The sequence below is a fragment of the Tubulanus polymorphus genome, chromosome 9 (genome assembly GCF_964204645.1).
Source record: "Tubulanus polymorphus chromosome 9, tnTubPoly1.2, whole genome shotgun sequence".
NCBI classification, from domain to species: domain Eukaryota; kingdom Metazoa; phylum Nemertea; class Palaeonemertea; order Tubulaniformes; family Tubulanidae; genus Tubulanus; species Tubulanus polymorphus.
In genome coordinates, this window is record NC_134033.1 from 7352314 (window position 1) to 7424402 (window position 72089).

Below are 72089 nucleotides of genomic sequence, written 5' to 3' on the forward strand. Positions count from 1 at the left end.
AAAGTCGAGTGGGAGAGTCGGTATTTTAAGAATGCCGATTCTTTCTATAAAAGGGACCCGCATCTTGAGAGAGCAGTCAATCGGGAGAATCTGTACCTTAGTAAGACGAGTGTCGACAGCAGGACAGGAGAAGCTTCGGAACGATAGGGATTCATATAATAGGGATTAGGAAAATCATTCTCAGGTTCAAGGTAAATAAAATATATTATCTTCAATATTATCATCCGGTATTTCAGTTTATTCATTCGGATTTGTGCACGGACACGTTCTCTCGCCAGGGCCTTACTCAAGTATTTTATAGATAACGATTAAAGAGAGGATTGTGACCGGTGTATCACTGGTGCCGAAACCCGGGAAATCAATATCTTCGGTTTACGATAAACTTTTTACATTAATTGTTTAGTTTTGTTCAAATGGTACATATCTTCGTATGCTCCCACTGTGGTGCGAAGAACGCATTTTCTAAGAAGCGCCGCGCTACAACCAACCCAACATTCGGAAAGCTATTGTGGGAGTCGAACCCACCTCAAACGAAAACATTTGAAATTCCGGTGGAGTTTTGGGAACCATTGTGGGATTCGAACCCACTGCCAACTCCGGTCGTCCCTGTTGAGACATTGCGGGATCCGAACCCGCGAAGTGCACGACCATTTGAGATTCCGGAGGAACTTCGAGAGCCGTCGTGGGATTCGAACCCACCACTGCACGCTCATGTGTAATACCGGAGGAGTGTCGGGGACCTCTGTGGGATTCTAACCCACTCGCCATGCAGGTCGACACCGATGGGGCTGCACTACAGCCATTGAGGGGTTCGAACCCTCCACCTTGTGAATTGCCAAAACCGTCCAGCCAGGATGGGGAATCGAACCTACATCTGTTTTTTGGGTTGGAAATTTTAAAAAAAATGTAATTTTAGATTAGTATTCGTTTAAAGATATACAATGTCGACTGGAGGGGAGACGACGTACGGTGCGGGTGGCTCACGGGAACGATCCGCTGTAAGCAACGACACTGTTCTGCAGGCCCTCTCTGGCCTTCGCGAACAGGTGGACACAGCCACGGCGTTCATGAATTTCTCTTTGCTCCCTAAATTTACGGGACGAGACGACCAGTGCGTCTCTGATTGGTTCAAAGGATTTGACCGTTTGGCCGATCTAAGGGGTTGGAACGATGACGCTAAAAAGAAACAGTTGTATTGGTTTTTGGCTGGCCCGGCCCTAATCTTATTTAATGATCTTCGAATTGATCAGGGAACCGATGCGACCGGTGGCAAAGTTGTCACTCCCTGGGAAAATATTGTCCGTGCGTTTTGCGCGCAATTTAGCCCCACCTCGTGGGCTTTGGTCAAGGAGTCGGCTTTGACGACGATGCGACAGGGGGAGACACAACCGGTCGATAGGTTTGCGGAAGAGATTGATCGTGTGGCCTCGAGTTTGAAATTTTCGGACCACCAGAAAAAGATGTTACTAATTAACAACTCTCGCCCTGACATCTCTGTCTACCTGTTGTCACAGCGTCCGACGACATTTAGGGATGCATGGGAGGCAGCCAGAATGGCGGAGCATATCGAACAACGTAAAGCTCTGTCGTCTCCCAAGGTATCGCAAATTGGGACCGAACCAAATAAAGCGATGGGTGATGTCATGACTGAGCTACGGGACATGTTCCGCCAAATCATGGACACACAAAAGTCTACCCGAACTCAGCGGAATGATAGGGGTACTTATTATAGCGAGAACCGTCCATCACAACGGTCACAAGATGGGCAGGTGGTGTGCTACCAATGTCACGCCCCCGGTCATTACGCCAGGAATTGTCCGTCTTGGCGTTACGACCAACAAAGGTCACGGGTCTCGCCACACCGGGACGCATTTCAGTGTGATAATCGCCGTCCCCAAAATTCTGGTAGGGGTCAGTTTCGGTCACAGAATCTTGGGCATGATTCCCAAGGGGCTAATCGTACATTTAGTCAGGGAAACGACCGGAGACCTCATCCTATAGACCGACAAGGGTGGGGTCGCGCAATGGATGGTCAACAGAGCCCTCGCCCGATTCGGCGATAATGAGTGATTTTTGGTGGGATGACAAATATTCGGGGTATCATAGTTATGATAATGACAGTCCGGTAATTGATAATTATATTTTTGATGATGTTGATGATTATTTTGAGGACGATAGGGATGATATATTTGACATGTCATTTGATCAGGGCGACATGCTAGCTGATTCAGTTGACGATTATTTTGGACCTGAGGAAAACTGTACTGCGTATTACTTTCATGACAATGAGTCTCTGAATTTAGATAGGTTTGCCGGCCATCACACTCCTTCATGGGGTGCTGATGACGTTTATGACATTCAAGATCGTAACTTTGGGGATAGCTGGAGGGACAATTCCCAGTTGTCGTTAGATGGAAATTTTTATATGGATCAGGGATCCAATTTTGAGGACATCTGGAGGGACAATTCCCAGTTGTCGGCTACTTACGAGCATATAAAAAGACACAGGAGGGTTACGTTTAGCGATCCGGTTAAATTGCAGGAGGTACGTGCTGATATGGCGTGCTCGGGTGACAATATTAGTATTGATAGGTCACACCCTAGAGGGGTTAATGGTCCGACGGATTCGGCAGAAGATGACCTTTTTAGAGATAGGAAGTCTCATTTAGATTGTCACGAAGGCGCTTTTGATCAGTATAGGTACCCAGCAACCTCCGAATCAGCAATACAATGTGATCTTGTGTCATCAGGTTCAAGTAGTAGTAATAATTCACGATCGGAATGTCTTAATGATCAGAGTAATATGGAAACTATTTTGTCAAAGATATCTAGTCAGGAGTCAATGTCGGAGAATTTGTGTCACTCGTTTGAAAGAGGACAGAACTTTCCTGTCACCTCAAATGCCAGCAGTTTCCACCATCCAGTTGGGGATGGAATGTCCCATGAACAGGACAGAGGTCAAGTTGTCCTCACGTCTAAACCGATTATGCCAATCTTCGAAAATGTTGGGATAGGAGATTCGAACTCCGATTGTCAACCAACTGTTCACTGTCAGGAACAACTTCCACCTGTTACGACGACTTTAGGTGACACGCCAACCAACGACATAGGGTCCCTTTCCAGTCAGAACAACACTATTGGACAGGAGGCTTATTCCCCGTCAATCATGGCAACTGCCGCCAACCGAGTGACTGGTAGTCATTCAGGGACACCGTTAAACATTTTGATTGATACGGGTGCCGATATTTCTGTAGTGTCAAACAATTACTTCATCAATCATCCTCAGATATCGAATGGCCCTTTGCAGGAGGGACAATTTCAGTCCGCCCGTGGGGTAGATGGTACTAAGTTTGATTTAAAAGGTGTTATTTCCGTAGATTTTGTATTAGGAAATTTGGACGTGTCACATTCTATGTACGTGGTGGATGGAGTCACCTCGGACTTCATTCTCGGAGTTGATTTCCTGGAACGAAACCAGGCAGTTATCGATTATGCTAAAAAGGCTCTCTTGTTGCCAGGCGCCGACATAATTTACTTTAGTAATGATGTCATCTTGGGGAAATCTTCGTCGGTTAAAGTCACGCGTATGACTGTTATTCCCCCTTCATGCGATGTCACCGTAGACCGTAAGTGGCTAATTGACAAGTCTCAGTCATCGATTGCAGCCTTTGAGCCTGTACATTATTTGAGAATGCGTGATCTCATGAGCGCAAGGTCAGTTGTTAGCGTCATGCCATCAAGGCATAGGCTTCGAGTCACGAACCCTACGTCACGACACGTCACCCTCTTTGAAGATACGTGTCGTAGTGATTCGTGGACAGATGGGTGGTCACTTGACCGATCACTCAAAACAGAGGCGAAGTCAGGACAGCTTCCTCGGCCACCGGAGGTGTCTATCACACATGTGGAAGACCCTCAGACGTCAGACGAAATTTGATACCCGTATCGGATGTGTTGGAATGAGACCGCCGAAGATACGATAGCACTAAGATGGAAGAATGCCTTCTTCTGTCAACCGCAATAGATGTTGATGGGTACCCCCCTGATAGTGACCATATGGAGATGGGGACTTGTTGGGAGGTATCCTGAAACTCTATTCGATGCAACTGACTGTTTGAAAAACCAGCAACTGGTATGCTCTGGCCGAGATGGGTGATATTAATTCACCGATTCGTCAATTAACGAGGAAAAAGGAACAACTATATACAGCCTACAACAACGATCTAGGGCGTTGCCGTTTCAACGGGATGGAATTATGCTCGATGATTAGTCATGCGATTCTGGCCATTGTTAGTGGTGTTTGTCACTCTCGAAGACCTGTTATATACTCACAAACTTAAGTGATGAAGGGTGGACAAAGACACCTGGCCAATGCGATACGAAATATGAAGAAAAGTGATAATTTCCGTAGACATTTTAGCGGAGTAAAGCCGAGTGTGTTCAAGATGGCTCCCGTGTAGTTACATTAACATTCGATGGAATGTTGTTCGCTCAAGCCGTAAGATGCGAATACATTACTGTTCCGTTTCTATATTAACTGTGGAGAAAAGACTCCGATATAGTAACCGTAGTACTATAGCGTCTATGAATAGCGAGCAAGTATCAGCTGAACATAAATGCGTTTTGCCGTACTATCAACGTAGCAGTACGCGCTGCGAGGAACTGCGGTGGATGACGTCATTCGTCCGTCCATGACGTACTTTGTTGTGTCTGGTAGCTGTTGCGTCACTTCGCGGTAAATTCTAAACTCAAACTGTGAACTGTTTTGTGCTTAACTTTCGACTGTTTAGTGTGCGGGGACAGCGGTCTCGAATGAACTTTTTTCCGATTGGGTATCCAGAACTTTAAATACGGTTTTATGATAAACTATATCATGAACTTTAATATGCGTTGTAGTGTCGAACTCTAAGAAATAGTTACTCGTTATAATGAATTGTTTACTAATGTTCTTTTTCAGGATTTGTTCTAGAGGTATCAGCGGGATATTCTCGAGTTGGTTTAAATTCAAAATTTCGGGACGAAATTTAAACTGGATAGGGAGTGTTGATCCACAGCTAGATTTTCGTAGTAACTGAAAAATGTTTCGTAGTATTTAGAAATGTTCTTAATGTTGTTTCCGTATGCGTGGGGGTTACGTTAAAGCCGTCAGACAAGAACGTACTAGTAGTAAGAATTACGAAAGTTCTTGTTTGATGCTTTCATCTACCAACGCAAACCATAAATCAGTCTATAAACAACAATTCTTTCTCGGTTCTTCTGCTGTGAGATCTGGCAAACATTCAGAAAATCTTTATATAAAACTTTTAAATAGTTGGAACCATATTTGGTTGGGTCGGAACAATGGAGTGTATTTATAATGAGGCTCGTGAAGGGATCACGCTGATACTTGATGATATTCCCGGCTACTTTCCGTAAAAGGAAAAACCGGAAGTTTAGGAAGATGTGGTTGTTTTGCTTATCCTGTATTAAAATAGAATTAGTTAAATTGTAGATAAAATAATTAGTATAAGTATTTCAAATAATTTAAGAATTGATAATCAATCACAATGTATTCCGAATCGTAGTTAATTATAATAATTAAAAAAGAAACAATGAATTTGTACTGTAATTAGAAAAGAAAACAAAGTTTTGAAAAGATATTTAATTTGAGTAATCTAGATGTTGTTTAAGAACAAATTGTTAATAACCGCTAATGTTTTAGAAAAATTAATTTGTGTTAAATGTTAAAACTAGCTGTCTGAAGTTTCTGTTGTCTGTATGCGCTCGTTGGTAATTCACAGACAATAGCTGCTCTCTCAACAACGACTAGCAAGGAGTGAGTAAATCACAACGCGTCATGACAGGAGGGTTGGAAGGAAAAAGTTAGTTTAGCAAATCAGTTTTGAAAATAATTTTAGATCAGCGAATCATTAAGGCCAAATTCTATATGACCAAAACAGTCATGACAGTAAGGTTGCTGCTCCTTGCCAAAAGTCGAGTGGGAGAGTCGGTATTTTAAGAATGCCGATTCTTTCTATAAAAGGGACCCGCATCTTGAGAGAGCAGTCAATCGGGAGAATCTGTACCTTAGTAAGACGAGTGTCGACAGCAGGACAGGAGAAGCTTCGGAACGATAGGGATTCATATAATAGGGATTAGGAAAATCATTCTCAGGTTCAAGGTAAATAAAATATATTATCTTCAATATTATCATCCGGTATTTCAGTTTATTCATTCGGATTTGTGCACGGACACGTTCTCTCGCCAGGGCCTTACTCAAGTATTTTATAGATAACGATTAAAGAGAGGATTGTGACCGGTGTATCAATAGGATATAGAGGTCTGTCGCTGATGCCTGCGCTGTGGGAAAATTAGCGACAAGAAATCTGAACCCGGATAAGCCAATAAACTCTAGCTGCAATACATATTTGGCGAGTTCGCGATCCCTGTTCTGTTTTTTAATTATGCCCAGGTTATTGGGTTCTTCGCCCATATCAACGAAACCAATTATTTTGAATTTGTTACCGTCTCTGACCGTCTGAATTGTCGCTTCGATGCTCACTTCGTCGAGTATGAGGCCGCCGATGTACCCACCATCACTTAATTTTAAGCGCTCAGCTTCATTTCGCATCCACTGAAGATTTTCTTGTTGAATTCCTGGTTCGTGCTTTATCGAATTTTTATACAAACGGAGCAACTGCTGCGAGGGCATGACCAGGAATCCGCTGTTCCGGAGGCTTTCGTATGATTTCGGACTTCGAGCCCATATCGATAGACATTGTCGTAGAAACTCCTTGTCCCAGCGATGTCCACGGCTGTCATTCAATTTTAACGCTTTTCTGTGTTCGTTAATCAGAGTTTTCAGTGCATCTGAAATGATAAAGGGCCGTATTAGAGGCTTTTTTACATTATCAAATCTTGTATTTTTTAATCTAGGCCGGGTAAGCCTCATTTATGTAATAAAACTGTGCACTAAGGCCAATTACAACCAAAGGAATTTAATTTTCTAATAATTCAAAGAGTTTTTTTTCAAAATGATTAATTACCTGGTGCATTTGGGAATATCGTGTCCATTATTTTAATAACATCTCCCTCGTTCGATAAGTCGATGCTGTCCGACGATGTCGTGGGCTCGTACACCACAATTCTACTACATGGACAACAGACGTGAGACGATTTATTCACCAAAAACGACAAAACTCTCTTGCACGATTTCGTTCTTAGGGACAGTTGATGGTCAGAGCCACACATGACATTTTCAACCAGCACACTACGGATCTTAGTAATATTTGGTTTAACTTGCCTCTACATAGTTCAATTTTTTCGACTATTAACATTATAGCCCTCACGTCTTCAATTGAGGAAAACGTGTCTTTTACGCGTAACGAATTTAAATCGACTTTGGCATCTGTACTACTTCCAATATGTAGGCTCCAATCAAAGTTCTTAGAGAATTCTACAATTTTGCAAACTTTGATGCTGTTAATCACCATAGATGTGTCTACTTCCAATGAAACAGTGTCATCATTTGCACTCATTTTGTAAGAGCCGTAAGTATTTTGAAACAATTGCTGTAGCTCCTTTAAAACATTGTCACGTATTAATCTGGTTTTTGGTTCGGCTGCTGACAACGACAGATTTTTGTAGAAATATTGCCGGGTATTTCCAATGCCTGGTCGAATTATTTCGGTTTTTGGAAATAATGCATGCATAAATGCACCGAACACTTTCTTGTCACATGGCTGTGTTTGTTCTTCACGACAGTCGTGCTGATATTTATTGAAAAGTTCGTCAACTCCTATCACTTCTGAGCCGGCGAAAGTGACATTTGCGGCCAACCTGTGTAAAACAATCACTAAAATAGAAATCGCCCCTCTTTGAGGAATTTTTGGTTTGAAAAGATAAAGTCTGGAAGATGCTCCGTACGTAAGCCTACACAATCCGACTATTATCGATACTAACCAGGAAACAGCCATGGATATCAGAAGCCCAGTCATCTTTCAGCGTGGTTTCACTTTACCAGCTGTCAAATCAAATTTCAAATTCCCCGCGGTCGGCAACTTAGCACGGAAATTTCCGGAAACATCCGATCATTAAAAAATCATTTCACCGCTTAATTTACTTATACACAGATCTCAAAAAACAACTACGCACCTTACTATGGTTGAGTGATTTGCTGATTTATTTTTTGGCACGCATTTTTAAACTTATTTTTTTAAATTATATTTATTTTGGACCTATCAAAGGTTATTTTGGCCTGCAAATCGTGACTGCTGTCACGTGACTCGACTTGCGATGAACGTAAACAGATCGAAAGCCGATGGTCGACATTTTTTCAATTCTCTCGAGAATTTGTGCTCGTAACGCCTCCGAATGTTTAGAAATATCCTGAAATCACCATCGAGTTGAAGGATAAGACTGTTGTGCGTCGTTTGATGTATGGTTTGTGGTGTTTAATGCGTGAAACGGACAAGATCTCCTCAGTTTAATGCGCGCACTCGCCTGTAAATCGCGTCGAAACATTTGCCGTGCTGGGTTATTTTGGCCGATATTTTGGAGGAAAACCGCGATTTCGATGTGAAATATTCATCGTAGAGCGATAGTCATAGGCTCATTGAAAAAAGTAAGTCTTCTAGTTTTTATAAGAGTTTATTTCGTGTAAATCGGTTGAAAATTCGGGAAATGACAGTCGATTGAATTGAGAAGGTAATGTACAGATAGTCGATTTAGTTAGCTCCCTTTTCTTTTTTATACAGGGATACTGGTATCATCCATTCATTATCAAATTGTGACAAGCCCCTGTGGACCAACCAGTATATCTATTCCCAGTACGCACCAACCGGCACAGGCCTAACACTGTTTGTCAACTGTGTGTACCGTAGTAGGCTATCGATAATCACCTGATACTTTTCTGTCGTTTGTTTTCTCTCTGAGACGAACGTAATTCTAGTAGCCCTCCGCGACTCAACGACCTTGATTTAAACTTGATCAATTCAAAATCTGTTTATTGACGCTTTTGGTTACATGAACTGATCAGCAATAAAGTTAAATGAAATAACCGGAATAACAAGAAATCAAAATTATTAAAGAGGTATGTAACAAACAAATGCCCGTAAACCTGTCAGATACACGAACGCCGGACTCATAAACTATTGGACTCGGACCCGCTGAGCAATCACTATCAGCCTGTTGCTGAATTTGAGCGGAAAAATAGCTGAATTATGAGCGGAAAATGGGCTGAAAATGAGCTGGAAATAAGCAGAAAATTGTCTAGCTGAAAATGAGCTGAAATAAGGAGGAATTTATAAGTGCCTGAAAATTCAGCTAGATTTCAGCTCAAATTACGCCTGGCAACAAAAGGCTGAAAAGGAGCTGAAAATGTGCTGGAATTTCAGTGTCTTCTATTTCAGCTAATTTTCAGCTCAAATTCATCCAGAAATCGTGACAATTTTTTAATCATGTTATCACAAACGAAAAAACCTTCACCATCTACACTTGTGTTTTGATGAAATTCTGCTTGAAAGAGGAATTTTACATAGGAGAGCCTCATGATTCATTAGGTATGGTAATGCTCTATAATTTGGTTTGATTTCAGGAGCCTGTCATGGTCAACATTTGCCGAATGCGCACGCAGTAAGAGGACCTGGCCACCACAATTCAATCACGACGAGCTTTGGAAGCATATTAAATGAGATAAATCAACTGGGACCTTAAGAAAATTATATAGTATGGCAGTACAAAGAGCAACCTTAGTAGTGACATAGACCTAGCCTAATAATGGGAATTCTATGTGTGATGATTTAATAAAGATTTTCAAAGTAAAAATTATTCAAGTCTTTTTCTGATTTTTAGTCTCGACTGTGGGCATTTTTGGGTTGTGAACCCTGGGCACTGGAATGTAAAAACCTTATTGCCAATAATCTTCTGAAACGTAATGAGTAGGGATGAAAATATGTGATGCAACCTAGGGTTTTTCACGAAAGCCACGCAACGCTATTTTCATCGCAAATCCTCGAGTACCACCAAATTTGCAAAAATCTCCGTATACACTAAAATCCACGCAAATAAGAGGAGGAAGAATCCAGCTATAGAGGCGTTTAAGTGAAATATTGACGCAATATATCAATCTGCAATGAGGTTTTACTATTGGACTGGTTCCCGTTGCGTAAAAATTGCGAATCATTATCGTGAATACCACACGCAATGCACACTGATTTTCATCGCAAATGGTCTCGCAACGCAATTCATCCACGCAAACTTGCGTAACGTTAGCGAATAAGGTCCCGGGGCTAAGTTGTATCGATCATGGTGGTCTATGTCGCCGGTTTCTGTGAGCAGAGCTTCGGCATCTGCCACTGTGATACAATACTAAGAAATCGACTGTAAGACATCCTCCACATGTTAACTAAGAGCTAATTTTAAAAAGTTGCAGGAAATGGGTCAACAAGTGTCAAACCCAGAACAAAGGCTTCCGACAAAACACACTGAACATAATTCCGTTATTTAATCATCTTTATTTGTTAAACTATTCATTATCAAATAAAACAACATCTAAATGATAACATATAAATTATCAAGGCATGAAGGAAAACGAAGATACTGACCTAAAATATCAAAAACGTATATGATTATAAAAAATCGTATTTCAGTTGAATTGAAATTTAGCTCACCTTGCAGGAAATGGGTCGTCAGGTGCCATGTTACTGCCCTAAGTGAGATGGGCTCCTCGTGAATAACAAAACAAGAAACCGTCACAGGATTTTTTCAGACATAGGCACACCTGAAAGAGATTTGAAATCACCAGTCAGAGAAATGGAGGTATAATAGATTGTGACTTATCGGTTAGAAAAAATATTATAAATTTTGAATCCAGACCAAAACATACCACTACAATACAACATCCTGGGCTTGCATTTCAGGTGTCAATAGAGGAGGATCAATCAAATGAAAATACTGATGATAATGACTTCAATGGCGGAAACGATGACTTCAATGGCGGAAACGATGTTGATGATGACGGGGATGATGATGGAGACGATGATGATGATGACGTGGATGATGATGGAGACGATGATGATGATGGAGACTTCCATGGCGTAGATGATGATGGCGATGATGGAGATGACGGGGATGCTGGTGGCATAAATTATGGTGAACACGATATATTTAATCTACCAATCTATGAAGGGAGTAACGTCAATGTGATTCAGTACTTAGGCATGACCTCATCATTTTATGTTAAAAGTACCATGTCAAAAACAGAATTTTCTCGAATGTTATATTTTATACACTGTATTCTGCCACAACCAAACTTAACACCAAAATCGGTAAAAAGATTAGATACTTTACAGAAGTACATCACAGGAGAAATACGTGTCGAGAAAGTTTGCAAGAATGGTTGCATAATGTTCTGGCTGGAAAACCGTGACTTGATACACTGCAACAAATGTGGATCAGATGAAAAAGTTGACTTTTCATGGATGCCGCTGATCCCATATTTAAAAGGTAACTTTACAGACTAAATGTGATTATCATTTTATAGTAAATGAACTTTACGTGAAATTCTTGAATCTAATTCATAAGACAAGAATTTAATAAAAAATGCTATCTAATCCTAGGACAGTTTGAACATTTTAATATGTCTCGAAGAGTAACGGAATACATAAGACAAAATGATGGCGACAGGTAAATAAATATTTATTAACAATCTCTCTAGCTAATATGTTTAATTACATTTTGAGAAACATGTTTTACCAATTTCGAATTCATGAAAACACTATTGATCCTTTTCATAGAATATACAGCACACATCAAACGGATTCATGGCAGGCTTTATACTCTGAAGATGGAATGTTCAATGGCGATAGGAGAAGCCTGGCATTATTCCTGGCAATGGATGGAACAAATGCTTTCAAAAAGAAAAAACATTCAATCTGGCCAATTATGATCAATTTTTTTAATCTGAGGTGAACGATTTGTTTGGATATCTTTGTAATTCTGACACTCTAAAGGGGTCATTCAATTATTACGTACGCATTAGGGGAGGGGAGGGGTCACTGCAATTGCATAGTGTAATGCTTAATGTATATGCAAATATGGCCGATTTTGCGTACAGATGGAGAGGGGGGTTGAAAAATTCAAATTTCATGCGTACGTAATAAATGAATGATCCCTAACTGACATTCTAACTCTGATAAACAAAGTTTGCCCAGGTATTGAAATATAATGCTAGCTAATCGATTATTAATGCAAATAATATTTGAATTTTTAGACCCTCTGAAGGAAAAAAATGTGAAAACACATTTATCTATGGTATAATGGATTTAGAAAGAAGAAAGAGTATAAATGGTTTCTTGGAACCGTTGATTAAAGAACTTAACATCTTGTATAATGGAATCGACACATTCGATGGCACAAATAACGAACAATTTGTATTGAAGGTAAAACAATGCATTGTGAACCCATCAAAACAATGGTATTGTTCAGTATGAAAAATTCTCCTATGTGACCTTTTAATTGAAATACTTCGTAATCTAGGCCAAGTTAATCATGGTTCGCGGAGATTATGAATCGCATTGCTTAGCGCTGATGCACCAGCCTGCCAGTGGATTCAACGGCTGCATTAAATGTATGAACCCTGGAATCCATCAAAATCGAAGGCAAGGCAATTTTTTTACGATACATAGACCTATATAAACTAGGGGTCCAGGGACACCATGCCCACTTGGGAAGTGGTTCCAAATGCTCAACAATCTATCAATATGTAAAAAGTGTTGATCTTGGCGAACAACAATGGCTGCCAGTCGGCCATCTTGATTTTGACAGGGCCAGTTTTTGGGCTGAAGATGTGTCTAGGGTAGATACATGTGTCAACCAAATATCAAGACATTACATTGAAGCGTCTTAAAAACTTCCCAAAATAACTGGATTCCGTCTACGGACGGACGGACGGACGTCCCAAGTGGGCTAAAAAGACAAACATCATAAATACTGATACTGAATATTGTTCTAGATATTTACCACATGACCACATAAACCGCGGAGTAGGACCATTTATTAGTGACGATGGCAATAACACAAACAACATCAATGAAATCCGTCAACAACCTGTAGCCAAGACACACGACATGTTGATGAGAAGCGCTTACAGAGTTGACAACGGTACCTGTATCAGAGAATAGCAATTATCAATAAAAGAGGTAAAAAAATGTTAATATTTTCGATTTGAAATTTTAGGTCTCATTAGGCAAGAAAATGGTATAAAAGGAAGATCGATTTTCTTCAGTTTGGAAGGGTTTAACGTCAAAGAGTATTTTGCATTATAATCCAATAAGCGGCATGTTAGAGAAATTTGTCGAAGTATTCATTGGCGCAGAAAGAAGAGATGGTAAGGCAGTTCGACAGTATGAAGAAGTTCTTCAAAGAAATGATCAATGTTGGGTATGCAATGCAACACTTGTATACATAAGTAACATGGTCCATCCACCATGGAATCTCTTCGTGACAAATTCTCTTTCAGTTACTAGACGATAATGCACCACAAGCTGCGTGGAATTTAACCATTGATGAAAAAAGATTGGTCAAAGAGAGGTGGCAAACTATAAAGGCTCCACTAGGGTGTTCGTTTTTTCAGGATGCTAATCCTCTTGAGCCGATATCAAACGTTAAGTCTTACGATTAGATTGAGGTAGCACTGTTCACGATATCACGTTTTACTTACCTTAACACCTTACTTGAAATACTTCTACTACATTCTTTGTAATTTAGGGTGCCATTCATGGACCACTTGTATTTTGTCTGCGTGGTATGTTAGGTGAAGCACAACGTACAACATTCTTTACTTACTGTAAATTGATTGAAAGTAAGCATTAATGAATGAGAAAATCATTCAGTTCAAAATCTATTGAGTAATCAAGATTGTTGTTTACAGGATCAGGACATGTGATTTTCGGTATTTCAGAAATCTTTACCGCAAATACAGATCGCGAATGGGATGATTTGACAATAAACATCAGTTCAATGCTAGTTGGCATAGAGAGAAATTATCTAGCATCATTGTTAACTTTACATTGTCACAATCATCACCACCTCATTCAATCTATCAGAAGATTTGGAACCGAACATTCAATTACCATGTTTTCTGCCGAGTCATGTATCCACAAGATCAAGTCACTGATAACAGCTAAAAAAAACGTAGAGAAAAGTTTTATGAAGAAAAACAAGGTAGCAACTAAAGACTTATTTCGGAATTATCACTGCATTTAAGAGACGTACCTTTTAATGAAATGTACATTGGAAGTTGTTTTCACCTATCTTCGGTACAAATTATTTTCAGGCTTTTCTTGTCTACAATGCAGCAAGACATTTGCCAAATGTTAATGTGCCATTTCAATTAAGAGCTTTATGGTCCAATGTAAGTATTAAATTATGATATCAAATCATCAATGGTATCTGAAACAAATTATCTTGTTTGTTTCAAACAGGACTTTCCAAATGAAGATCAAGGCAGGATCAGAGCCTCTATGACCTATTTAGAATACGTTAACGGCAATTTCGATTCCAACTTGTTTGGTCGCTCAGCTGTAGAAATAGATCATCAAATGCTACAAGATCTACAGGAATATTTCGAAGGGTACAAAATGACAGAAGTTCATCAATATTCACAACTTACCACTGACGCACTAAGCATTTCATATTACTTGTTATTCCAGCAACGAAATAGACGCAGTACAAAAATACGACCAGGCACTACTTCCAGACCACGACGCAGAAATGCTCTACAATTTCAGAACAGAAAGGTGAGAATGCTAACAATTTCTGTCAGAATATTTAGCCATGGTTAACACACAAGATACACTAATCAATAATTATGCCTTATTGGCTTTTAAAAGTTATGAAGTAAGACTCAGATGCACGACACGAAGCAGTTTTATACAGATAGAATTCGAAGAAAATGCTTGTAGAAAAAATAGGAGGAATCAAGTTTTCGTGGAGGGAGAGCTAAGATATACGTACATTGCAAAAATCTTTTGCTTTATAAAATGCAATGGAGAAGTATGTACATTGTATGTTTTAAGTGGAATCCGAGAAAGTTTAATTCACTTAAATTCATTGAGCAATCATCTGCTGATATATTTTCAGGAACTGGCGGTTATATCATGTTTCGATAGGCCGCATATGGATCGTGCAACTGGATTTTGGTGGGCGGATGTAAGGGAGGAATTATTCCCTCCAACTATCATGCCTTTACAGCATTTACTGAAATGCCAAATAATGATAGCCAAAGAACATTTCAAAATATGGGCACTATCGTTAATATAATGAAAGCTGATGGCAGGTAGTGACTAATTATTATTTGTCAACTGACCTGTTACAGTTAATTGAAAATGACGAATCGATGGATTCAATAAAAATATTTTTCTTTAAATTGAATTGGATTAATATTGATAGATTTTCCTTTCATTTGGGCATTTACCATGGTTTTATCTCCGTCTTAAAAGTATATTAAATTGAAAGGATTTTAGAATTTGATAATCGAAACAAACAAAACACGATACCTAAGGAAAATTGCGCAATCACACCATCCACGCAAAAATTCCAGTAGCATCCAACTCGTTGCCCTTGACCTAGTGAATAAAGTAACGGAAAAATTAAAATCTAGGGCTCAAAATAAATAATGTCTATAATCTAGTGAATAGCCGATTATATTTAGTAAAATATTAAGGAAATGATTTTATTCATCTTCATATCCACATAAATATCGACATATGCAAGAAATCTCATTCAATTATTTTGAACTGAATAGTAATTGACGCTACATAGATAAACATTCGTCTGCTTGTCATTTTGCTGTCGGACGTGCTACAGTCGTTTCTTCCGACCGAATTTATATCTTATCAAAATGAATAACATTGAAATGATTGACGATTTTCTTTCAAATCCCGAGGTAAGGAAAACCATCCTGGTATTCAATAAATAGTATGTTTTAAAAGGCCAATAATTTGATTTGTTGACTGATCACTTGAGTAAGTTTCCATTTGCTTTAAAATTTTTGAATTTTTCATAATCAAAAACTCTAAGATCTGTTTTTTTAGATGCTGTCAACGATAGACACAAATGGTACGTACTTGATTTATCATATTTTCACCAATATTCCAAAATCGCTTTTTCTTTCGTTAATACTTAAGTTATAATTATATTTCAGCCATAACCCAAATGTTGGATGACGCCGAGCCTGAAGAGGTCAATGAAATAACCGATGAACCAAAAAATAACAGCACTTACAAAAGAAAGGAAATAAATGTTAGTATTTTGATTACAAGCAGGCCTAATACCAAAGCAATAGTAATTGGAATATCAGGGGTTCAGATCAGAGGACGAGAGGACGAGACACCACTCATCACCACAAGTAATTTTTTTTCCTAATAAATGGGAGATAGAAAAGCATTCTTAGCAACAATAAATAACAGAATAAAACCAGCAAAAAAACAATTTGAAATAAAAAAGTTAATTGATGTTACAAAAGAAATTGAACATAAAATATTGAAATTAGAAAAGGTTAAAACTAAATATGGAGATAAAATATCAGCTAATTTAAGCTACTGTAATGTTAGTACATCGCGAGAATTTAAAGTGTTTTTACCTGATAAATGGGTTTCATTGAGTACAGAGGAATTAAAAGATTTAGAAGGATTTAAAATAATCTATCATGGGAAAAATGAAGACGGTCATCATGATTTAGAAATTGTTGATTAAATAAAAAATAAAAATAATGAATATCTAAATATGACCTTAGTCGTTTTACGAACAACTACAATCATACCAGTCAAACATCTGTTACATGTTATTATAAGAGAGTGCTTCATTTGAATATTGATCGATCAAACAGGTGTTGCAATTCAACGTTGTTGTTATATTGGATAGCTAGCAGTTATATAATAAGCACGCAGTACATACAACACACAGGATACATTCTCTCTCGTGATTAAAAGGAATATTTCGGTGTTTTTAAGGTAAGTTTTAGCAAAATTGCCCTATCCTCGACCTACAGAGTTTTCAGGGGATAAGCATCCCATTATTGAAAGGCGCCACGGGACGCTTATCCCCCGTCATTTCTACTTACACCCCGCGACCCACGTCAACCGGGATCTCCTTCAATGATTGGCAGAAATCACATTATATTAAAGGCGCCTAATGTAATTTCTACCAATCTCGAAATTCGAAACCGAAGGAGAAACCCGGAGAGTGGACGAAGGTGCATTTTCAAAATGCCTCTGCTGGCCAGAGCTACTCCAGAATTGGAATGAATTGCCTTATATACTTAGCTAAAACACCTAAGTAAATGTTGTTGGTGATAAAAAAATATATGAAATTTGAAATTATAAATTATTCCGAATGAAAAGAATATAAGAATTAAAACTGATTAATGAATTATGGATTTTTAACTTAATTATGATATAATTTTTAATTAAATTAGTAATCAATTACTATGTTAATTGATTAACAAATTCAAACTCAAATTCAAATATTCATTTTAGTATCACACCCAGTGCTGCCATCTTTCAATTTAAGAAAAAACTAATAATAAGAAACGACTGTAATACAATATTCAAGTAAAAACTTCAAATTAAAAAAACAAGATAAATTAATAAAAATAATGAATATCTAGAATCCGAAATGACTTATCTGGACAATTTAATTGCTCCGCATAGATGGTGCCATAAACGGCACCCACACAGTGATAGACAAAAGTAGTGAGATATTCAATTATTTTTTTAAATTTTTTTCTAAAATATTAATCCATTTTTTTTATTGTCAATTTTGGAATTTCAGAAGTATTTTCATTTTTAATAGCAGTTGTTTCAGAATTATTAATATCATTAAATTTATTTGATTTCTTATACCAATTACACCCAATCAAAATGAATACAATTACAAATCCAACCGTACAATATAGATATTTATCAAATATTCTATCATTAGAAGGAGTAGAAATAACAATATTTTCACTATTTTTATCAACATTTTTAGGGTTTTCTGTTATTTCACAGAAAACCCTATTGATATCCGCGTGATTATTATTATTATTATTTTCTTCCACACTATTTTTACCAAAAGAACATAGGCTTTGTTACCTACCGCTGTCTCATATACAATCCATATAATATCGTTCAGCTCACTGAGATCTACAAATAGCCCGCGTGTTTTTTCACGAATCATCGTTACAAAAGCGCTGTCGGGCCGTAAACTTCGAAAATTTAGCCCCATTCAATGGGGCGACATGTTTTTCGAGTCGTCATCCCGAAATCAACCCGCAGGCCGACTGTCACTTCGATTATCAATTCAAGTATAAATGAACTAATTTATTCTTCAAATACAGTCGCGGTCTTCAAACGGTGATTTTAACAATAGCCCATTTTCCTCATCAAATCATATTACCGATACACTGGAAATTTACTACTTTAGATTTTAAAAGCACTGTCGAGCCGTAAACATCGACGAATCGACGTGTGTTACTACATCGTCGTTCCGGGGATCAGCTGCGAGTTTCTCCTCATCATGAGAATCAAATCGAGTACAAATTAATTTATTACTACCAGTGATTTGGCTGCGGGTTTCAAGGAGTTAGTATAACAATACCTATTTTTCTTTACCGAATTAACCGTGTATTTACTAAGATAAATCTTTAGTGTACCGGGGAATCGTAGGCCTAAACTAAACACGCCGAAGAGATATAGCGGAGAAAAGCTGTTATGTCGACGAGGTATCAAAATAAAAGAATATACTACTTTATTCGGCCGCGGGCTTCAACCTCTATATCAATAGCATCAATACTCTATATTTCCTACAGTACATACCGATCATTGTCAAATGCACAAGGTATTTACTAAATACAAGTATATAACACAATCCTATCCGTATGCTGGACTCACACTTAACATTCGGAGTAAGCGTTCGCTGTGGGGGAAAGGGATCGTTCGAGTCATATCAAACTGCAGAGTGCGCACGGGGCCGTGCGCAGGAGGCCACGCGCAGGGGGCCGCTTTAATAAAGTGAAAACCACACGATATTATTTACGAAACGGCAATACATATACATAGTAGTATGCGATATGAAACTACTCCTACTTCTACCAATTAATCAAATGCATAACCACCATCAACCAGTTTATGATTTTACCATCGAGATGCGCATAAAATGGTACACTAAGAACAGTATACAGAGTATATAGTATACAGAGTTCGCTGTGTCGCTTGAAGTGTTTATCGAGTTTGACGCGGCTTCAGGCCTATCGGTACTGACCTTTACTGTCTCAAACAAACACAGTACAATTGTTGCGTTTATTGACGGACTCATTGGATTGAACTTCAAAAAAAATTTACGATATTTAGGTGGGTTGTTAAATTCAATAGGCCTACGACCAATCTGTCCGGATGTTAGGCCTACGCATATACAAAGGCCTACATAGGCTAGTAGCCTCTACTAGGTTAAGCGTTCGCTGTGGGGGAAAGGAGATCGTTCGCTGTGTCGCTTGAAGTGTTTATCGAGTTTTACGCGACCTTAAGGCTTTAGTATGGTGGCTGATAAGGGCCATGCGTAAACAAAAACACGTATATGCAAATGAGGGCGACATTATGACCAAACGACAAAACTAAAATAACGCGACAAAACAATAATTTTGTTTTGTCGCCCGCGACAATTCATTATTTTGGTTTTATCGCCCGCAACAATTCATTAGTTTGGTTTTGTCGCCCGCGACAATTCAAGATTTTGGTTTTTCTGCCGCGATAATTCATTTTTTGGATTTGTCGCCCGCGACAATTCAATATTTTGGTTTTGTCGCCCGCGCCAATTCATTATTTTGGTTTTATCGCCCGCGACAATTCATTAATTTGGTTTTGTCACCCGCGACAAAACAATATTTTGGTTTTGTCGCCCACGACAATTCAATAATTTGGTTTTATCGCCCGCGACAATTCATTATTTTGGTTTTATCGCCCGCGACAATCCATTATTTTGGTTTTGTCGCACGCGACAATGGCGACAATTCAAGATTTTGGTTTTATCGCCCGCGACAATTCATTTTTTTGGATTTGTCGCCCACGACAATTCAATATTTTGGTTTTATCACCCGCGACAATTCATTATTTTGGTTTTATCGCCCACGACAGTTTTTTTTTCTTTATACCGCGGTTTTATCGCCTGCGACAATTCATTATTTTGGTTTTATCGCCCGCAACAATTCAATAATTTGGTTTTGTCGCACGCGAGAATGGCGACAATTCAAGATTTTGGTTTTATCGCCCGCGACAATTCATTTTTTTGGATTTGTCGCCCACGACAATTCAATATTTTGGTTTTATCGCCCGCGACAATTCATTATTTTGGTTTTATCGCCCGCGACAGTTTTTTTTTCTTTTTGTCGCGGTTTTATCGCCTGCGACACTTCAATATTTTGGTTTTATCGCCTGCGACAATTCATTATTTTGGTTTTATCGCCCGCGACAATTCATTAGTTTGGTTTTGTCGCCCGCGACAATTGAATATTTTGGTTTTGTCACCCGCGACAATTCATGATTTTGGTTTTATCCCCTGCGACAATTTATTGTTTTGGTTTTATCGCCCGCGACAATTCATTAGTTTGGTTTTATCGCCCGCGACAATTCAATATTTTGGTTTTATCGCCTGCGACACTTCAATATTTTGGTTTTATCGCCTGCGACAATTCATTAGTTTGGTTTTGTCGCCCGCGACAATTGAATATTTTGGTTTTGTCGCCCGCGACAATTCATGATTTTGGTTTTATCGCCCGCGACAATTCATTTTTTTGGTTTTATCGCCTGCGACAATTTATTATTTTGGTTTTATCGCCCGCGACAATTCATTAGTTTGGTTTTGTCGTCGTGACAATTGAATATTTTGTTTGCGTCGCCCGCGACAATTCATTATTTTGGTTTTATCGCCCGCGACAATTTTTTTTTTTTGTCGCGGTCTTATCGCCTGCGACACTTCAATATTTTAGTTTATCGCCTGCGACAATTCATTATTTTGGTTTTATCGCCTGCGACAATTCATTAGTTTGGTTTTGTCGCCCACGACAATTGAATATTTTGGTTTTGTCGCCCGCGACAATTCATGATTTTGGTTTTATAGCCCGCGACAATTCATTTTTTTGGTTTTATCGCCTGCGACAATTTATTATTTTGGTTTTATCGCCGCGACAATTCATTAGTTTGGTTTTATCGCCCGCGACAATTCAATATTTTGGTTTTATCACCCACGACCATTCATTATTTTGGTTTTATATTTTGTTTTTATCGCCCGTGCCAATTTTTTTTTTGGTTTTGTCGCCCGCGACAATTCAATATTTTGGTTTTGTCACCCGCGACAATTCATTATTTTGGTTTTATCACCCGCAACAATTCAATATTTTGTTTTTATCGCCTGCGACAATTCATTATTTTGGTTTTGTCGCCCGCGACAATTCATTATTTTGATTTTCTCGCCCGCGACGATTCAATGTTTTGTTTTTGTCGCCCGAGGCGATTCATTATTTTGGTTTTGTCGCCCGTGACAATTCAATATTTTGATTTTGTCGCCTGCAACGATTCATTATTTTGGTTTTATTGCCCGCGACAATTCAATATTTTTGTTTTATCGCCCGCGACAATTCATTAGTTTTGTTTTATCGCCCGCGACAATTCATTAGTTTGGTTTTGTCGCCCACGACAATTCAATATTTTGGTTTTGTCGCCCGCGACAATTATTTTTCAGTCCACTTGGGACTTTAGTCCCAGCGGGCTATTGCGTTCACTTTTCGTCCGTCCGTCCGTCCATAGACGGAATCCAGTTATTTTGGGAAGTTTTGAAGACGCTTCAAGGTAATGTCTTGATATTTGGTTTATACATGTATCTACCCTAGACACATCGTCAGCCCAAAAACTGGCCCTGTCAGATTTAAGATGGCCGACTGGCAGCCATTGTTCTTTGCCAAAATCAGCACTTTTTAAACATTTTCGAAGTTTTCGTGGGAAATTTTGAAGACGCTTTGATCAATTACCTTGATCTTTCGTTTATATTTGAATCTACCAAAGGCCCATCAGCATAAGAAAATTGGGTCGATCTGACTCAAGATGGCCGTCCTATGACCTTTTTAGTGCCCAAAAATGTCAATTTTGGCCAGAATTCTAGGTCACGTAGCTTCCTACTGGTTTGCCATTTCTCATTGCAATTGCTGATGGGTATTCTTTAGAGAGGGATGTTTTATACCTGGGACAGGTATCATTGATCAGCCAATTATGACGCAATTGGCGGCCATCTTGGTGTCATCAGTACTCATTCGTAGGTGGGAAAACAGTTTTTCCACATTAAATTGATACCTAAGCATATTGTGTTACTATATTCAATTGGAAAGTTGCAGCCCATAACGTGTTCTATGATTTTGGTGAGTTTCAAGGTCATTGGTTTTTGTATGTGGCCATCAGGGGGCGTTGAATAATACAATAACTTAGTATTGCTATATTTGTACCAAGGCATATTTTGTTACCATGATCGATTCATTATTTTGGTGTTATCGCCCGCGACAATTCAATATTTTGTTTTTGTCGTCCGCGACAATTCATTATTTTGGTGTTATCGCCCGCGACAATTCAATATTTTGGTTTTATCGCCCCCGACAATTCATTATTTTGGTTTTATCGCCCGCGACAATTCATTAAGCCATTTTTAGATTTTATTTTCTTTTCACCTACCATTTATATAACAAAAAAATTAGTTGTGATGTTGTAACTAGAATTCAACTAGAATGTAACTAGAATTCAACTAGATTAACAAGCTAGTTGAAATATTGTTGTTTTTGTTTATTTCTTGTTAAATCTAGTTGATTTTTGTTTCAACTACTAACAACTAGAATTCAACTAGAATGTAACTAAAAATATACTAGATTAACAAGCTAGTTGAAATATTGTTGTTTTTATTTATTTTTTTGTTACAACTACCAATAACTAGAATTCAACTAGAATGTAACTAGAATTCAACTAGATTATTAAGCTAGTTGAATTTAAATAAATTCATATTTAAATGGGTGTTGTAATCTAAATAGTAATTTTGATCTTTTAATATTTTTCAACTTATCCATATATTCATTATGTAAATCATGTGGAATAATATCATTTTCCTCAAGTGCATTTTTCATCGATTTTCTATCTTTATTGTAGAATAAAACTAGAAATCTTATATTCTCCCTAAAGTCTTTAACAATTGAATTATATTTTTGATTTAAAACCCATGTTGTTATCCCAAAATGTCTAGAGAAAGCTAAATAACATAACTCACTTTCTCTCACTTTTGAATCATGTAAATTTGCGCAATCATCTATGATAAATAATGTATTTGATCCTTTATAAATATCAATTGCTATTTTTATACAATTATCTAAATTTTCTTTTACTGTTTTAGGATCTAATATAATAAATTTATTATTTCTAGTAATATTTCTATCATAAGTTTGATTAAATTCATATGTTGGACAAAATAATACTATATTATCAAAATAATTTTCATAAACAGTTTCTAATAAATTTAATATAAAATAAGTTTTTCCACAATTTGTTACACCAGAAATGAACATATTATGAGGTTCAAATATAAATAATTCCTTATTCATTTATATATTTTTAATTTTACTTGACAATATCCATTCATTGAATTTATCTGGCCATCCAACCCATTTTACTAAAGAATATTTTTTTCTTTTAACAGTTTTTGTTTTTTATACTTTTTCAATTTTATATTCTTGTTCTAGATTTTCAGTAGTTAAACTCAATTCTTCTTCATAAAAATACCCATCAACTTCTTCACCATCTAAATCTTCTAATTTATAGACATATGGTTTTGTTATTACCTTTTTTATTTTATACATTTCCCTAGTAAAATTTCGATCGTATCCTTTGTCAAATATCTTTTTATACTTAGAAATTCTAACATTTTGACCAACTTTAAATTTAGGTTCACCAAAATCATCTACAAGAAATGCTCCATATAAATTATTCCAAACAATTTCAGCATTTTCAGGTTTTCTAGCATCAATAGGTTTCATTCCAATAGAAGAATGATAAGAATTATTATATCCTTCTATCAATTTTGGTAAAACATCAATCCATTTTAAAAGTATTATTTGCTGTAAAATATTTCCACATTCTTGTTCTTAATGTTCTATTAAATCGTTCAACAACTGCTGCTTTTTTATCCGATTTTGTTGAAAAATATTTAATATTATGATTGTCTAAGAGTTCATGAACAAGTGAATTATCAAACTCTTTTCCATCATCAAATTGTATTTTTTCTGGTTTTAGTTTATCATCCGAAAGAAATTTTCTTGAAACATTTGATGTTTGTACAGCATCTTTTCTATAAAGTGGGAAGCTTTACATAACGACTAAAAATATCAATTATATTCAATAACCACCAATAATCATCATTATCTTTCTTAACATTTTTCATATCAATTAAATCTCCTTGCCACTGTTGATCTACATAACTTACCATAGTTTTACGAGTTTTATATTTTCTAACAATTTTTTTATGTGTTGTGTATGTTGGTTGTTCTAACATAAATTCATTTATATCTTTATATTTAACTAAATTTTGTGGGATTATCTTATCTAATTTATCTTGTTTTACTTGACGCCATATATTTTTGGTAGAAGAATAAGCAACCGAACTCTCAGGGTTGTAATATAAATTTCTTAAATATTGTTCTTTAATATTAGGAGTTTTTTTTTACCGCCCATTTATATATCCTTAATTTTAACTTTATATTTCTAATATTGAATACTATCTAATTGAGAATTTACAATATTTAATTGTGCGTCAGATATAATATAAATGTGCATTTTAAAATTCAAGCTTCCTTTTTTCTTTTTCATGAATAATTGTATTCCATCTTTAGTGTTCTGTAGTTTTTTCCCAGAACCATGTAATGAATTATCCTCTGTTGTTCTAAAATCTAACCATAATGCATATTTATTACCGGTATAATAATCAATTTGATTAATATTACAATTTTCAAATGATTTTACTTTTTCATTCATAAAATGTTTTCTAATTTCTGGCCATTGATCTATCATTCTCATTCCTTGACAAAATATTTTATTTGCTATTCCTTCGATTGTTATTTCTACTTTTGTTATTTCAGGATTATAATAATTATCTACCTTTATTGCGCCATTAGTATATGTTGCAATGGTAAAAAATATTAATATACCTTTAATCGATCTTCTTGGGAAGTTAATATTCTCATTAATTATGTCATCATTTGCATTAATAGTTACAGTTTTAAATTTATCAATATTATCATATAATAATGAAAATCCTTGATTGTATTGAGTTTGAATTGTGCTAGCAATATTTTCATTAGTTACTGTGTTATATTGTAAACATATATTCGATAATTTATAACCCATATCTTTAACAACGCTAGATAATACAATTTCATTTACAGGAGCAAATGTTATCTCAAATATAATATCTTCTTGAATTGCATATTTATATAAAGGTGCATTATTATTTATCAATTCAAAGTCTAATGGAATTTTATATTTGCTTCCATAAATCTTTTTAATCAAATTATCTACGTCATTAGTTACTACTGCATTATTGGCTTCAGATCTTAATTTATTTTGGTTTTCTGATTGGATACCTTGAAATATCATATTATTTCTATTTTCTTTAGTTAACCATAAATCTTTATAATGTGCAAATAAATTATAATCATCTAATGAGAAAACTGTTTCTGGTCCAATCTTTATAGTTAATTTTTTAATCAAATATCTTCCAACATTATCAACAACATAATTATTATTATTACCAGTTACTTTTATATCGGCTGATAAATAAATACTATTTGGAACATAAAAAGTATTTTGTGTTAATCTAGGAATTCTAACATATAAAGTTTCATCGGGATTAATATTTGAAGGATTATGAGTAATTATATGATGAGATCTTTGTGCTTTAATAGCATTAGATATTCTATGATTCTTAGAAGGATTGATATAACTCCCACTCATTTATTTAACAAAAAAATTAATTATTTATTTTTTATCATGGTTACTTGATATTTTTTGATATCATATTTACTAAACCAAAAATAATAGCACTTACAATTGTAATTAAAAATAAAATAATATGTTCAGCAGCAAAGTTAAGAATATTCCCAGCAGATTTCAATATAAAACCAACAATTGATGCAATAATTCCTGGTAAAGCTGCAGCAGATTTTTTAGATAGTTCCCATAAATATTTTGCTAATTTCTTTAAACCATCTTTAACTTTATCTTGTATAGAATTATTATCTGGGGGTTTATCTGGTTTATTTGGAGTAGGAGTAGATTTTAAAGCATTTGATATTGCTAAACCAATTGTTGTAAATAACATAGTTACAGCTGTTAGAATTGAAAGAATTGTTATTCCTTCTAATTTAAATAATAATTTTATCCTATCTTTTAATGATATTTTAGAATTTGGTTTTATCAACAAATCTTTAAAAATAACTTTTAATCTATTAATATTATAATCATATGATTTTAATAATAATTTAATTTCTTCTTTTTGTAATTCTATGTTATATTCTAAATCATCTTTTTCTTTTCCTAAATATGCATTTCTTTTTTTAAATTCAATTTCTTCAATAACTTTATTATCTCTATCTAATTTTAATTGTTCTATTTCTTTATTTTTATCAGTTAATTCTTTTTCTAAAGTTCTAATTTTTAAATCTCTTATACTTTTATCATGCGCAATTTTATCAGATGCATGTCTTATACTTTCAATTTCTCTAATTGCTTTATCAGAAAATATATCTAAATCTTCTAATTCTTGATCTGTTGCATCAATTAATCCATTCGGTAAAAGTTTTTCAATTGGAACTTTATTTGATTTAAGTTTACTAGTTTTGGAAGTTATATTCTGTTCAGAAGTTGTTTCTGTTTCTGATTTCTTTTTGATTATTTCAAATAATTCATTAATTCTTTGTTTAAATACGTCTATATTATCATCTATTTCTTTTTGTGTAACATCAGTTATTTCATTACTATTACTTATTATTTTAATTTTATCTGGTTTCAAACTTTTCAAAGTTGATTCCGCGAATATTTTTTTTTTATTTTTAGAAGTGATATCAATATAATAATCACCTTTCAAACGATAATAACATTTACCATTATCTAAAAATTTTAATTGATCTGCTAAAAGTCCAACGTCTTCATCATTTATATTAAGTTTAGATTTTTCAATTAAATCTTCTAATTTAGGTATTTTGTTTAAATTAAGTATTAGTACTTCTAATTTAGGTATTTTGTCTAAATCTTGTTTTACTAAATCGGGGTCTAAATTTTCAGGATTTAATTGTGATTCTGCATTTTTAATATAATCAGGCATATTTAAATTATTATTATATTCTGGCTCATTATCATCATTAAAACTTGTTTCACTAAAATCAGGTTGTTGTTCATCACTTATACCAGGTTCATCAAAAGGATCCATTCCAATATCTTCTCCACCTTCTACATCCATTTATATAATAAAAAAATTAAAATTTAAAATATAATATTCCTCCTATAACAATTCCTATACAAGTTAAAGCTAATTTAGTATTTTCGTGGAATTTATTATCATTATCAGTTTTAATTATATCATGCTGAATATTATCAGTTTTTATATTTTCTGATGTATTGTAATCTTTTATTTTAGAATCATTATGCAATTTAATATTTTTAGTTTTAGTTTCTGTTGATCGAATATGTTTTTTGACGCCTTATAAAACGTTACCATTATGAAACCTAAACAATGTTAACCATTCAGCGTCATTTTACAAACGACAGCCGTAAATCGATGTGCAAAACGTCACAGGTCTATGTGTACACAAATAAGCTATCTGGCAAAATATTATTGACATAGATGTAGAATGGCTTCCTGTGATTATATAATGACCTATATTTGAACGTCGAAATGTTATATTGCATTGAATATCATTAGAAGACGTATTGTAATAGTAAAGGATGTATGATTATATCAGAAGCGGCAGGGATAAATATAAATGATAAGTAAATCGGATTATTCGATTAAATGGCGGATGTATACACGATTTGGAAGTCTGATATAAAAGTCAGACCCTGACGTGGGCATGCCGGTGGAATGACGAAGCTATCTACGATGTGTGTAGGGCCGGCGTGAATTTCATCAGCGGCTACAAGCGGTCAATATGAAAATGTGTAAACATATAATTTCAATATTCAAACGTTTTAGAAAATATGTTTGATATTAGGAGTATGCAGGTTTCGTGAGATTAGCAATTTATAATAGCATAGCTATCATATACGGCTCCGCGTCCTCTGATGGCATGTGTATTAGGTGACAATTCAATTCAATTCTTTATTGATCCTTATTACATTGAAATTTCGGGATAAAATTCCCAAATTCAATAAATACAAATTTTTAAATAAATTAATATAACATACATGACACACGGGTAATTCATACAGAACAACATAAGCATGTTATTTTAAATGACAATGTCTACTTCAACCCACCCAGACTCAAGACTCTAGGATATCGAGTGACAGCCAAACCCGTGGCCCGGGCCGGCTGGCTAGGCCACACGATATGCTCGAAGTCATGATGAAGCAGACATCAGAAGAGCTCGTTCTTCAACCATGGAGGCAATGAAGTTGCAGACCAGCTTAGAGGCATAAGTAAATGAAGTCGGTCGCAGGTTCGCGATCAATTATTGAGAATTTTCAATAAAAAAATTTAAACTACTACTAAGGTCGAAGACCCGCTGTATCATCTACCCAATCGCCAAATCTCATCATTCCCCAAATTTCGATTTCAAATTTGCAATTCCACATTAGCTTAGTCCAGAAATTATACATTTTTTTCGCAGGCGTCAAATAATTTTTTAAAATTAATTTTCTTGTTTATTTTTTTCACCTTCCATTAATTTTGGAGCAGTGATAATCTTTTTATTTATATCATTTAATGCAAATGAATTATTTATTGTTGCAGTTTTAATTAGATTATTATAACCAATTATATTTCCCATCTTTAGTACTAAATCATTAGAAATAATTAATAGATTAGGGCCTATACAATAATTTAGTCTTACATGTGATTTATCTAAATAATTGTGATATCTTACAATGTTTTCTGGAATCGATCTATTTTTATCATTATGAATAGAATCTTCAAACAATACTTTGAATTGTTTCTGTGTATCAAATGATGTATTCAAATTTCCAATTATTGGGGATCTTGTTTCAACTTGCGCACCTAAAATACATATCAAATAAGTTCTAATAGATTGATTTATTCTTTGTATACCTGATTTTGTAAAACCTTCATTATTTTCTAAAATGAAATAAACCCAACCATTATTGTTTTCTTGTTTTAAATTATCATAAAATGTCGGTAATTTATTGAAATTTAATGTTTCTAAATCCTTAGTTTCTATTTTACCATAACCTAATTTATTATTATAGATATTATAAAAGCTATTAGATGGTATGGGAAGTGCACAATATTCTGCAATCTTTTTAGGGCAAGGAAGTGATCTTATTGTTCCAATTTTTGTTCTAAAATCAGAATTATTTATATCTATATTAAATTCATTACAAATTTTATAAAACTTTGATAAATTAATATTATTATCTAATTCTTTAAAATACCTAGATCCTGGTAAAGCGCACTCTAATTCATTTAATATTATTCTGATTTGAAAGTAAGTATGAAATCTAAACAAACTTTGAATTAATTTATATTTAGAATTATTCAAATGATCATTCCAACTAATTCCACATCCTGTTGTTGCACAATAAACAGCAATATACTTCATATTAGATTTTAATAACCATTTTCATCTTTCATTTTTTTAAAATTAATTAAATAAACATGAAATATATTTTCCATCTTTGCATTAAAATTATTACTTTCAGTAACATAAATATATAAATCAATTAATGAATTTAAAACTTCATTTCTATATGTAATATCTTTATTAAAATCTATTGCTGGAATATGATATTTAATTGATTTATTATATTGGAAAGCTTTTGGAAAACTATCTACCATTTATATAATTAAAAAATTAATAATTTATTAATTGTTTTAATAATTTATCTTGTTCTTCAACTGTTATATGACCATTTAAACTTATTATATAATCTAGTGTATTCTTTAATTTATTAATTTCTTTTATATTAGTTTTAATTTTTTCTTTATTACTTTTTATATTTAATTTTGAACTTATACCAGTTAATACACTTGAACGTAATCCTAATACACCAATTGATATAGCTAAAGGTGTTAATGGACTGAATATTGCTAGAAATTTTATTACAGAACTAATTGTAACCGAACCACTTATAATCAAATAATATATAATTTTACTTTTTGAATATTTTTTTCTTTTTAACTTTTAAGTCGCTTTCAAATTCTAATATTTGTTTTTCTAAATATATTTTTAATTTAGTTTTATTTATATCATGAGGAATAATATCAATATTATCAACTTTATCTTCCATTTATTTAGAAAAAAAATTACAAATTAGTAAATTTATACGCTACAAATATAACAATAACTGTTCCCCCTAAAATCCAAATTATTTCATATTTCTGTTGTTCTTTACTTGGGGTATAATAATCTGATAATTTAGGTTTGTATAGATGTAATTTTTCTTTATTTGTTACCGCGTTATATAAACTCATTGCATCATCAACTGATTGAAAATCTCTATGTGAAATTTTCTGATTATATAATTCTTTGTTAATGTAATCCATATAGTTTTGTCTCTTTTCTCTTTATTCTTCTGCTGCTTTATTATATTTCTCTAATGCTAAGTTATGTCTTCTTTGTTCTCCTAATGAACTATTTTTATCAATATGCTTAAATAAATAACCGCCACCAGTAAATGCTAAAGCGTTAACAATTGCTGACCCTATAATAGTTATTATTGCAGAAGCCATTTATTTAGCAAAAAAATTATGCATTTATATAGGAGGAATATATTTTTGTTTTTCTAAATAATCAATAGTTAAATTAGATAAAGTAACTGCTAATGTTAATTTTAAAATATCATTTATATCAAATCTATCAACATTAACACTTCCCATTTTGAATACTTTTTTTAATACCATTGAATAACCAACAGTTCCAACTGATAGTAATGCGCCATTATATAATCCAATTATTATCCACTTATTATCACTCATTTATTTATCAAAAAAATTACTATCTTCAAAATACATAGTTATCTTAGTGATGATTTTGACATTTATTTCATTACTAGTTTCATTTGTATATATTTCAATTATTATTTTTCTAATATCATCGATGATAAAATCTTTATCTAATTCATAAAATCTTAAAGATTCTCTAATTAAATTAGTAATCTTTTCTACATTTAAAGTTTCTTTATTTATTGTTGTTTCATACTCAAATGTTGTTTCATTAGAAAATACAATATTTTTGATTTGTGTAATTACATCATTAATGTTAAATTTCATTTCTTTCTCACGTTTAAAATCAAATCCAAAACATATACTCGGTCCAACAGTTATATTCATTTATATAATGAAAAAATTACTCTTTACATCTTATAATTAATTCATAAATTACAGGAAAGTTATTCAAATCAATTAAATAACCATTATGATTTCTTATTTCTAATTTAAAATTGTTAAATCGTGAAATACAAGGTTTAAAATCACATTCAGCTAAATTATAATTTATTTGCGTTCCAAATTGTTTAACATTTTTTAATGGTAAAATATTTAATATACTAGAATTACAAATTGTATCTTTAGTTGCTTCAAATGTTTTTGTAGGATCAATTAAATTGCTATAAATATAAAAATGTGTAAAAGGTATTATATTTGATATACCATATGTGTTTCCGTAAATAAAAGTATCTGAAAGAATTCCTAACAGCTTAGCAAAAGGTTTTTTTACCATGTAAGCATGTTTTCTTATCATCAATGAATCATCAACACTTTCGTCATCAAACTTTACTCTAATAAAATTAGAGCTCTCACTTTTCATGAATTTAATATTAAATTTAGAATCACTACCTAACATAATCCGAGCTTTTCTATTAATTTCTTTCGCTAATGTTTCTAAGTTGATAAGCTATTTTACTATTACGTCTTTCATAAATAAAAAAGGTTCTATGTTCGTCAGTTTTATCCGATATATTGTAAAATGAGTTACATAAACTTATATTTACTAATTTTAAATCTACACAATTCTTAAATTCTCTATCTAATTGAACTAATAAATTATGTGATTTATAATTGGTAAGTCTTCTTGAATCAACAAATATTCTGTAATCTTTTAATTCTACCATTATTCATAACATAAAAAAATTACCGCTCATCACTAAAAATTAATTTTAATAAAATTTTTCCTTAATAAATGGATGAGAAGATAGCATGTGAAATTTGTGGTGAACTTCTAAGAAAAAGTAATATGGCTCGACATATGAAAAAACATGATGAAAATTATAAACCCCCTTAACTAAACTGTCCAAAATGTAATAAATTATTCTCAAGAAATTATGTTAAAAAACATTCAGAGAAGTGTAAAATTAATGGCGCAACGGCGAATGTTGATAGCAATGAAAGCAATAGTAATTCTGTTGAAGTTGAACCTGAAATTATTTGGAAAAGACCTTTCTTATTCTATGATAAGGATAATATAAAAGATCATTTCTGTGAGCCTTGTCGAATAAAATATAGCCCTTAAAATATAGAAGATTGGGAGAATCATCAATTTCATAAAGTACATATAGATAAAAATTCTAATAAATTTGAAGCAGAATTCAAAGAAAGAAAAAATAAAATATTAGAAAAAATAAAATATGAGAAAACGTTACCAGATAATAAAGAAACAGTTGAAAAGTTAGAAAAACAATATAATGAATTAACAAGAAAAACATATTATTGTAAATATTGTAAATTGATTATTACAACAAGTAATTCAAATCTACATAATAGAACAATAAACATAAAGAAAACGTAAGAAAATACCAAGAGCTTAATGAAGATCTATTACCAATAAATTATAAACGAAAATGTCCACAATGTAGTTATGCGACCTTAAGACAAGAAGGTACTGTGTTATTTTGTAATGAATGTGGATGGCAAAAGAATTTATTGGGTGAAGAAAAAACTAGAAATTTTCTCATAGATCCAAAATTAAATTATCTTGATGAAATTTTCAAAATATTTTCTATAGAAGATCATACACCAGAATATATGCAATGGCTTGAAAAAATGAAAATAATAGAAAATAAAAATGGTGAAATAACTAAAAAAGATATTATAAAAACAATTATTCCATCAACATTTAACACAAAACAAAAGAAAATGTATTTATATTTATTATTCAACGATTATTGTGAAAAACCTAAATTAACAGAAGAAGATATGAAAAATATAAAAAAAATATTCAAACAAATATTAATGTATCATTTGGAAAATAGAATAACAGATTCAATAAATTATGAATTCTTTTTAAATAAGATTGTAAATTATTTAAACCAAGATATTATAATTCCATTTGATGAATTAACAAACAAAAAGAAACAAAGAGAGCGAGATGAAATGTGGAACAAGATAGAACTTTATTTAAATGAGAAAAATGGAATGGAAGAAGAACCTGAACAATTAAATGAAAATGAAGAAGCCAATAGTGATTTCGATTATGATGATGTTGATTTTATGTTTTAATAACAATAAGGTAATGTTTTTATACCATCATCTAAAATATGCCTTTTATCATCAAATGGATTCAAACTAGTTTTTTCAACTTCATTAATGTACATCTCGTGATCTTCTGATCTTAAACAATTCATTTTGTGTTTCATTACAATTGAGTTATATAAACACTTTATATAATCTTGAAATTCTATATGTTTATCAACCACATGTTTTGTTATTCCTTTTAACTTTTTAGCTTCATCATCTTTTGTTCTGTAACTATACATTTTACTTCTTATCCCAACAAATTCAATCATTTCATCACCCCCTAATTCATCTTTAAATTTACCAGGAATCTTTTTATTATCATTGCTAAATAGTTCATGATCTTTGGGATAATTGCTAAAATCAAAATGATGTTTTAATGTTTTTAAGTCTTTTGTTATATCATTTGTCTTCATTTTTAGTATGTAACTGTCAGTATTTTTGGCTATTAATGGAAATCCACAGTTAAACGTGCCATCTTCAGTTGATAAATCATAAACATAATCTGTTGGGTTACATATTTCAAATAAATCTTTAACTTCTTCTGTTAACTCATTTTCTACATGGTTTAAATTAAAGCAATTTGGTTTAGATTTAATCAATCCAATATTCATATTAAAACCTAATGAATTGCATAATATATTTAATCCTGATATAGCAACTTTTCCTTTTTGTGCAAAGGTTATCTTTTAATACTTAATAAATTTTTAGTACCATCTGCTGCGTAGAATCCAATGAAGAACCATTTTCTTAAATTATCTTTTGCATTTAATACATAATCTGGAACTATCTTTTCTCTTGTTGAAGTATTACTTTTAACTATTGCATGAATATAGAATTCATCATTATATTTTATAGCAAAATCTTTAGGATTATTTACAAGTATTCTATAAACTGCTGATGATTTCATAACATCCATGATTCTAAATGTTTTATGTGAATAAACTTCTTCACAGAATTTCTTAATTCTTTCTAATAATTTCAAGTCTTGATTGCATAAATACCAACAATATTTATTACCCCAAACATAATTATACACACCTGCTGAACCATCACCCATGAAAAATCCTTTGATAAAATATTCTTTTTCTTCTAATGTTTCGGGTTCTATATTATAAATATTATCAATAATTTCATCAAATGACATATGATTCATTCTTTGGAAAAATCTTTTATGTAATAATTCATCTCCAATTTTTATATCAGTTGGTTTTATTTCATCACCATTTCGTTTAATTAACTATGATCTTCTGTAACATCTACAAACCCTAATTTAGTTCTAACTCTATAGATTTTCTTATTTGTTTTAACCCTAATAATATTCTTTAATTTTTTCCATCCATTTCTTGTCCAAACATCCATTAATCCATTTATTTGTATTAATTCTTTTTCACCATATGAAATATAACATTCATTTTGTTTTGGAATTATTTCTGAAATTCTTCTTATCAATATTTTATCATTACATTTTAATAATATTGGGGTGTCAGCTGTTACAGAATCAAAATATAATATTTCAATATGCTTTTCTCCAAAAAGTGGTTGTAAAACATTATAATAAAAATCATACATTAATAATTTTGATACTTCTAAAACAGTTGAACCAATGAATATAGGTTTATTAAATTTCATTGACGTTCTTTTTAATTTAACTGCTGTTAAATAATCTTCAAATCTTTTATTACCTAAATGTCTAGGGCTTGATTGTAGGTGTCTTAATCTTTCAGAATTATTTACTAATTCAATATCATTTCTATTTCTAATATTTTCACATGTTTTACCATAAAAACTATTATTCATTAATTTGAAGAAATCTTTTTCAAAATCTGTTTTTGATATGGTTCTCTGTTGAGTATTGAAATCTATATATTTTTCTAACCACTTCGATTGATTAAATTCATAATATCTATGTAATTTCTTTAATTTCATTCCTTGTTTTAGATAAAATTTTAACATTCTATAATGAACAATATAATTGTATTTATTATTTTGAGTAAGTATTATTTTTTCTGTAAAAACATGATCTTTCGGTTTTATTTTCTTCTGGTATTCACTTAAATAACTATCATCTACAGTTAAATGTTCTGGGCAATAGGTAGGTTTCTTGTTTTAAACTTTATATTTTCAGGATATTCTAAATCAACTACAAAGAAATAACCAATTGGTGCTTCATCTTTTAAACTCGCAATTGCGCTTTCCCAATCAGTTTTATCATCATTTTCAACTTCTGTGAATATAAAATTTTTATATGGTTGAGGTTGCATCATTGCCCAACCATATAAATTATTGGCGTCAATATATAATAATTTATATTCATCATTTGCTTTAAAATACCTATCTCCCATAACACCACTAATTCCACCTCTAATTGATTTTTCAAATAATAAAACCATATCTGGTTCTTTTAATAAATCTAATTCTACATTTGTATATTTTAAACCACATTGCCAGGTTAAACCAGGACTAGAGTAGCAATAACAAGGATCAACATTAAAATGATTCAAATCAACTTCTCTAAATTTTTCAAATATGTCAGCCAATATCATAACATCTGATTTTAAATATAAATCAACTAATTCACCATGATTTTTCATCTTAAAATGGTTCCAAATATTTAATGTTCTATTAAACACTTCGTCTTTCACATACTCGTCTTTTAATTGATCATAAAATTGATCTTTTAATAATTCTGTTACATTAAAATCATTGTGTATTTTATAAAATGAATAAGGAATTGCGCCTTTATATCTCAATAATTTAAAATCTTGGTCATTTGGATAATAATATCGAGTTATAACAAAATCATTATCAACTAAACTTTTTGATAAATTATCTAATGAACTTGCTAGAAATCCATAAGAATCTAAAAATCTAATGCAACCAAATTGAAATGAAATATAATTTTCAGATGTTTTAGCTAATAGTTTAAAATCATATTTTCTTACATTTACACCATTCATAGCATTATATTCTTCTATTTCTTGATTAATTGAACCCAATTTCCTTGATAATTGTTTTATAAATAGATGGGTATCATAACCTGATAAATTATGAAATAATATTGGTACGAAACTAACTTTCTTAGCTTGTAAATTGCAATCTTCATGAGCAGCTCCACGATATTTTGAATTTAAATGATCATGATCTCTAACTTTTTTATCAAATAAATAAAAACGTTTTTCACAATAACAACAATGAGTTGCATAATTAAAATCAATTTCATCTTCTTTTGTCATAACTATTCTTTTATTTTCGTTTAATAATTTTGCAAAATCACTTTCTAATTCAAAATCCCCATAAATTACAAATGGAACAATATTTTTAAATTTATGATTAGTAAATTTCAATTTATAATCTTTTTCTGTTGGCATTATTAATTTGCAAAAATCTTTATTATCACATAATTCTTTATGTTTTAACAATGTATTCTCAGTCATAAATTTAGATAAACATTTTCTACATAGATAAATTTTATTATGGTGATCACTTTCTGTTCTAAAGAATAAATCAATTTGTTTTAACCACATATAATGTTCATTTTCATCTTTTTTGTAATATAACAAATCTATAGCATTTTCATCATCATAATATTCTGTTAAATATAAAGCTTCCAATGTATAATCTTTAATATTTTCACCTTTTGTCTTTGGTAATTGCATTAATTCAAATACATTTATTTTTAAATTATTAACTTTTTCTATTTTAGGAATCATTTTTATAGTTACTGGATATTGATCAATTTTATATAATGTTTCATATTTCCGGTAATTTGTTATTCTACAAACTTTTTCCTGTGTTGGATGTAAGCAACTAATAATTGACCATAGAAAACATTTATTATCTTCATTTTGAACATTTATTACTGCTTTTGTTGTAAATGGTAATTTAATATAAGATGATGCTTTAATATCCTTTTCTGTTGTAAAGTTTGAATCATTTTTAAACATTTTATTACTTTTTGATGTTTTATTCCTTTTTGTATTATAAACATTTAAATCTAAATATATAATTTCGTTCAATGTTAAGCCAGAACCCTCAAAATATCTTTCTTCAATATGACGTTTAAATTCATTAAATATTTTTTCTAACTTCTCTTTTATTTGTGTTTTTGAAATTATTTCTTCAGAGTGTGTTTGAATATTATAATTCATTTTTTCTTCTGACTTTATAAAACTTACTTTCCCAGGGATACTAATTTTTGGATATTCAACATCTGTTATCAAATCTAGTATTTTTTCTATTATTTCATTAAATTTACTATAATCTTCTATTGTTGTACCTTTAAGAAATCTAAATATAATAGCTGCAGGACCAATTTTACTACGTAATGTTTCTAATATTTCAATTGTATCTTTTATTTCTAGTGAATCAATATAATTTCTAACATTTTCCATGTAAGGTTTATTTGAAATGGATTTAGTTTTTGAAGTTGGTTTTTTTACTCTTTGAGGTTTATCATCAAAATAATCTTTTCCTAAAACATTATTACTCAAATTTTGATGGTGTTTTTGTGATTCGAGATGTCTATTATAATTCCTTTTTACTATAAATTCATTACAAACTTACACATTTTATTTCATCCACATTCATATTTTCTAATCTTTCTTTTCTTTCATTGGAATTTTCTGGAGTTTCAAAATCTATTACATTTTTTATATGATTTGCAGTTTTTTCATGTCGTGTTTTATTAGATGTATCGACGTATTTTTTACAATATTGGCAATAATATTGATTTTTATTAACATTATTATTTTCTGGCTGGTGTTCATTCTCTCCCATTTATTAGGAAAAAAAATTACTTGTGGTGATGAGTGGTGTCTCGTCCTCTCGTCCTCTGATCTGAACCCCTGATATTCCAATTACTAGCAATGAAACAAAAATTCCAAAACGAAAAACCAAAATCCCTCATGCTAGTATCCCAAAAACGGGATGGATGAACATGGATGAACATGACATCGGAATTGAATATCCTTTAATCAATTGATTTCAGGCCATAATAAGGACCGCAATTGAAATCCATGGACTAACAGAAGAAAATTTTAAAACGAAAATTAAAGAAACAGTCGAAAGAGACAAAATTGAAAAATAAGCGTGATTACGAAAAGAGGTATAGAAATTCAAATCAAACTTTTTATTATCTCATGACAATGCAGTTAATTATTCTGATGTTCTTGTATATATAGAAAACAACGAAATTCACAAAAATCAAACGGAGATTACATAACACATGAAATTGAGCATGCGTTGGGGGTTATTGGAAGGTGTAAAGTTTTGAAGAAAAAAGGTATTGTAAAGAGTTTCAAACAATGTGATACTCATGATCATTAGAATTAATCAAGCCTTGATTCTTTGTCTTCAAACTGATATTCTTGCGATATCAAATTGTTCGACGATAGATATTTGAAATTTAACCAACGTTTTCAGAGCAAACAACGCTAGTTATAATAACAACAAAAACGACATTCGGAGATAATTTGAAAATCTCTGCCGACTGGAAAGTAGGGAATCGACGATCCATACCAACAGGACTGATCAAGATCCAAGAATAAGGTATGAAATAGTACCCTCACCTTGTTGAGTCAAGAAGATACACAATATCCGTGTAATATGGATGGCGACAAGAATCCCACAATGATTCAGTCACAGATGAAAAATTCTTGAATAGAAGAATACACATTTGAGCATAAGAGTTGAAGTTTCATCTTTCCCCCACCACTAAACTATGGCATTAGTTTTCATTTTTCCAAGTTTAACTATAAGATTTGATTTAATTTCTTCAATAATCTAATGCTCGGGACCAAATCTACAGAACAATATCGATATAAAATTGATAGATTTTGAGAATTAGTAATCTGAGTTTCTTCTTTCGAGTGTCATTGAAAACAATTAATATTCTCAGTGTTCCTATAGTAGGCCTAGTCACTGACAATATTTTGAGTGTTTTTGTTACACTCCATACGTGAACGAGGTTGTCTTCAAATGATGTTGCTATGATTTCTTAATCTTAGTCGTATGAAAGATTTAATCAAGCTGCAGTGACGAAGCGTCCGTCACTTAGATTTCATCTATTACATATTATAGCATAGGTTAGTCTAATAAATTCATAAAATTGTCTTTGAAATTGATTTGAAATTTCAGAAAGAAAACACAACATGGCTACTAATTGAACGGAGTCAAATTTCCGATGTTTACGGCTCGACAGTGCCTTTATAACGTGGATCTATCAAAATTCCCATGCAGTATCTGGAGATTGAAGTGAGCTGAAGGATATCATACGGATTATATCGGCGACAGCGGTAAGGTAAGGAAGCCTTTACACTTTTAACAAAAACTGTGTGGAAAAGGGGAGAAAAAAAAATAAATATAGCTGCGAAGCAGCGATAACGGGTTTTCTGAGCAGGCGTGCTATTCATAGTTTGAAAAGTGGATAATAGAAATATGTCAATACGGGATACGTATTTGACGTGTCAAGTCACACCAATGCGGTTTAACATAACATAATTTATAGTTATAGTCAAATTGGGGGTTACTCGGGTCGTTTAGTTGTCTGCGGAGTCGAGTAGATTGGTTACCCGTCTGTAACATTGGTTACGGAAACGACTCGTCAGCTTGATGAGTTGTATGTATTATGATTGTGCGCCACCTGCATTTTCCGAAATAATGTTCATATAATTATTTGAAGGGAGGATTGAAATCAATTATCAACGTACATCTGAATATGTAATAGTCCTTAGTAACTTTCTGTTGCAGAGGGCATAGAAAAGATGTTGAAATTATTTAATTAAAATATAAATTTTATTTACGAAAAATAAATTATTATGGTCAGTACAAATTGAAAATTCATAGTGTATTTTTAAGAAGAAGCTTCCATAGCTTACAGAATACATCACGTACATTTGAATTTTATAAGTGATGGGTAAAAATCAACGTGTGACAGAAAAAAATTTAGTTAATTATTCAACAATATCGAAATATGTGCTCTCTTATTAAACTAATGGAGTCATACGCAATTAATCACATGGCCTGTATTAAAAGATAGAACATACAAGTTGGATATTTATAAGTCGAAACATGTGAACAAAAACTAAAACTATGATGTCAGTATCGAATTACACAACGACAATTGGCTTTAAACTCAACAAACATTATTAAAGAATGTTTCAAACAAAATGCTTTATATAACGACATGAATAAACTTGTTTTACAAAACAAGAAAGTACATTCTGAACTTTTGAATGGTCGAATCCCATTTATTCACAGTAACCTGTGATGTGGCGATTCTTGGAGCCATCCTTCTTGATGACGTCACTAACAAGTGGTCACGGCCGTCGCGTGCACTCATTTCTTTGAAAATCTAGCTTCCTCGCGGAGCGGGACCTGGTGACGCTGCGCCCCGCCCCCTTCGCGCTGAGAAATATCTTATGTTCTAAAGATCATAGAGTGCATCGCTGGATGGTTTCCGCATATATACATATGTATAATTGAATTTGAATTGGTGCGGTGGCGCTCGCAATGCGGAAGTTTTTGTGAATTTTTCAGTCGGCGACGGACGTTTATCGCTGTAAGTGATGTAATATGTAAAAAAATGCAGGGAAACCTATCTCAATTTGTTTTTAGCGATGCAGCGGAACTAATAAGGAACATTTTGGTAAGATTCGAGAATAGGGGACTAGTGGTTAGGATTAGGTTTAGAGATAGGTTTAGTTCCCTAATCATCATTAATTACTATATACATTACTATCATTATTATATATCATCATTATCAATTACTAATATTATTACTTAATTGATTACTATCACTACATATATATTGCTATAGTCCCCTATTCTTGAATTGCACCCAATACCACGTGGAAAAAAGACCCAGTCAAAATTGTGCATCACGCTTTGACGAAGATATTGGTTCTAGGCTATACATTTTACGACTCAAACGAATCTTTTCCTCAGCAAAGCCGCTTTTAATTTGATGCAAAATGAAATTTGCTTTTAAAATGTGTAACTAGGCCTAATCAAAAGGATATTTCAAAAACAAACTTTGCCGGGCCAAGAGCCATATTGAATTCAATTTTTTCCGAAGCATTATGCCTCTTTCATCATAACATTATTTATCCTATTTCAAGATCTGAGGCCTACAACTAGAGAGAGGGCCTACGTTGGGTTCAAATCGGAATTTAAGATTTATTTCATTTAATTCCAGGTTTTCACTGTAGATTATCGAAGACATGTGGCGTTGTGGGAGTTCATAGTTGTTTGATAATCCATCATTTGTAAGTGTAAGGCTATTTGAGGGATTCGAAACCGACATTTTGTAAATTTTGTAGCTTTATTACGTTTAATTCCAGATGTTTATCATGACACGTTTCATTTTGGGGCTTTGTCAGCGAGTTGGTATGCTGTCGGCAGAAGTAGTTTGATAATTCGTTTAATGTAAGTAAACAGCTATTTGAAGGATTCGAAACCGAAATCTGTATTGTGAATTTTTTAGTTGTATTACTGATTCAAGGTGAATAGGACATGATTCATTTTGGGAGTTTGTCCGCAAGTTTGTATACTGTCAAATGAAGTTTCTTCGTCAATTTGTCGTATGTAAGTATGAATCTATAGGTTATATATTAGGGATTCGATACAGAAATTTGGTGAATTCCTCAGATTTATTTTAATTTATTCCAGGTTGTTGAAAATATGTACTTTATTTCATAGGTTGGTCTTTGATTGAAAACTAAAAATGGATGATAGTTCTAAATTTGATGTTGATTCACATGACCAATCTAGTAAGTAAGGCTCACTCGTCTTTTAGAATAAGAGACCTATTGCATTAATCCTTCAATTCAAGTTGCTATACAACCTTTTATACAGATATTTACCTTATCAATATAAACATGTATTTGCCATTAGCCATACAATTTAGTAAAACTTTTCCCGTCCAGATTTTGAAACATCATTTGACTCAATTTTTTCTCCTAGCAAATTGCTTTAGCTCATTCCAATGTTCGCAGTAAAAGCGAATTGTAGCATGTATGGTTCCCATCCATCAATTTTGTCTTGTTTCGTATCTTTAGCGAAAATCTGTGAAAAAAAGCCGAGGCAGGTGGTGGCCAGAAAAAGATATATTCTTGGGAAATATTTAAAGACGCATGGCAAACACACTTATTGTTCACTTTTTTCCTATCCTTATTTTGAAATTGAAGTATTGTAATAAACTATTGATTTATTTTTGTTGATCAACGCAACTAGTTTTGTTGTTTTCTTTCTTAATTTACATTTGAATTGGATGGTCATCTTGCGTAGGAGTCAGTTTGTCATCGAAGCAATACAGTCTAACTTGTTGACGTCTCAGATGCAGCGGGGCAGGGCGGTCATTATATTGTGGACTTATCCAAATTACACTTACACAGCCCAACGTGTTTCAGTGTGTAATCTCCGTCGTACTCGGCATTATAAGACAGTGAGGAATTGAGTTTTAGTCACCTGAGCCCTCGGCTTGATTCGACCAAAAAGACCTAAACTGACTTCACAGAATTTGATAATGAGTCAAGGATTTTCTAAATTTCTGAATGCTTTCTCTGGTTTTAAGATCAATTCAAATTCAATCTTCAAAATATTTTATTGAAAGAAATTCTACTGAAGACAGATTCTGAAATGAAGGATATATCCAGGCAAATAATTACAGCAAAATCAACTGATGATCATCAAGGTGAAGTTTTCATTCATCTTCGGCTAATTTGTCTACCCCTGATGATTGAAGCATTTTGGTTACTCGTACCAATTAGTCAGCCACAGTCGATTTTCATGCCATCTGACCTCTTTCCATCCGTAATAAAGCAATCAAATGTAAGAATTACTTAGGTGAGGAGCGAAATACTATATAGATATCTTAGGAGACTATTTGAAATCATGAGTTTGTTGTGAAAATCTATTACTACAGTCTCGTAGAGCATAGACACCAAGCCACGTGGCATTGGTATTTTAAGGGCTACTAACTCAGTTTACTCCAAAACAAGTCAATGATTAACATTAAAAAAGCTTCATATCAAGGGTATGTCGCAGGACTCGTGACGCCCATGAATTATCATCCCATAATTACAATGAATCCAATTCTGCATGTTCGTTAGCACGACTGATTACTAATCCAAATATTGCATTACAAAAAAAAATTACGCAAAACGTCAAGTACTTACAGCATCTGAGACAGTTGCGCTTAAGTTAGCGTGTTAAGTTACGTCTTTGGCTGTCAATGTCGAAAAAGCCTAATTTGAAACATACATTTGCGCACTGTGGTTTAATATTCCTGCAAGAACCCGCAAAGGAATTGAAGACCGGTTCATTCCACGAATAATAGCTGGAAAGAAAGTAATCAAAATAAATTGTCATGCACATTCAGTGTAAACCAGGCCATAACTAGCTGCTATTAAGGCATTCCACTGACTGGCTCTACCCATTATATTTAGGGCCTAAATCTATTCTAGGCGCATCCCCCAAAAAAGCTAGGCATTAAGTAAGTAGCCAACAATGATCATTGCTTCACCGAGTAGGCCTACTCATTTGCTACCATACTCATATTATTAAAGAAATCATTTAATACATTCCCTGGTTAACGGATTCTCACCTTAAAATACATAAACTCCGCTGTCGTTGTCATCGATCCGAGTCGTCAACTGAACGCGGAAGTAAAATTCCGTGTGAAAATTCCTACAATTTCTGTCCATATCACGTTGATTTGACCCCGAAATCTTCAGGAAATGTAGCCAACGTAAATTGATTTACGAATAGAATTAATCAATTGACTCATTTTAGAAATCATGGTTTCGTGAAATTCATTAAAGTCCTAAAACTCGCGATAAATTTAAGCCGAAAATGATTTCACCGATCCACCATGTTGTTTCATTAATAAAACAATTGTAGCGCGCCGGCGCTGTACTATGATAATGCATGGTTTCACTAGGATTCGGTCCCTCGACCTCTCAGTTGGGAGTCAAACTCCTTATCCACCATGCCACAGGACAGGACGCTGTTTTATCGTTAGTGGGAGTACCGGACGGGGCGAGTCGCGATTGCTACTATCATCCGGTGTTATCTTCAGTAAGTAATCTTAAGTTTAAAATAGGACGGAGAGTGCATAGATATAATCTACGCGGAGCGAATGCGTGTTATATTACTATCAGAATTCTACATTTCAATAAGAAGCAGTTAGTTGTCGAATCTGATAGAAGATGAATTTTATGTGCGAAAAAAAAGTGGAAAATATAGCTGCAAAGCAGCGATGACGGGTTTTCTGTAAAGCCATTCAGAATGATGGGAATTGTAGTAAATTGAAATATCGATACATAGAATAAAATGCATTGACAGATTCGAACCTAATATGCAACCACTGTGTAAACGTCAAATATGATTCAGCTTTGAAACTGAACATACGCGGACGTACAATCACAAATATTAATATATTTGACCAGGCATTTATTTTGGCATTCAAACATCATGATACTGTATTATCACCATCCTTAAAAATGGATCTGTCCTATTAAGAACTCATCTTAAGCACCTGCTGAGCCGATAGATTGAGTTAATTCACAGATAAGAACGTATTATGATTTAGAATAGATTTAAGAAGTTAATGTTTTTATTGAAATATTTAAATAAATACATATATTGTAGTGTAGATTCAATCAATAAATTATGAATTGATTTGGTCTGGGTTTCCGGCTGATGTTGATTTTGGCTTTTATGGATTACAAATTCTATAGTGATAAACAATTGATACCTGTAACATGTGTGTTAATCAAACCTATTCCACAAGTTGCGTGTGTTTCCTAATAAACGGGCGAGTCATTCTTGATCTGAGTTATTAGAACTATGGGTCCAGGGACACCATGCCCACTTGGGAAGTGGTTCCAAATGCTCAACAATCTAACAATTCAGGTATCAAAGGTATAAATCATCCCTTTTCAAAGAATGCCCATCACAAACTGCAATGAGAAATGGCAAACTCAGAATTCGGGCCAAAATTGACATTTTTGGACACTAAAAAAAGGTCATAGGACGGCCATCTTGAGTCCGTATCCCAATTTTTGTTATGCTGATGGGCCCAGGGGGCATTCACATATATCCGAAAGATCAAGGTAATTGATCAAAGCATCTTCAAAATTTCCCTCAAAAAGTTCAAAAATGTGTAAAAAGTGTTGATTTTGGCGAATAACAATGGCTGCCAGTCGGCCATCTTGATTCTGACAGCCAGTTTTTGGGCTGAAGATGTGTCTAGGGTAGATACATGTGTAACCCAAATATCAAGACATTACATTGAAGCGTCTTCAAAACTTCCTAAAATAACTGATTTCCGATGACGGATGGACGACGGACGAAAAGTGAACGCAATAGCCCGCTGGGACTAAAGTCCCAAGTGGGCTAAAAATAATGTTCATTTAGTTATAGAAATTCATTGCCTTTTTGGAGTTTCTGTAATAATATTTGTTCTGCCCTAATTTTTATTACTGACCTAATTTTTATTACTGTATGAACCAATGATATGCTTTGTAAATATGATGTAATAAAATAAATTTGAATTAAATTTGAACATGAGAAACAAGCATAACTTGTGTTAACTTGTCTTACTTGTCTTTTGTTAACAGTTCCAAAGTTTCAATTACAATCAAATCCAAATTGGCTAATAAGTACATAGGACTAAATGAAATGAACGGTTAGTTACTGCAAACCTATTCCAGTGTTATGTCGATCGTGTTGAATCACTTTCCTTGAGTTAAAAGAATCAGATCTTCTATGGTACAACATCGGTTGAAGAGAGATATCTTGGTGTTGAACATCTAACTTCATGCGTTTGACATTGGAATCAGCATCATACCCATTTGAACTGCAAAATATTCATACAACATGAAAACCTACAGTACATGTATACAGTAATCAAACTTTCACCGATGTTGGATATTTGAATGAACATTAGGTTTATTTCAGTATTCTAAAGCAGGAAATAATAAGCCCAATCAATAGGCCCTATTCCCATTGGAACAATTGTATAATGCGTACAGCTGTACCGTACACTTATCAGTCAAGAATGGAGAAATCGGTATACCAAACCTACGAACAGCAAAATGTACAGGCCTACAATGATTTCTGGTATACAAGCCGTGACCACATTGACTATTAATGTCAGCAGGTCAGAGAAGGCCTGGCCAAATTTAATCACATGGCTCAAATCAATTAGCCTTTCTGTGTGTGAATACTTCACTGTATTGTGGGATCATTCATTTATTACGTACGCATTAGGGGAGGGGGAGGGGTCAGGGCAATTACGTACTGTAATGCTTAATGTACATGAAAAAATTGCTGATTTTGCGTACAGAGGGAGAGGGGGTTGAAATAATCAAATTTTATGCGTACGTAATAAATGAATATTCCTGTTTTTAAAATAGGCCTATCGAGTGAATTAGTACATAGACTGAATTAGACTTTAGATTTGGCCAGGACTAATCATGCGCAGTGGTTTCCGCCGCATCAATACGGTCACAGGCAAAAGCGAAGCCGTTTCATCCCTTGTTATCTTAATATAGTAAGGTGTCGCGCCCGCTGATACTGATCCTTAACAGCCAATTGTTTATCAAAACTCTATAGTGGATAAATAAACAACATCAACACGAGGTATTTCTGTGATATTTTGAATTTATTTGCAGTTTAAATTTAGCGCCATTCTCGCGAGATTATCAACAACCCGGAAGTAAAATCCAAGCCAGTTTAAAAGCCCCTGTGCGATAATCACCTGATACTTTTCTGTCGTTTGTTTTCTCTCTCTCTGAGACAAACGTAATTCTAATAGCCCTCCGCGACTCAACGACCTTGATTTAAACTTGATCAATTCAAAATCTGTTTATTGACGCTTTTGGTTACATGAACTGATCAGCAATATACTTAAATGAAATAACCCGAATAACAACAAATCAAAAATATTAAAGAGGTAACCAACAAATGCCCGTAAACCTGTCAGACACGCGAACGCCGGACTCGTAAACTCTTGGACTCGGACCCGCTGAGCAATAAATTCATAAAATTGACTTTGAAATTGATTGTGGAGAAGAGAGGGAATAATTCGATAGCTCTTCCTCATAAAGAAGAGAGAAATTTCGGAAAGAAAACACAACATGGCTACTAATTGAACGGGGCCAAATTTTCGATGTTTACGGCTCGACAGTGCCTTTATAACGTGGATTTATCAAAATTCCCATGCAGTATTTGGAGATTGAAGTGAGCTGAAGGATATCATACGGATTGTATCGGCGACAGCGGTAAGGTAAGGAAGCCTTTACACTTTTAACAAAAACTATTTGGAAAAGGGAAAAAAAATAATACTAAATATAGCTGCAAAGCAGCGATGACGGGTTTTCTGAAAAGCTATTCAGAATGATGGGAATTGTAGTAAATTGAAATATCGATACATAGAATAAAATGCATTGACAGATTCGAACCTAATATGCAACCACTGTGTAAACGTCAAATATGATTCAGCTTTGAAACCGAACATACGTGGACGTACAATCACAAATATTAATATATTTGACCAGGCACTTATTTTGGCATTCAAACATCATGATACTGTATTATCACCATCCTTAAAAATGGATCTGTCCTATTAAGAACTCATCTTAAGCACCTGCCGAGCCGATAGATTGAGTGAATTCACAGATAAGAACGTATTATGATTTAGAATAGATTAGATTTAAGAAGTTAATGTTTTTATTGAAATATTTGAATAAATACATATATCGTAGTGTAGATTCAATCAATAAATTATGAATTGATTTGGTCTGGGTTTCCGGCTGATGTCGATTTTGGCTTTTATGGATTACAAATTCTACAGTGATAAACAATTGATACCTGCAACATGTGTGTAAATCAAACCTATTCCACTAGTTGCGTGTGTTTCCTAATAAACGGGAGAGTCACTCTTGATCTGAGTTATTAGAACTAGGGGTCCAGGGACACCATGCCCACTTGGGAAGTGGTTCCAAATGCTCAACAATCTAACAATTCAGGTATCAAAGGTATAAAACATCCCTTTTCAAAGAATACCCACCACAAATTGCAATGAGAAATGGCAAACTCAGAATTCGGGCCAAAATTGACATTTTTGGGCACTAAAAAAGGTCATAGGACGGCCATCTTGAGTCCGTGTCCCAATTTTTGTTATGCTGATGGGCCCAGGGGCATTCACATATATCGGAAAGATCAAGGTAATTGATCAAAGCATCTTCAAAATCTCCCTCAAAAAGTTCAAAAATGTGTAAAAAGTGTTGATTTTGGCGAACAACAATGGCTGCCAGTCGGCCATCTTGATTCTGACAGGGCCAGTTTTTGAGCTGAAGATGTGTCTAGGGTAGATACATGTGAAACCCAAATATCAAGACATTACATTGAAGCGTCTTCAAAACTTCCTAAAATAACTGATTTCCGTCTACGGACGGACGACGGACGAAAAGTGAACGCAATAGCCCGCTGGGACTAAAGTCCCAAGTGGGCTAAAAATAATGTTCATTTAGTCATAGAAATTCATTGCCTTTTTGGAGTTTCTGTAATAATATTTGTTCTGCCCTAATTTTTATTACTGTATGAACCAATGATATGCTTTGTAAATATGATGTAATAAAATAAATTTGAATTAAATTTGAACATGAGAATCAAGCATAACTTGTGTTTTTTCAACTTGTCTTACTTGTCTTTTGTTAACAGTTCCAGAGTTTCAATTACAATCAAATCCAAATTGGCTAAAAAGTACATAGCACTCAATGAAATGAACGGTTAGTTACTGCAAACCTATTCCAGTGTTATGTCGATCGTGTTGAATCACTTTCCTTGAGTTGAAAGAATCAGATCTTCTATGGTACAACATCGGTCGAAGAGAGATATATCTTATATTAAATTATAATGGCACCAGTTATAGTAACATCACTGTAGGGCCGACGAGAGGGAAAAAGTTGTGTTTGTAGTACATAGGCATGGTAGGCTTGTCGTACTCACTTAATACTTAAAACGCTGTTGTTACCGGTACGTGACTGTACGGTGATTTCTACAGGTTAGCCATATGTGAGTACGTTGACGCTCAGACTTGCAATATTGGGATTCGAAACCAAACGAAAAAAAAATCCAGTAGTAGTCCAGTGATTTACCCACTGTGCCACAGAACGTAACTGGTGGGTGGATGAAATTTGATTTACAAATAGCCTAGCCTCACCTAACCCAAACTCTATTCTTTTACGCATGCGCGTTTGCAGATTATAGGAACTCACGTACAGCGTTTTTAGGGAACTCACGTACGGTTAACCTGTGGATATCACCGTACAGTCACGTACGCGTTACAATTTCGTACTTAAAATGGTATTGGCTACTAGGAACTCACGTACGGCGTAAGTAGGGAACTCACGTACGGTTAACCTGTGGATATCACCGTACAGTCTCGTACGCGTTACAGTTTCGTACTTAAAATGGTATTGGCTACTAGGAACTCACGATTGGCATTATAGACTTAGTAGGGACCTCACGTACGCGGTTAACCTGTGGAGATCACCGTACAGTCACGTGCGGTTAACAACTACGTACTTAAAATGGTATTGGCTTCTATATAATAGGCCTATAGACAAATAAATACCGGTAGGCTTTCTTATAATCTTAGCTTCCACACTTCACAACCGAACCAACTGACCAACCAGTATATTTAGTCCCAGTACGCACCAACCGGCACAGGCCTAACACTGTTTGTCAACTGTGTGTACCGTTGTAGGCTATCGATAATCACCTGATACTTTTCTGTCGTTTGTTTTCTCTCTGAGACGAAGACGAACGTAATTCTAGTAGCCTTCCGCGACTCAACGACCTTGATTTAAACTTGATCAATTCAAAGTCTGTTTATTGACGCTTTTGGTTACATGAACTGATCGGCAATATACTTAAATAAAATAACCGGAATAACAAGAAATCAAAAATATTAAAGAGGTAACAAACAAATGCCCGTAAACCTGTCAGACACGCGAACGCCGGACTCGTAAACTCTTGGACTCGGACCCGCTGAGCAATAAATTCATAAAATTGACTTTGAAATTGATTGTGGAGAAGAGAGGGAATAATTCGATAGCTCTTCCTCGAAAAGAAGAGAGAAATATCGGTAAGAAAACACAACATGGCTACTAATTGAATCGAGCCAAATTTCCGATGTTTACGGCTCGACAGTGCCTTTATAACGTGGATTTATCAAAATTCCCATGCAGTATCTGGAGATTGAAGTGAGCTGAAGGACATCATACGGATTGTATCGGCGACAGCGGTAAGGTAAGGAAGCCTTTACACTTTTAACAAAAACTATGTGGAAAAGGGAAAAAAAATAATAATCATCACGCGAATTTCAATAGGGTTTTCTGTGAAGAAACAGAAAACCCTAATCACGCGAATTTCAATAGGGTTTTCTGTGAAGCAACAGAAAACCCTAAATATGTAAATGATAATAATAACAATCAACAGAATTACAAAAGGGTTTTCGACGAAAGTCAGAAAACCCTAATAATCACGCGAATTTCAATAGGGTTTTCTGTGAAGAAACAGAAAACCCTAATAATGCTTTCCTCTCCTGATGCGATGGGAGATTTAGTTTTGTAGTTTTAGAACCATTAATATGGGAAGTTAATGGTTCAGCTGAATTTATAGTTAATGAGGATTGAGGATTCAAAATTGACGATGTAGATTCAGGTGTAGATTCATTATTCGAAATCGGTGCAGATTCAGGTGTAGATTTTTATAGTCAAAATTGGTGCAGATTCACTCTTCGAAATTGTTGTAGATTCAGGTGTAGATTCATTAGTCAAAATTGGTGCAGATTCACTATTCGAAATTGGTGTCGATTCAGGTGTTGATTCATTAGTCAAAATTGCTGCAGATTCATTATTCGAAATTGGTGTAGATTCAGGTGTTGATTCATTATTCAAAATTGGCGTAGATTTAGATTTGGCTGTAGTTAAGACTGATTTGCTTTTTTTAGGGGCGATATGGGAGTCTGACATCTTTAATTTAGAACTAGCTAGTGTATTATTTGACTCAGTTGATCGTTTATGTCTCTGTCTGCGAGATAATCGTGATATCTTAGAGAAAGTAGTGCTATTAGCAGTAGGCCTAGGTTGAGATAACTTTGAGAAGAGTTGAGTAATATCAATTAGATGTTTCATAATCCAATTAATCAATATCAATCTAACAAAATCAGAATAGTAAGAAATGTTCTTAAGATAAGATAATTCATTGGGAGATGAAAATACACTTGAAATATCCTTTTCATAATAGGTTGCAATGCAAGCACCAATTAATGTAGCAGGGCCACAGACAGATGAACATGTTTGGAGTGGGTAATAACTAGTACAATTATTACTACATACATGCACTAAATTTTCAGTAACAAAATGAGGATCATGGAGGTGGATATAAACAGGATCAGCGCAATTCAAACCTTTCAAAACAGAGCTTAAATGATTTTTAAATTCCCTAGGACAACCCCATGCTAATGTATCAGCATAACACACTTTGTTACTTTTTGGGTAAAAAACTACTAGTGCATAATGATTGGCAACAACATGTCCATAAGAATTTAGAAATACGAAATCATTTTGGGTGCCAACATGCAGGAAAAGAATTAGTTTATCACAACTTATGAGTGGATTAGGACCGAATCTTTTATATAAATTTGAAAAATATTTCTTAGCATCAAATGTAAGTGGCATCATAAATGCATGAATATTACAGTACTGTTCATTTATCATAGATGCAAAAGCATTTAACACAGATCCTTCAAACTATTTTTTTAGTTATCGTTAGATATAGATTAGTCATCGTCTGAAGTTCTGGTGCAGATACGCTATTATCATTACCAACAGGAAATTGTTGAGAGGGTTTTAAGGAAAAGAGCATATTTGAAAATGCTTGAATCTGTTCCCAATCGACTGAATCAATGGGGCGTAAAGGCTTACTATTTACCCAAAGATTCATGGCAAAAAGATCTTGTTGTTTGGTTTTAGCATAATGTAAGAAAAGAAACCTATTAATCTGATCAATAGAATAGCAGCCCGTATCGAGTCTCACATGGATATTAATGGAAGGGTCACGGACAATCCTTGACTGCATCTGTGGTTTTATGTCCTCCAACTGATTTTTGTGGGGCATAGTGGGGGCATCATCAGCCAAATGACATAAATTAGACATGTCACAAATTCTGAATGACGTGACCTTTGATGGCATAGCAGTAGGATTTTTCAAAAACTGATAGTCATTGAGGCACATTTCTGTTGGATTGTAACTAAAATTTCTTCTACATACATGTTCATCATCAGAATCATTCTCATCACTATCATCAATTATGATTGGTTCGATACTTCCACCACCTGCGATACTTAGCTGTTTTTTGTTTTCCATCCATCTATCTTTCTGCATCTTTAATCTTTCTATCCTTTCTTTCGAACTATCTTCCTGCATCTTTTCTTCTTCCTCTATCGTTCCTTCCGAGAAATTGTCACAAGCCGCAGCCTTTCCTTCTTCCTCCATTGTCCGCCTGAAATACGCATTATCAACTCACTTTTTTTAGACATATCAATAGATAGAGTATGAAATTACCCATATAGGCCTAACATAAAAAACATGGGTATCTCTGAGTCATTTGCATTAAGTCATTTGCATTTGTAGGTACTAAGATAATTGAATTATGTTGTACTTACATTTCAGTGTGGTTTAAACTAACATGGTCTAGAAGATCTTTCCAATTCATGAATTCAACTCCGCAAAAACATGTCGAGTCAGCAGGATCCGTCTGTGGATGAATAACCTAATGTAGAAGAGCACATTAATCTGTTTTTGCTTCAACATCTATGCAAAAATGACAAAAATGAACCCGCGTCTCGCAGAAAGGGCATCAAACTTACATATTCCAGTGAATTCCTTTTTCTGTTAAATCTTTTAGTATTGTGACAACTTCTATTGTAGCATCCCTGAATATGAAAACAAAGCTTTACAGCATAAATCATACCAATACCAATGAATTTCTATAATTTCATTTCGAGAAACATATTACTCACGTTCTTAGTCTAATAAAAAGGAGTTAATAATTTAGGCTTTAAACAAATACCAACACCAGCCACATCAATTTTAGTCATGTACTGGAAAAAAAGACAGATCTATGCATGCAAAGCCTTAAGGTAATTGTGAAATAAAAGTGACCAAACTAATATTTCACTGAGAACCTTAGTGTCAGTGGTATATCGCTAACGCGACCCCTGACACTAAGTCGCGGAAGCCATATACGCGGTGATTTAAAATTCTTTTTAATTCAACTCTAATTATATCATCACTACTCAGCTCTCATTCAACCGATTTCAAAAAATAAACCATTCTCAGGACTGGGTGAAACTAATATTAAATCATATGTTCTTGAGATGATATGTACCTGGTCGAATGTGAAAAAGGCTCTTTGATCTTCACAACAGAATTGTTTCCTTGTATGATGCGCAACGTCAAAACTGCTATACTGGATTGTAGGATACAAAAAACTGTTAAAATGTATCTCCTAACTTTAAAGATAAATCATGTACAAATCACACTTAGGAAAACAACTTTACCACTATTGTTGAATCATCCCATGATCTTGCTTGATCATTCTTCAACTTGTTTTTCGCTATCAGCTATCAATATGATTCATTAATTCAATGCAAGGATTTTGAATAAAGTGGTTTCGTATTCAAGTTATAAAAACCAATTGCAAATCATTCATTTTCTAGGATATCAATGCTAAATGATTACCTTTGGTCGATGGACTGCTCTACTTCTTTGCATCTTTTCTATCTCATATGGAAAGTATTGAGGGCACCTGATTAAGAATCATTCATTATTTCCAGTAATCATTAAATTTATGTAGTTTGTATACCTGGTAATTGGATAAAATAATGCAATTCTACGTACATTTGATTTTCATTTTTCAATAGTAGTAGTTCGATTATTCTGTTATTGATGAACTGATTTCCCTTACGGCTGGGGTGTAACAAGTCAGTCCTAGATCACAAAATTTAGAAAAAAACAAGTTAGTTTAAATCGCGAAAAATGCTTATAACCTACTGGGCTTATTAAAATTAAACGATTACTTACGGTGAAAGGAGATCTCTTGAGAAGTGAAAATCAACAAACTTTACACCCAGTGTAAAGCATTCGCGGTGCAGCATTTCATTGTAATGAAAAATCTTTGTGTCAGCATCGAAACTTTACAAAAGAAAGAAATTTAAAAATCAATACATCGATCATAAATATAGTACTTCAAGAAAAATCTATTCTTGATACTTACTCATCACATCGAGGAAAAAGAGCTGGTACAATGATGGTCCCAGTACATTTATAGAGCAACAAACGAATTAATTCAACGTGTCTTCGCAGAACAATCTCAAGCGGGACATCACGCGTCATATTATTTGTTCCAACATTCAGCATCTTCACCTTTTTCAATTTTTTGTTATATAGGCCTACAACTAATCAGTAAGCCAATGAAAATGAACAATATAAATCAGTACTGAACCGAGAAATTACCTTCCATCAATGTTTCGATGGTTTCTCCGGGGCACATCCTTGTCCATTCAAATAAGCCTACACCATCTAGCCCAGCATACTTTAAAATGCTGTTTGCTACGAGACCAATACGCTACAAAAAAAGATTATTTCCTGGTTGTAACTTCATGGTCAGTCTCAGGCCAAACTCCCTGTGACATTGGCAATGTCACAGGGAGGTGTGAGAAAGCACACTGGTTACAGTAAGACCCTACTATGCAAAAGAAGTGAAACATATATGTATATCAATGTGATAGAATTGATTGAAAAAATTGTGCATAATAGTAGCTAGTGGCCAAAAATAGAACATAGTGTTATTGAAGTGAAAATTTCTAAAATCCTCTGAAGCGGTGCTTATTTGGTAGCTACATAGGTATTCTTATTGAATAAGCATAAAGATAAGCGTGCACACACAGTAGCCTATACATAAACAAGGGCCAGTTTCACCTTCACCTAAAAGTCCTGCAGTGTGAAGACTAACTTGTTCGCCTAAACCACCTGTACCAGGCTGTGGTAGGCCTAACATCAGGCACTAAATTAAAAAGATTCTTCTAAATCAAATTATCTATAAACACCCTCTTAATTGCAGGCAGACTGATTCAGGGAGGGGTGCAGCCGAAAATAGGGCATACGTACCACTATCATATATAATTAAAAATCATAAGGGCACCAGATCATCAAAAAACATAATGCCTATATTTTGGAAGTACAGAGAACATGTTTTTGAATATAAGCTTTTTAAAAATACCTGTTGATATTTTTCATTTTCCTTTTAAATTTCAGTGCAACTTAAAAGTTTTAAGGGGAGTGCACCCCTGTATCCTCTCCTGATCTGCCCCTGAATTGCCAGTTAACAAAATTTCTCAGCTTAATTGTTGGCTAACTACCTCAGTGAAACTGGGACCAGACCTAATGCATACACCCTCGGTGGCCAGGGCCAGGATTGAACAGTTAGGCTATATAAATAAAAGAATGAAAAGTACTTATCCTGAAATTGGCTCTATCTGCAACAAGAAATACATTTTCATTGACTCTGAATGAATACAGGGACCTACCATTCTGATTCGAGGCCTTGAAATTTATTGTTTATTTTTTGTTGCTGGATTTGGAATGGTTGTTGAAATATTCCCGTCAATAGCTTCCCTGTAAAAACATACTAGCCAGCACTAGCTTGGCCGGAAAACCCGCCAGAAAATTGCGACTTTGAGACCTAGCGGTGGCGCCCTCCACCGGAAACCGCCATCTTTTTTTCACTGGCGAGAACGCACAATGTGTTCGTTTATCAATGGTCGGAAAATCGTGAATAATCTACGCTATAGACGTGTGTATGTCGGCTTTGTGTTGACTAACAAACGAACAATAAGCAGTGGAATCGGGTGATTCATCGATCGGCCCGCGGTGAGATCGTTCTCTTATCAATTTCTAATCCGAAATTTTTCGATTTCTCGATTTCATAAAAAATTTCCTCCCGGTCGTGCCATCGTTTTCTAAACATTAAATTATATTGAGTACACGCTACCTCCCGGGGTTTCACAGCCTTCGGTCCTAACTTATATTCCGTGGTGTTTTTTTATCGTCGTTTTCATCGATTCCGTTTTTTTTCATAATAATGAAAAATAAAAAATACACTTCGTTTATAACTTAAGTTTTAGCGTACTTCAGTTTTCAGTACAATGTCGGACAGAGGTTCTGTCCCTAAGGGGCAGAAGCGTTGTGCGGGAGCTTCGTGCTCAAAAATAAGATATCGACATACAAGGCAGTATGTCTCCGTTACAGCATCATCAAAATCTACCCTGCTCAAAGGAACGGTCGTCAATCGACAATACCGACGAACTTGAGTCTGAGATGGAAAAACCAATTTCTACTGACTGACGTACTGAACTGAACTAGCCATGCAGCAGAGGCCACGACACCGGCAATTTGTTTGTTCACTTTAAAGATGACTGATTTATAATGCTGAATGAATGTGACACTAGATATAAGCAGTCAATTCAGTGGTAGAAAATTATTAGCCTATATGACAGGTAACTTTACTTACTTCACTTCAACTTCAATGTCTTTTAAAACTTGTGAACAGTAAATGAATACTTATTTACAAATATTCTGTTGATTGTCTATTGTAGGTCATTGTGTGTGTTCTGGTGTTGATTTTCTGAGATACAACTCAGGTTTTCTTAAGAATTAGAAGTAATACGCATTAAATTGAATGAGCTCAACATGCACAGAATGAATTGTTGTCTCATGGTAAGTTTGAAAAACGGATGAAACATGAATTGAAAAGTCAATCCAGGTTTAATTGTTAGTATATGTATATCGGTTTAATTTCAGAAAGTAACCTCAATCACGAATCAAAAAGATTAACGAATCCAGCATTAATCATCATGAAATTAATAACAAGTGGTGAAACTCCTCGATTCTGATATAGTGATGAGGTTTAAAGAGCTGGAATTTATTAATAACTACACGAGCAAGCATGCAATTGGAACTGGGATTGGATTTAGGCCTACTTTCTGTTAAAGACTTGGTCTTTGTGATTCGAGTTAAGTTAGAGATATCAGTGTCATTCTGTTGTCACACAATTTGCCATGTTACTAAATACGTATGTCACCATCTTGTCAGGCAGTCTGTATATTGAATAAGATTTTGTACTAGAAAGTGGATAATAAATATAAATAAGAGTTTGTCGTGATGGATTTTATACTCAATTTCTAGCGAAAATCATGTATGGTCCATGAGGAGAGGAAAATAATGCAAATATCCAGTTGATCTGAATTACAGTCTAGCCCAACTTGCTGTCTGTATCATCAGGAATATATGTAGCGATGCCGCGTTGGATCCAAATATCTGTTATCAAAAAACTGACAGGGAGTTTAACTATTGTAAACTTTATTCAGACTTTAGTCATTTTCACATCATCAGAAACACAACAATTGAGTGAATATATTTTACATATGGTTGACAAAGAAACCATGTCGCCCTTCAGCCAAGTTCCCTCAGAATGACTATCACAGCTGATCCCTTTTCCTTACCTACAAAATTAATAAGTATCAATTCAGTAGTGGCTATATTTGAATTCCGAGTAATATCAGCAGTTTAATTCGATACTCACAGCAATTAATGCCTTTTATTCGGTCTTTAAATTTCCGTTTGTTTGCTGATTACATTTATGATTCATAGATTATCAGCTGCCTTACTGTAATCAATCATTCCAGTGCGATTTTGATATTACTCTTAGTTTCGCTTATTCGATGAGACGCCCGGAAGTAAATCGATACTGACATGTTTGACATGCATCGAAAATGTGGGATGGGATCAACCGGTCTCTAACTGAAGGTAGAGACCGGCAACCAGTCTACAATTGAATGGGACAGGCAACCAGTCTACACATGAGTCATTCTGCAGATTAGACTGGTCGCCTGTCCAATTCTGCGCCACCCGCATTCGCAGTCAGAATAGGACTTAGAGAATAGGTTTAACCCGTCCGCCATCTTCCGCAGAATATACGGATCCAATCAGATTTCAGTATTTCATCACGTGAACAATGTAACATGGACGCCTCCAGAGTGTCTCGATTTACGTTCCACGGACCTCTTATAAGTCGATTTTTACATCAATGGAAGAAAGAAACTCGACCAAAACTATCAGGTAACGCTTCTACGAGAACCTGTACTGCGTGTGGCCTCGAAGATATCGGCATACAAGGCAGTACGTCTCCGTTACAGTACCATCAAAATCTACCCTGCTCGAAGGAACGGTCGTCAATCGACAACAATACCGACGAACTTGAGAAATGGAAAACCAATTTCTACTGACTGACTTACTAAACTGAACCAGCCATGCAGCAGAGGCCACGACACCGGCAATTTGTTTGTTCACTTAAGATGACTGATTGATTATGCTGAATTTGACACTAGAGGTGAAAATATTAGCCTATACGACAGGTACCTTCACTTCACTTCAATGTGTTTTAAAACTTGTGAACAATAAATGAATACTTATTTACAAATATTCTGTTGATTGTCTATAGTAGGTCATTGTGTGTGTTCTGATGTTGATTTTCTGAGATACAACTCAGGTTTTCTTAAGAATTAGAAGTTATACGTATTAAATTGAATGAGCTCAACATGCACAGAATGAATTGTCGTTGTAGATGGTAAGTTTGAAAAACGGATGAAACATGAATTGAAAAGTCAATCCAGGTTTAATTGTTAGTATATGTATATCGTTTTAATTTCAGAAAGTAACCTCAATCACGAATCAAAGAGATTAACAAATCCCGCATTAATCATCATGAAATTAGATTCCAAATAACAAGTGGTGAAACTCCTAGATTCTGATACAGTGATGAAGTTTAAAGAGCTGGAATTTATCAATAACTCACGAGCGAGCATGCAATTGGAATTGAGATTGGATTTAGGCCTACTTTCTAGTCAAGACTTTGTCTTTGTGATTCGAGTTAAGTTAGAGATATCAGTGTCGTTCTGTTGTCACACAATTTGCTATGTCACAAAATACGTATGTCACCGTCTTGTCAGGCAGTCTGTATATTGAATAAGATTTTGTACTAGAAAGTGGACAATAAATATAGAATTGCCAGTGAAAAAGAGTTTGTCGTGATGGATTTTATACTCAATTTCTAGCAAAAATCATGTATAGTCCATGAGGAGAGGAAAATATTGCAAATATCCAGTTGATCTGAATTACTGGTCTATTCCAACTTGCTGTCTGTATCAGTAATTGGAAGATGGCGTTTTCAGGCCAGAGGGCGTGAGGGCGAGACATCCCACTCATCACCACAAGTAATTTTTTTTCTTAATAAATGGGAGACAGTGAGTTCCAAACAGAAAACAATAATGTCAATAAAAATCAATATTATTGCCAATATTGTAAAAAATACATCGATACATCTCATAAAACACGGCATGAAAAAACTGCAAATCATATAAAAAATGTAATAGATTTTGAAACTCCAGAAAATTCTAATGAAAGAAAAGAACGATTAGAAAATATGAATGTGGATGAAATAAAATGTGAAGTTTGTAATGAATTTATAGTAAAAAGGAATTATAATAGACATCTCGAATCACAAAAACATTATAAAAATTTAAATAAAAATGTTTTAGGATTAGAATATTTTGATAATAAACCTCAACAAGTAAAAGAATCAACTTCAAAAACAAAATCCATTTCAAATAAACCTTACATGGAAAATGTTAGAAATTATATTGATTCACTAGAAATAAAAGATACAATTGAAATTTTAGAAACATTACATAGTAAAATTGGTCCTGCAGCTATTATATTTAGATTCTTTAAAGGTACAACAATAGAAGATTATAGTAAATTTAATGAAATAATAGAAAAAATACTAGATTTGATAACAGATGTTGAATATCCAAAAATTAGTATCTCTGGGAAAGTAAGTTTTATAAAGTCAGAAGAAAAAATGGATTATAATATTCAAACACACTCTGAAGAAATAATTTCAAAAACACAAATAAAAGAGAAGTTAGAAAAAATATTTAATGAATTTAAACGTCATATTGAAGAAAGATATTTTGAGGGTTCTGGCTTAACATTGAATGAAATTATATATTTAGATTTAAATGTTTATAATACAAAAAGAAATAAAACATCAAAAAGTAATAAAATGTTTAAAAATGATTCAAACTTTATAACAGAAAAAGATATGAAAGCATCAAGTTATATCAAATTACCATTTATAACAAAAGCAGTAATAAATATTCAAAATGAAGATAATAAATGTTTTCTATGGTCAATTATTAGTTGCTTACATCCAACAGAAGAACATGTTGATAGAATAACAGATTACCGGAAATATGAAACATTATATAAAATTGATCAATATCCAGTAACTATAAAAATGATTCCTAAAATAGAAAAAGTTAATAATTTAAAAATAAATGTATTCGAATTAATGCAATTACCAAAGACAAAAGGTGAAAATATTAAAGATTATACATTGGAAGCTTTATATTTAACTGAATATTATGATGATGAAAATGCTATAGATTTGTTATATTACAAAAAAGATGAAAATGAACATTATATGTGGTTAAAACAAATTGATTTATTCTTTAGAACAGAAAGTGATTTTAACAGCCATAAAATTTATCTATGTAGAAAATGTTTATCTAAATTTAGAACTGAGAATACATTATTAAAACATAAAGAATTATGTGATAATAAAGATTTTTGTAAATTAATAATGCCAACAGAAAAAGATTATAAATTGAAATTTACTAATCATAAATTTAAAAATATTGTTCCATTTGTAATTTATGGGGATTTTGAATCATTGAATAAAGAATTAACTGATCAAGATAGAAAAGAAATATATAACAAAAAGCAATTATTAAAATCAATGGATAAAGGAAGTGAATTAAATGAAGACATAATACAAGACCCACCAATTATAAATACAATTAAAAAAGTTCATCAAAGAGCTGCTGCTTATGGAATTTATATAAAATCAAATTATCCCGAATTATATGAAAGTCAATATATTTCCTTTAGAGGTGAAAATGTAGTTAATGATTTTTGTGATAAAATGATGGAATTAGAAAGTGATTTTGCAAAATTATTAAACAAAAATAAAAGAATAGTTATGACAAAAGAAGATGAAATTGATTTTAATTATGCAACTCATTGTTGTTACTGTGAAAAACGTTTTTATTCATTTGATAAAAAAGTTAGAGATCATAATCATTTGAATGGAAAGTTTAGAGGCGCTGCACATGAGAATTGTAATTTGCAAGCAAAGAAAATCAATTTTGTCCCCATTATATTTCACAATTTATCGGGGTATGATACCCATCTATTTATAAAACAATTATCGGGAAAATTGGGTGCAATTAATCAAGAAATAGAAGAATATAATGCTATGAATGAAGCAAATGTAAGAAAATATGATTTTAAACTATTAGCTAAAACATCTGAAAATTATATTTCATTTCAATTTGGTTGCATTAGATTTATAGATTCATATAGATTTTTAAATAGTTCATTAGATAATTTATCAAAAAGTTTAGTTGATAATGATTTTATTATAACTCGATATTATTATCCAAATGACCAAGATTTTAAATTATTGAGATATAAAGGCGCAATTCCTTATTCATTTTATAAAACACACGATGATTTCAAAGAAACGAAATTATTAAAAGATCAATTTTATGATAAATTAAAAGAGGAGTATGTGAAAGACGAAGTTTTTAATAGAACATTAAATATTTGGAACCATTTTAAGATGAAAAATCATGGTGAATTAGTTGATTTATATTTAAAATCAGATGTTATGATATTGGCTGACATATTTGAAAAATTTAGAGAAGTTAATTTGAATCATTTTAATGTTGATCCTTGTTATTGCTACTCTAGTCCTGGTTTAACCTGGCAATGTGGTTTAAAATATACAAATGTAGAATTAGATTTATTAAAAGAACCAGATATGGTTTTATTATTTGAAAAATCAATTAGAGGTGGAATTAGTGGTGTTATGGGAGATAGGTATTTTAAAGCAAATGATGAATATAAATTATTATATATTGATGCCAATAATTAATATGGTTGGGCAATGATGCAACCTCAACCATATAAAAATTTTATATTAACAGAAGTTGAAAATGGTGATAAAACTGATTGGGAAAGCGCAATTATGAGTTTAGAAGATGAAGCACCAATTGGTTATTTCTTTGTAGTTGATTTAGAATATCCTGAAAATATAAAGTTTAAAACAAGAAACTTACCTTATTGCCCAGAACATTTAACTGTAGATGATAGTTATTTAAGTGAATACCAGAAGAAAATAAAACCGAAAGATCATGTTTTTACAGAAAAATTAATACTTACTCAAAATAATAAATACAATTATATTGTTCATTATAGAATGTTAAAATTTTATCTAAAACAAGGAATGAAATTAAAGAAAGTACATAGATATATTGAATTTAATCAATCGAAGTGGTTAGAAAAATATATAGATTTCAATACTCAACAGAGAACCATATCAAAAACAGATTTTGAAAAAGATTTCTTCAAATTAATGAACAATAGTTTTTATGGTAAAACATGTGAAAATATTAGAAATAGAAATGATATTGAATTAGTAAATAATTCTGAAAGATTAAGACATTTACAATCAAGCCCCAGACATTTACAAAATAAAAGATTTGAAGATTATTTAACAGCAGTAAAATTAAAAAGAACATCTATGAAATTTAATAAACCAATATTTATAGGTTCAACTGTTTTAGAAGTTTCAAAGCTATTGATGTATGATTTTTATTACAATGTATTACAACCATTGTTTGGGGAAAAACATATAGAAATTCTATACTTCGATTCTGTAACAGCTGACACCCCAATATTATTAAAATACAATAACCAAATATTAATTAGAAGAATTTCAGAAATAATTCCTAATCAAAATAAATCTTATATTTCGTATGGTGAAAAAGAACTAATACAAATAAATGGATTAATGGATGTTTGGACAAGAAATGGATGGAAAAAATTATATAATATTATTAGACATAAAACAAATAAGAAAATCTATAGAGTTAGAACTAAATTAGGATTTGTAGATGTTACAGAAGATCATAGTTTAATTAAACGAAATGGTGATGAAATAAAACCAACTGATATAAAAATTGGAGATGAATTATTACACAACAGATTTTACCCAAGAATGAATCATATGTCATTTGATGAAATAATTGATAATATTTATAATATAGAACCCGAAACATTAGAAGAAAAAGAATATTTTATCAAAGGATTTTTCATGGGTGATGGTTCAGCAGGTGTGTATAATTATGTTAGTGGAACTAAATATTGTTGGTATTTATGCAATCAAGACTTAAAATTATTAGAAAGAATTAAGAAATTCTGTGAAGAAGTTTATTCAAATAAAACATTCAAAATCATAGATGTTATGAAATCATCGCAATGTTATAGAATACATGTGAATAATCCTAAAGATTTTGCTACAAAATATAATGATGAATTCTATATTCATACAATAGTGAAAAGTAATACTTCAACAAAAGAAAAGATAGTTCCAGATTATGTATTGAATGCAAAAAATAATTTAAGAAAATGGTTCTTCATTGGATTCTATGCAGCAGATGGTACTAAAAGTTTCAAAAACCGCAAAACAATATCTTTAGCTCAAAAAGGAAAAGTTGCTATATCAGGATTAAATATATTATGCAATTCATTAGGTTTTAATATGAATATTGGATTGATTAAATCTAAACCAAATTGCTTTAATTTAAGCCATGTAGAAAAAGATTTAACTGAAGAAGTTAAAGATTTATTTGAAATATATAACCCAACTGACTATGTTTATGATTTATCAACAGATGATGGAACATTCAATTCTGGGTTCCCATTAATCCAAAAAAATACTGACGCCTACATATTAAAAATCAAGACAAATGATATAACAAAAGACTTAAAAACATTGAAACATTATTTCGACTTTAGCAATTACCCTAAAGATCATGAATTGTTTAGTAATGATAATAAAAAGATTCCTGGTAAGTTTAAAGATGAATTAGGAGGTGATGAAATGATTGAATTTGTTGGGATAAGAAGTAAAATGTATAGTTATAGAACAAAAGATCATGAAGCTAAAAAGTTAAAAGGAATAACAAAACATGTGGTTGATAAACATATAGAATTTCAAGATTATATAAAGTGTTTATATAAATCAATTGTAATGAAACACAAAATGAATTGTTTAAGATCAGAAGATCATGAGATGTACATTAATGAAGTTGAAAAAACTAGTTTAAATCCATTTGATGATAAAAGGCATATTTTAGATGATGGTATAAAAACATTACCTTATGGCCATTAAAACATAAAATCAATATCATCATACTCGAAATCACTATTGGCTTCTTCATTTTCATTTAATTGTTCAGGTTCTTCTTCCATTCCATTTTTCTCATTTAAATAAAGTTCTATCTTGTTCCACATTTCATCTCGCTCTCTTTGTTTCTTTTTGTTTGTTAATTCATCAAATGGAATTATAATATCTAGGTTTAAATAATTTACAATCTTATTTAAAAAGAATTCATAATTTATTGAATCTGTTATTCTATTTTCCAAATGATACATTAATATTTGTTTAAATATTTTTTTTATATTTTCCATATCTTCTTCTGTTAATTTAGGTTTTTCATAATAATCGTTAAATAATAAATATAAATACATTTTCTTTTCTTTTGTGTTAAATGTTGGTGGAATAATTGTTTTTATAATATCTTTTTTAGTTATTTCACCATTTTTATTTTCTATTATTTTCATTTTTTCAAGCCATTGTATATATTCTGGTGTATGATCTTCTATAGAAAATATTTTAAAAATTTCATCAAGATAATTTAATTTTGGATCTATAAGAAAATTTCTAGTTTTTTCTTCATCCCATAAATTCTTTTGCCATCCACAATCAACACAAAATAACACAGTACCTTCTTGTCTTAAGGTCGCATAACTACATTGTGGACATTTTCGTTTATAATTTATTGGTAATAGATCTTCATTAAGCTCTTGGTATTTTCTTACGTTTTCTTTATGTTTTATTGTTCTATTATGTAGATTTGAATTACTTGTTGTAATAATCAATTTACAATATTTACAATAATATGTTTTTCTTGTTAATTCATTATATTGTTTTTCTAACTTTTCAACTGTTTCTTCATTATCTGGTAACGTTTTCTCATATTTTATTTTTTCTAATAAATTATTTTTTCTTTCATTGAATTCAGTTTCAAATTTATTAGAAATTTTATCTATATGTACTTTACGAAATTGATGATTCTCCCAATCTTCTATATTTTCAGGGCTATATTTTACTAGACAAGGCTCGCAGAAATGATCTTTTATATTATCCTTATCATAGAATAAGAAAGGTCTTTTCCAAATAACTTCAGGTTCAACTTCAGCAGAATTACTATCAACATTAGCCATTGCGCCATTAATTCTACACTTCTCTGAATGTTTTTTAACATAATTTCTTGAGAATAATTGATTACATTTTGGGCAGTTTATTTTAGGGGGTTTATAATTTTCATCATGTTTTTTCATATGTCGAGCCTTATTACTTTTTCTTAGAAGTTCACCACAAATTTCACATGCTATCTTCTCTTCCATTTATTTAAGAAAAATTTTATTAAAATTAATTTTTAGTGATGAGCGGTAATTTCTTTATGTTATAAATAATGGTAGAATTAAAAGAATACAGAATATTTATAGATTCTAGAAGGCTTACAAATTATAAATCACATAATTTACTAGTACAATTAGATAGAGAATTTAAGAATTGTGTAGATTTAAAATTAGTTAATATAAGTTTATGTAATTCTTTTTACAATATATCGAATAAAACTATTGAACATAATACTTTTTTAATTCATATTAGAAGTATAAATAAATGGTTTAATCTATTTCTAAGACCAGGATTATATAATTTAGAAACATTATCTCAAGAAATTAATCGTAGAGCACGATTAAAACTAAAAAGTGAAGATAAATTTTTAATAAGAGTTATAAAAAGTGATAGTTCTGGTAAAATTAAAATAAAGTTAGATGATGAAAACAAACATGCATTTATGGTAAAAAAACCTATAGCTAAATTGCTAGGAATTGCACCAGATATTGTTACAGGAAACGTAGAAGGTATTTCAAATATAATACCTTTTACACACTTTTATATTTATTGCAATTTAATCGATCCTACAAAAACATTCGAAGCAACTTAAGATATAACTTGTAATTCTGGTTTACTAAACATTTTACCATTGAAGAATGTTAAAGAATTTGGAACGCAAATAAATTATAATTTAACAGAATGTGATTTCAAACCATGCATTCCTCGTTTTAATAATTTTAGATTAGAAATTAGAAATCATAATGGATACTTAATTGATTTAAATAATTTCCCTGTAATTTATGAATTAGTTATAAGATGTAAAGAGTAATTTTTTTGATATATAAATGAATATAACTGTTGGACCGAGTATATGTTTTGGATTTGATTTTAAACATGCTAAAGAAATGAGAATTAAACTAAATGATGTAATTACTGATATAAAAAGTAAATCATTTAACAATGCATCAATGATTGATAAAGAAAATTATAATATAGAAAAAGTAATTGATTTAATTAAATCACCTTTAGAATATTATGAATTAAATGAAGATGGAATTATTGATGATATCAAAAACATATTATCCAAAATATATGATAATCATAAAACTAGTAATGAAATAAATGTTGAATTAATCATAAATAAGTTAACTAAATATTTTGAAGATAGTAATTTTTTTGATAAATAAATGAGTGATAATAAGTGGATAATAACTGGATTATATAATGGCGCATTACTATCAGTTGGAACTGTTGGTTATTCAATGGTATTAAAAAAAGTATTCAAAATGGGAAGTGTTAATGTTGATAGATTTGATATAAATGATATTTTAAAGTTAACATTAGCAGTTACTTTATCTAATTTAACTATTGATTATTTGGAAAAACAAAAATATATTCCTCCCATATAAATGCGTAATTTTTTTGTTAAATAAATGGCTTCTGCAATTATAACTATTATAGGATCGGCAATTGTTAACGCTTTAGCATTTACTGGTGGTGGTTATTTATTTAAACATATTGATAAAAATAGTTCATTAGGAGAACAAAGAAGACATAATTTAGCGTTAGAGAAATATAATAAAGCTGCAGAAGAATATAGAGAAAAGAGACAAAACTATATGGATTACATCAATAAAGAATTATATGATCAGAAGATTTCACATAGAGATTTTCAATCAGTTGACGATGCAATGAGTTTATATAACGCAGTAACAAATAAAGAAAAATTACATCTATACAAACCTAAATTATCAGATTATTATACCCCGAGTAAAGAACAACAGAAATATGAAATAATTTAGATTTTAGGTGGAACTGTTATTGTTATATTTGTTGCTTATAAGTTTACTAATTAGTAATTTTTATTCTAAATAAATGGAAGATAAAGTTGATAGTATTGATATTATTCCTCATGATATAAATAAAACTAAATTAAAAATATATTTAGAAAAACAAATATTAGAATTTGAAAGTGACTTAAAGATAAAAAAGAAAAAATATTTAAAAAGTAAAATTATATATTATTTGATTATAAGTGGTTCGGTTACAATTAGTTCTGTAATAACATTTCTAGCAATATTCAGTCCATTAACACCTTTAGCTATATCAATTGGTGTGTTAGGATTAAGTTCAAGTGTTTTAACTGGTATAAGTTCAAAATTAAATATCAAAAGTAATAAAGAAAAAATAAAATCTAATATAAAAGAAATTAATAAATTAAAGAACACACTAGATTATATAATAAGTTTAAATGGTCATATAACAGTTGAAGAACAAGATAAATTATTAAAAGAATTAATAAATTATTAATTTTTTAATTATATAAATGGTAGATAGTTTTCCAAAAGCTTTCCAATATAATAAATCAATTAAATATAATATTCCAGCAATAGATTTTAATAAAGATATTACATATAGAAATGAAGTTTTAGATTCATTAACTAATTTAGAAATTTATGTTACTGAAACTAATAATTTTAATGCAAAGATGGAAAATATATTTCATGTATATTTGATTAATTTTAAAAAATTGAAAGATGAAAAACAATGGTTATTAAAATCTAATATGAAGTATTGGCAGAACCAATTAAATTTTGCTGTTTATTGTGCAACAACAGGATGTGGAATTAGTTGGAATGATCATTTGAATAATTCTAAATATAAACTAATTCAAAGTTTATTTAGATTTCATACATACTTTCAAATCAGAATAATATTAAATGAATTAGAGTGTGCTTTACCAGGATCTAGGTATTTTAAAGAATTAGATAATAATATTAATTTATCTAAGTTTTATAACATTTGCAATGAATTTAATATAGATATAAATAATTCTGATTTTAGAATAAAAATTGGAACAATAAGATCACTTCCTTGCCCTAAAAAGATTGCAGAATGTTGTGCACTTCCCATACCATCTAATAGTTTTTATAATATCTATAATAAAAAATTAGGTAATGGTAAAATAGAAACAAAGGATTTAGAAACATTAAATTTCAATAAATTACCGAAATTTTATGATAATTTAAAACAAGAAAACAATAATGGTTGGGTTTATTTTATTTTAGAAAATAGTGAAGGTTTTACAAAATCAGGTATAGAAAGAATAAATCAATCTATTAGAACTTATTTGATATGTATTTTAGGCGCCCAAGTTGAAACAAGATCACCGATAATTGGAAATGATAACACTTCATTCGATACACAAAAACAATTTAAAGTTTTATTTGAAGATTCAATTCATAATGATAAAAATAGATCGATTCCAGAAAACATTATAAGATATCAAAATTATTTAGATAAATCTCATGTAAGACTTTATTATTGTATAGGCCCTAATCTATTAATTATTTCTAATGATTTAGTATTAAAGATGGGAAACATAATTGGTTATAATAATCTAATTAAAACTGCAACAATAAATAATTCATTTGGATTGAATGATATAAATAAAAAGATTATTACTGCCCCAAAATTAATGGAAGGTGAAAAAAATAAAAAACATATTCAATCAACAGAAACTAAAACTAAGAATATTAAATTGGTTAATGATTCTAAAATAAAAGATTACAATACATCAGAAAATAATAGAACTGATAAAATTCAACATGATATAATTAAACAAAATGATGATAATAAATCCCATGAAAATACTAAATTAGCTATAACTTGTATAGGAATTGTAATCGGAGGAATATTATATTTTTAATTTTAATTTTTTTATTATATAAATGGAAGTAGAAGGTGTAGAAGATATTGGAATGGATCCTTTTGATGAACCTGGTATAACTGATGAACAACCACCTGATTTTGATGAAACAAGTTTTAATGATGGTAATGAAACAGCATATAATTCTAATTTAACTACACCTCAATATATTGACAAAACACGTTCAAAGATAAGTATTGAAAATGAAGTACCAGAAATAACAGAAAAAGAATACAATTATAATGAAATTATTCATGAATTTAAACCAAGATTAAAAAGATCTGGTTTCAATATAACAAATAAAGGTATGGATTATTTAGTAAAAGATTTAAAATATTTAAATGGTGATTATTATTGGAAATTGAAAGGCGACTATTATTTTAAGATTTCAAATCTTAAAAGTAGCGATAAAATAATAACACAATCAACTTTTAATTTATTTAAACCAGATAGAATTAAGAAAATCATTGATGATGTTACAACTGATGTTACACAAGAAGAAAGAGATGATAATATAAAAGAATTTAAACAAAGAAATGCTAAATTTTTTGATATAATTAATGCAAATTTAAGACAAAAAAAAATTCCTAAAGAAGTTATTAATTCCAAAACTAGTAAACCTAATTCAAGAGAAGTTCAAACTGAAAAACTTTTACCAAATGGATTACTTGATGCAACAAATCAACAATTAGAAGATTTAGATATATTTTCTGATAAAGCAATTAGAGAAATTATTAGTATAAGAAATGAAGCTGATAAAATTGCGCATGATAAAAGTATAAGAGATCAAAAAATTAGAACTTTAGAAAAAGAATTAACTGATAAAAATAAAGAAATAGAACAATTAAAGTCTGATTTAGATCATCAAGTAATTGATGAAATAGAATATAAGCAAAAAGAATTACGTTTAGAAAAAGAAATAGATGATTTAAAATATATAACATAGAATTACAAAAAAAAGAAATTAAATTATTATTAAAATCATATGATTATAATATTGATAGATTAAAAGATGTTTTTAAAAGATATCTAATAAAACCAGATTCTAGAATATCATTGAAAGATAGAATAAAATTATTATTTAAGTTTGAAGGAATAACAATTCTTTCAATTCTAACAGCTGTAACTATGTTATTTACAACAATTGGTTTAGCAATATCAAATGCTTTGAAATCTACTCCTACTCCCAATAAACCGGATAAACCTCCAGGTAATAATTCTATACAAGATAAAGTTAAAGATGGTTTAAAGAAATTAGCAAAATATTTATGGGAACTATCAAAGAAATCTGCTGCAGCTTTACCAGGAGTTATTGCTTCAATTGTTGGTTTTATATTGAAATCTGCAGGAAACATTATTAACTTTGCTGCTGAACATATTATTTTATTTTTAATTACAGTTGTAAGTGCTATTATTTTTGGGTTAGTAAACATGATAAAAAATAAATAATTAATTTTTTTGTTAAATAAATGAGTGGGAGTTATATAAGTCCTTCTAAGATTTCTAGAATATCTAATGCTATTAAAGCAGAAAGATCACATCATATAATTACTCATAACCCTTCAAATATTAATCCTGATGAAACTTTATACGTTAGAATCCCTCGATTAACACAAAATACTTTTTATGTTCCAAATAGTATTTATTTATTTGCCGATATAAAAGTAACCGGTAATAATAATAATTATGTCGTTGATAATGTTGGAAGATATTTGATTAAAAAGTTAACAATAAAGATTGGTCCAGAAACAGTTTTCTCATTAGATGATTATAATTTATTTATGCATTATAAAGATTTATGGTTAACTA

At 32.2% G+C, this 72089-nt stretch overlaps 1 protein-coding gene and 3 long non-coding RNA genes across 6 annotated transcripts; 3 read left to right on the plus strand and 1 right to left on the minus strand.

The window, feature by feature from the left end:
* Positions 1–10690: 10690 nt before the first annotated feature.
* On the minus strand, positions 10691–14354 carry LOC141911292 (uncharacterized). Its single transcript, XR_012620001.1, has 5 exons — positions 14254–14354; positions 14112–14161; positions 13700–13823; positions 13000–13144; positions 10691–10759 (listed from the first exon to the last, which is right to left on the minus strand). It is a non-coding gene; the product is annotated as an uncharacterized LOC141911292 (long non-coding RNA).
* Positions 14355–14468: 114 nt separating this feature from the next.
* On the plus strand, positions 14469–15300 carry LOC141910512 (uncharacterized). The gene is made up of 4 exons (XM_074801204.1): positions 14469–14611; positions 14691–14777; positions 14871–15033; positions 15121–15300. Exons 1-4 carry the CDS (start codon positions 14502–14504, stop codon positions 15298–15300), a joined length of 540 nt encoding a protein of 179 aa, XP_074657305.1. The 5' UTR covers positions 14469–14501.
* A 3825-nt stretch (positions 15301–19125) lies between these two features.
* LOC141911172 (uncharacterized) lies at positions 19126–54486 on the plus strand. 3 transcript variants are annotated; one of them, XR_012619988.1, is made up of 6 exons: positions 19126–19179; positions 38768–38884; positions 38961–39061; positions 39202–39327; positions 39916–40073; positions 53527–54486. It is a non-coding gene; the product is annotated as an uncharacterized LOC141911172 (long non-coding RNA). The 3 variants fall into 3 exon arrangements; XR_012619986.1 differs by having other exon boundaries at positions 19150–19273; XR_012619987.1 differs by lacking the exon at positions 19126–19179 and adding an exon at positions 19294–19370.
* Positions 54487–54837: 351 nt separating this feature from the next.
* LOC141911222 (uncharacterized) lies at positions 54838–58040 on the plus strand. The gene is made up of 3 exons (XR_012619992.1): positions 54838–57413; positions 57513–57633; positions 57718–58040. It is a non-coding gene; the product is annotated as an uncharacterized LOC141911222 (long non-coding RNA).
* The last annotated feature ends 14049 nt before the right edge of the window (positions 58041–72089 follow it).

Bases quoted from the DNA above. Each gene is read 5' to 3' on its own strand.
- LOC141910512 (XM_074801204.1), top strand. From the start codon at position 14,502: ATGACCTATTTAGAATACGTTAACGGCAATTTCGATTCCAACTTGTTT. The intron at 14,778-14,870 runs GTGAGAATGCTA...GGCTTTTAAAAG, and splicing joins TACAATTTCAGAACAGAAAG to TTATGAAGTAAGACTCAGAT. The intron at 15,034-15,120 runs GTATGTACATTG...ATATATTTTCAG, and splicing joins TTATAAAATGCAATGGAGAA to GAACTGGCGGTTATATCATG.